The 57,356-nt window shown below is 57.9% G+C and overlaps 3 protein-coding genes across 6 annotated transcripts; 2 read left to right on the forward strand and 1 right to left on the reverse strand.

Moving 5' to 3' along the window:
* The first annotated feature begins 2,338 nt into the window (after positions 1-2,338).
* Positions 2,339-9,819, forward strand: PNPO (pyridoxamine 5'-phosphate oxidase). The gene is made up of 7 exons (XM_002719325.5): positions 2,339-2,613; positions 3,492-3,616; positions 6,137-6,236; positions 6,891-6,944; positions 7,206-7,334; positions 7,523-7,593; positions 7,794-9,819. The coding sequence occupies exons 1-7, from the start codon at positions 2,476-2,478 to the stop codon at positions 7,960-7,962; spliced, it is 786 nt and encodes a 261-aa protein (XP_002719371.1). The 5' UTR covers positions 2,339-2,475; the 3' UTR covers positions 7,963-9,819.
* A 1,900-nt stretch (positions 9,820-11,719) lies between these two features.
* Positions 11,720-16,631, reverse strand: PRR15L (proline rich 15 like). 2 transcript variants are annotated; one of them, XM_008271368.4, is made up of 2 exons: positions 16,417-16,631; positions 11,720-12,841 (listed from the first exon to the last, which is right to left on the reverse strand). In XM_008271368.4, exon 2 carries the CDS (start codon positions 12,809-12,811, stop codon positions 12,518-12,520), a length of 294 nt encoding a protein of 97 aa, XP_008269590.1. In that variant the 5' UTR covers positions 12,812-12,841; positions 16,417-16,631; the 3' UTR covers positions 11,720-12,517. The 2 variants fall into 2 exon arrangements, with proteins under 2 accessions (XP_008269590.1, XP_008269589.1); XM_008271367.4 differs by having other exon boundaries at positions 11,720-12,838; positions 16,417-16,630.
* A 12,472-nt stretch (positions 16,632-29,103) lies between these two features.
* CDK5RAP3 (CDK5 regulatory subunit associated protein 3) lies at positions 29,104-38,614 on the forward strand. Of its 3 annotated transcripts, XM_008271366.4 has the most exons (14): positions 29,104-29,253; positions 29,422-29,467; positions 31,413-31,544; positions 32,066-32,166; positions 32,874-32,922; positions 33,551-33,729; positions 33,818-33,954; positions 34,113-34,257; positions 34,568-34,678; positions 35,404-35,482; positions 36,031-36,119; positions 37,505-37,710; positions 38,045-38,216; positions 38,301-38,614. In XM_008271366.4, the coding sequence occupies exons 1-14, from the start codon at positions 29,248-29,250 to the stop codon at positions 38,364-38,366; spliced, it is 1,518 nt and encodes a 505-aa protein (XP_008269588.1). In that variant the 5' UTR covers positions 29,104-29,247; the 3' UTR covers positions 38,367-38,614. The 3 variants fall into 3 exon arrangements, with proteins under 3 accessions (XP_008269588.1, XP_051681577.1, XP_069916906.1); XM_051825617.2 differs by lacking the exon at positions 29,422-29,467 and having other exon boundaries at positions 29,119-29,355; XM_070060805.1 differs by lacking the exons at positions 29,104-29,253; positions 29,422-29,467 and adding an exon at positions 29,703-31,332.
* Positions 38,615-57,356: the final 18,742 nt, after the last annotated feature.

Raw genomic sequence — 57,356 nt, forward strand, 5'->3', positions numbered from 1 at the left:
GTCTCCCATGGGGTGCAGGGCCCAAGCACCTGGGCCATCCTCCACTGCACTCCCTGGCCATAGCAGAGAGCTGGCCTGGAAGAGGGGCAACCGGGACAGAATCCGGCGCCCCAACCGGGACTAGAACCCGGTGTGCCGGCGCCGCAAGGTGGAGGATTAGCCTATTGAGCCACGGCGCCGGCTCACAAATAAAATCTTAAAAAAAAAAAAAAATCCCTCCGTGTTCCCCAAGTGCACTGTGCCATTACTCACCATCACCCCTCTGCCTGGACCAGCCATTCACCAAATGTCCACTCCCTTTACCAAACCTCCCCTGGCTGGCTGTTCCCTTTCTTGTTCCCCTTCACCCTGCAGAAACGTCTCTAAGTGCCTGCAGTGCTTTAGCTACAGCTCTGCCTCCTCCAACAGACGACCCGGCCCTCGTGGACAGGAACCCAGCTGCCATCACCATCTTAGTGTCACCAGACCTAGCAGCTCAGCACCTGGCTGGAAGGAGGCCTCTCTAACAAGTGCCTGCTAAACGCACCCATGCCCATCCCTCTGAGCTCAACTCTTGGTTTGGAAGCAAACCACTCACAGAATCTTGTCTTGGTGCTCTAGGATCCAGGGCCAGGGCAGAAGTAGCCTCACAGCGCTCAGAGTGTGGCCCCATGAGCAAAGCGGCCTGAGTGGACCGGCACTGATGACCAGTTACTGCTTACACAGGTCCAGCTGCAGAAGATCGCGAGGCAGGCAGGGCGGCCGCGTTCCTGCGTAGGAAACCACTTCAGCAACAAAGCAAGTGCAGAGCCGGTGCCGCAGCTCACTAGGCTAATCCTCCGCCTTGCGGCGCCGGCACACAGGGTTCTAGTCCCGGTCGGGGCGCCGGATTCTGTCCCGGTTGCCCCTCTTCCAGGCTAGCTCTTTGCTGTGGCCCGGGAGTGCAGTGGAGGATGGCCCAAGTGCTTGGACCCTGTACCCCATGGGAGACCAGGAGAAGCACATGGCTCCTGCCATCAGATCAGCGCGGTGCGCCGGCCGCGGCGGCCATTGGAGGGTGAACCAACAGCAAAGGAAGACCTTTCTCTGTCTCTCTCACTGTCTACTCTGCCTGTCAAAAAAAAAAAAAAAAAAAAAAAAAAAAAGCAAGTGTAGCCAACTCTCAACCAAGCTGGGGGGTGACGGCGGCACAAAGAAATGGCAACCAGTGGAGAATGCAGAGGCCAATACCGCTAAGCTTCCCGGCGTGTATTATTTCTTTGCAGCAAATTTGTCCTGCAGATTGCTTGTGCCTCGAGCAGGCACACGCCATAAGGGATGACAACCGAGGCACCTCATGGAGAGCTTTGTGAAGTTCAGCTGTAACGCTGACATCCGGGCAAGCCGGGAAGTGCCCCTGACCCAGCACAGACCCGGCGGGGCGGGGGGACTGCCCAGATGGCTCTCTCAGCTCCCCTTCCTGAAGCTGGTGGGAACCACGGGCTGCTCCAGCCCCGTCAAAGCTGGAATGGACCCTGGCTGCTTCGCCACTTCCCTGTGCACAGCCACCTGCTCCCCCGTTGCTGGCACTGACTGAGGGACTAACCTGTGACCTGCAAAGGGTAACGTGGGAAAAGGGGGAAACTCCACCAAGATGACAGAGACCCAGGACAAGGGGCACGGTGGCAGCTTTTTCGTGACCAGAACTCTAAGTGTGAAGTCTGACGCCCAGCCACAGAGGAACCCATGAACAAAGGGAGCAGGACGCAGGGACCCCGTTCAAGAAAGGGGCTGGAAGGACGGTGCAGAGCTACAAGAGGAAGATGGCTCTGCTCTGGGATGTCTTGATCCCAGATTCCCCTCTTTGCCCCTACCCATCCAGCGTTCTCCCGCCTCACCCCGCTGTCTGTTTTGACCCCATGGCACCCACCGCACCGCACAGCATCCACAGCACTTCAACCTCTCCCACCCGCAAGCCCAACCAGAGCACCCCTTCGTCTGTGGTCCCGCCACCTTGCCTTAGAGACCGGCCCCTACTCCCTTTCTTCATTTTTCCTTGCCCGGTCCATCAGCCTCGCCTCCCAGGATGCTCCCTGCCCCAAGCTTGCCTTCGGGCGCCTGAAGTGTGCCAGTCACTCTCCTGGAAGCCCCCAGGGCCTCTCCCCCGCCGCCCCCGTGACCGGGCTGCAGCAGTCTCTATACCTTTAACAAACCTCCACGTGCGTCTCAACGGCAGTGACAGCATTTCCGTGTCTCTCTGCTCCCGCCCCCGGAGGCGCTGCCCATTGGTCACTGCCTCCCTCTGTTCTCGTTCTAATTGGTTTCTCTCCGGAAAACGCCAACCAATGACTTCTCCGCGTCTGTCTCCCTCCTCTGATCCTGCACTCCCATTGGCTGCGAGGCTCTGTTTGGTTAGCTCCGTGTCTGGCAAATCCAGACGCCCCCGCCAAGAAATTGGTTCCGAATCCAACAGAACCCAGCGCCCAGCGACGCCGGGTCACGTGGCCGGCGGCCCTCATGACGCGCAGGCTGCGAGGCGTCACTGTGAAGTTCGGGCGACCTGCTGAGTGGCCGGGCTACGTGCGTCACCTGTGCGGTCGCGGTGCTGCCATGGACCTGGGACCGATGCGCAAGAGTTACCGCGGGGACCGAGAGGTGCTGACCCAGGGCAGGGTCTCCCGCAGGGGGCGGCGGGGGCGGGGGTCCCGGAGTGAGTCGGAGGAGCCCCACCGGGGCTTCTGGGGCGAAGGGTTTGGGAGGCATCCCCAAGGTAGAACGGGAAGTCCAGAGACGAGCGCCCGGGGAGCTGTTCTGGGGACGGGTTCACCAGGCAGCTCGTCCTAGAGGACCAGAGCGCGAACCCCGGAGCCCGCCTGGGCTGGCCTCGGCCCCTGGGACTGGACGTGTGGCTCTGGGCGATTTGTTCAACCCCTCTGGGCATGAGCGTGGCCACCTGCAGGGGCGCAGTGCCCACCTTGCAGAATGCCGTGGGCTTAGAGCTTTGTAGGTGCTGAGAGCAGTGGTAACGACCTTACAGAATGTCCCATCCCTTGCGCAAGTGGAATGGGGGAGGAGAAGGCTTGGCTCTGCCTGCTTCAGGACCTTCTCCTGCCCTCTGGGAGATGTTCTGTCCATTTCCTGCCTCGGAATTAGGAATCGGGGTCCGGAGCCACAGTCACCCGATCTGTTTGCATGCGAGTGTTTCCAGAAATGCGGGTTTTCATGACCTACGGAATGGGACTAGATGGGAGTGGGGGAAGCAGCCCAGGAGCCCATGTTTGTAGGCTCCCCGGGTGATTCTGACACACAGGCAGTGTAGACACCTGAGACATGCATCCCTGGCTCACCTGTCTCTAGCAGTGGGCCTCAGAGGGTTGTCTGACCCTTTCATTCCGACTTCCTCATCTGCAAAATGGGACCCGGAACCTCCCTCCCGCGTTTTGTTAGGAGGCCGTCGTTGTGAGGACCAAATGAGTGCATGGTTGCAAAGTACATGCTGTGATTTACTGTATTAAATGAAATAAAATTGCCAGGCTTTTGAGGAGGCTCATCTGACCTCCCTGGACCCCATGAAGCAGTTCGCTGCCTGGTTCGAGGAGGCTGTCCAGTGTCCTGACGTAGGGGAAGCCAACGCCATGTGTCTGGCCACCTGCACCAGGTGAGCATGGCCGTGAGCCCCTCTGGGTGGGCACAGATGAAGTGGGAAATGTAGGAAGCTCTCAACTCTGTGGATGTGAGCTCTGTGGATCCAGCTGTTACTAGCATGCTGTGTGGCCTCGGGGAGGTTACTTGTCCACTCTGGGCCTCAGTGTCCTCACTTAGAAACCAAAGAGCAGAGCCCTGAATCCCATGTCAGTGATAACACACGGTGCCTGGTTCACCTCTGCCCTGGATGCACCCACACGCAACTCTGTGCCTCCCTCGTGTCTGCATCCACCCAGCCCCATTTGCGCTGCAAGAGCCAAGCCTCGGGACCAGCGCTGTGTCGCAATGGTTTAAACCGCTGCCTGCAATGCCGGCGTCCCGTATCCTAGCGCTGTTTGAGTCCCAGCTGCTCTGCTTCTGATCGAGCAGAAGATGGCCCAAGTACCTGGGCACCTGCACCCACATGGAAGACCCAGAAGAAGCTCCTGGCTTCCGGCTTCAGTCTGGTCCAGGCTTAGCCACTGAGGCCATTTGGGGGATGAACCAGCAGATGGAAGAGCACTCTGGCTGTCTCGCTTCCCTCCCCCACCCTGCCCCACCCTGTCTTTCTCTCTCTGTCACTCTGTCATATAAATAAACAAAGTTAATCTTTAAAAAAAAGCCGGGCTGGCGCCTTGGCTCACTAGGCTAATCCTCCGCCTGCAGCACCGGCACAACGGGTTCTAGTCCCGGTCAGGGTGCCGGATTCTGTCCCGGTTGCTCCTCTTCCAGTCCAGCTCTCTGCTGTGGCCCGGGAAGGCAGTGGAGGATGGCCCAAGTGCTTGGGCCCTGCACCTGCATGGGAGACCAGGAGGAAGCACCTGGCTCCTGGCTTCGGATCGGTGCAGCACCCCGGCCGTAGCAGCCATTTGGGGAGTGAACCAATGGAAGGAAGACCTTTTACTCTGTCTCTCTCTTTCTCACTAATTCTGCCTGTCAAAATAAAATAAAATAAAATAAAATAAAGCGGGGGTGGGGGGCGGTGCTGTGACGCAGTGGGTTAAAACCCTGGCCTGAAGCATCTACATCCCATGTAGGCACTAGTTCTAGTCCCGGCTGTTCCTCTTCCAATCCAGCTCTGTGCTATGGCCTGGGAAAGCAGTAGAGGATGGTCCAGGTCCTTGGGCCCCTGCACCCACGTGGGAGACCCAGAGGAAGCTCCTGGCTCCTGCCCTCAGATCTGCACACCTCTGGCAGTTGTGGCCATCTGGGGAGTGAACCAGCAGATGGAAGACCTCTCTCTGTAACTCTGTCTTTCAAATAAATAAAATAAATCTTAAAAAAAAAAAAAAAAGCCACACCTCCTGGGAGCCCTCCATGAAGTTCTGTCCCTCTCCTGACACCAAGACAGAGCTCCGCTCTGTCAGTGACTTGACAACCATCTACCCTTTGAGACGTCTCTCCTGTTAGCCTTTTTCCACTCTTCTTGTGCCCCTCACTGCTGTGCAGCACCTTGAAGGCAGGGCTCCTGTCCCGTGCCCCTGCACATCCCCCAGAGCTCTGAGCAGGGCCTGCTGTACGTGCTCCATCTGCGGCTGCGTAGTTGGTCTGATTTGCTTGCTAGGGCTGCCGTATACAACTCTGTAGCCGTGGTGGCTGAAGCAGCACAGTTCTCAGCTCTGGAGTCTAAGTCCAAGATCAAGGTGCTGTTAGGGTTGTTTGTCCCTCCCTCCCTCCCTCCCTCCCTCTCTCCCTCTCTCTTTATATATATATATATATATATATATATATATATATATATATATATATATTATACACACACACACACACACACTACTTGAAAGGCAGAATTTCAGACAGAAGGAAAGACAGAGAGATATTCTCTACCAGCTGGTTCACTCCCCAAATGGCTGCAATGGCCTGGCCAGGACTGGGCCAAGCCAAAGCCAGGAGCCTGGAACTGCATCTGGGTCTCCACGTGGGTGCAGGGGACAAACACTTGGGTCATCTTCTGCAACTTTTCCAGGTGCATTAGCAGGGAGCTGGATGGGAAGTGGAGCAGCTGGGAGGTGAACAGGCACTGGTATGGGGTGCTGGCATTGTAGGTGGCGGCTTAGCCCGCTGTGACATAACGCCAGCCCCAGGGCTGGTTTCTTTGTAGCTGCAGATGGCTGCCTTTCCTCCATGATCTCTCCTGTGCTCAGTGGTTTTCTTCCTCTTTCTACAAGGACACCAGCCCTGTTGGACTAGTGCCCCATCCTGTGACCTTGTTTAACCTTGATGACCCCCTCTACAGTCCCATCTCCAAGTACTGTCACACAGGGGGTTACAGCTTTCGACATACGGCTTCTGGGGGGACACGACTCGATCCAGGACCCTAGGCAGTGACGTCACACTTGTACCCCCCAGGAACACGTGGGAGCAGGGAGAGCTGGGTACGGGGTGGGGGAGGTGGGCAGAGTTGGAGGCAGTGCCCAGACATCTCGGGGGAGGGGCTCGGAAGCCAGGACGAGGACGTGGGCCCTGACCCCGGCGCTCTGCTCTTTGCTGCCAGGGACGGGAAGCCCTCTGCCCGCATGTTGCTGCTGAAGGGCTTTGGCAAGGATGGCTTCCGCTTCTTCACCAACTTCGAGAGTCGCAAAGGAAAGGAACTGGTGAGGGTCCCTGAGGGTCCCTCCCAGGGCTTCGGGGGTGCTGCGCCACCCGCCTCCGCCTCACTGCCCTGCTCAGGCGCCCGCCTGCCCCCTGACCTTCGCACCTGCTCTTCCCTGACCATGAATGCGCACCCTCGCCACCTCCACTGCTGTCACCTAGCAGGCGCCTCCTTGTCTCCTGTTCCTGCAGGTCTCAGCCCAAATGTTGTCCCCAGGCAGGCCTTCCTAGAACTTGCTACTCAGCCGTCTGCCACTCCTCCAGTTGTACCTGTGCTATTCCCTCCTGCTAAGCGGCAGGCTCTGTGGGACTCCCAGCCCCTCCTGGTGTCAGACAGGCTTGGCACTTTGCATTCAGTGAATCCACAAAGCGTAGCCCTCCCTGAGTTGGTGCCAGCCAGACGCATACTTCTCAGCGAAGCGGCCACACCTCCCTCTGCAGTCAGACTGGCCTCAGCCCAGCTCTGTCACCCGCTGCATGAACTCGGGCACCTTGCATAACCTCGCCGAGCCTGTCTGCACGTATGCGACAGCAGGGAGATGACCACGAAGATGTCTTCTGGGGGCCTGCGTCCGTGCGTCCCCCGCCTTCCCCTCTCACTGGAGGCGCCCTCTGCCTGTCCTGATGGCTCTCTCTGGATCCTCTCCCGTTTTCAGGACTCGAACCCCTTCGCGTCTCTCGTCTTCTACTGGGAGCCCCTAAACCGTCAGGTGAGTGAGCGCTCCCAGGATGGCCTGGGGGGTGGGGGGCCCAGCAGACAGGGGCCTGAGTTCTGGAGGAGCCTAGAGAAAGTCCCCAGACTGGGCGAGTGTCCTGCCTCGACCTCACCTCTGTACTCGCTCTCAGTCGATTGGTCTAGATGGAGCCAGGAGGGCCGGGACAGTCAGCAGGGAAAGAGCGAGGACTGTGCCTGGGCGGGCAGGGAGGGCGGTGGCCCTGGTCACCACTCAGCCAAGGCCACCCCTGCACAGGTGCGTGTGGAGGGCCCGGTGAAGAAGCTGCCTGAGGAGGAGGCTGAGAGCTACTTCCACTCCCGTCCCAAGAGCAGCCAGATCGGAGCTGTGGTCAGTCAGCAGAGCTCCGTGATCCCCGACCGGGAGGTGAGCGGGGCTCCTCCGGGGCTGTCCGTCCTGCAAGGTGGAAAGGACGACGGGGAGGGGGGACACGGCCCCGGAGGGCAGGCCAGCCCGCTCGCTCGCCTGTGTCCTCGGCTCAGCCCAGAGCACGCGCTCGCTGAGTGCATCGCCGACTGGGCCTGGCCTTTCTGTCCTCTCCTTCCCCCGGTCAGTATCTGAGAAAGAAGAATGAGGAACTGGAGCAGCTCTACAGGGAGCAAGAGGTGCCCAAGCCAAAATACTGGTGAGTGGCGCCTGGTAGCCATGGAGAGAGGACCCCCAGGACCCCCTCTGTGGAAGTCCGGACTGTCCCTGTCTGTCTCCCAGCCGCTCTGCGGTTGCATCCCAGCAACCTCCTTCCGGAGGGCCAGGCCGAGGGATGGGGACAGGAGAGTGACCGGCTGGACGGGTCACAAGCCCTGAAAGTCCTGCTTCTCCTTGTAGGGGCGGCTACCTCCTGTGCCCACAGGTGATGGAGTTCTGGCAAGGCCAGACCAACCGCCTGCATGACCGGATTGTCTTTCGGCGCGGCCAGCCCGCGGGCGATGCGGCGCTGGGGCCCATGACCCGGCGCGGGGAGGAAGGCTGGCTCTACGAGAGACTCGCGCCTTGACCGCAGCGGCGGCGCTGGGGCTCGGTGCCGAGAGAGGCTGTGTGCTGGGGAGCCAGGCCCTTTGTGAACTCCGCTTCCTCCCCACCCTGACGTGCGGGGCTCCTCAGGGCCGGGCCTCTGAGCTCACTGTACTCGCCGGCTCCCAGCTGGCTGCTCGCGTGACTGTAACGGTGCTATGGAGAATCATGAAGGGGGAGTGGTAATTCCGTGATGATTTTCTTGACCTTGCTTAGGGTATACTGGACTAGCTCTCTCCAGGGGTGACTGGCTGAGACTCCCCTTCAGGTGACGAGGTGAGCCCCTGCCCCAGCAGCCTTGTCTGTCGCCCCGGCATCCCACTGGTCAGAGCCGACTGGCCCCAGCCTAGGCACTGGAGCCAATCCAGCCAATCAGATCTTCTTGCCAGCAATTTGATCTTTGACATGGAGAGACCCGAGGCCTTGGGAGTCGTGAGCCTCTGGCTGCTGAAATCCCAGGCCACCCTGGAACCTTCATTCCCACACCGGGGCTGTGCAATTTCTCCTCCTGCCTCATCACACCCGCTGCTCCCTCCCGCTCAGCTCCTTCGAGTGTGTGCTTGAACTTGAACTGAGTTCCGCTGGTTACAGCTAAAAGAGCCTGAACTCACTTCCTGGTGGGATGTTTCTGTGGCATCTGCCCCACTTCATTTCTGCCTTCTGTTATTTGAAGCACATCAATAAGCAAAACAGAGTAAATTTCTTCTCTGTGGCTCCCGGGGACCCACAATTGGGAACTACAGGGAAGCTGTCACCTCAGCACCGTGAGAGAGTCCAGCTGATCTGAACTTTCCGGGAGCGGGAGCGGGAGCGGGTGGGCTGTCTGTAGGGTGGTGAGGGTCCTGTCCCCAGAGCCCCCTCCTTCCCAGTGAGCCAGGAACTCTGGGAGGGATTCATGTGCTGCTACCTACAGGCCAGGACGATTTTAGTCAAGTTTTACAGTCCATGTTTGCTCATGGAGCCTGTGTGTGTGTGCGTGTGTGCGTGTGTGTGTGTTCATATGTGTATTGAATTTTCCAAATATAAAATTACATTATTGTCGAGCTTCTGCTTTTCAGGTTACTCACACACCCCCTTTTCCCTGCTCTCCGCCTCTGCCGGTGATGATACTGGGATTACCTGGGTCTCCCTGGGCAGCGGCCCAGGGGATTCCAGGCAGCCAAAGTCACGAGCGCCTGCGAGAGCCGTGCTGCTGGCCGTGTGGTCCAGCAGCCCTTTGGAAGCCCATTCGAGAGCCTGACGCCCACCCCCAGCCCCAGTGAACCCAGTTCTGCAATTAAACAAGCCCCCAGGTGACGTGAGGCACTGATATCAACCTCCCAGCCAGCGACACCCCCCCTGCCCCGCCCCATTTGTGATGCTTCATGAACCCTTGGCCTCATCCTGTGCTGAGCTGTCCTGCGTATTTGCTTTCCTTGAGCACAAGCCTGCTGGCTACAGAGAGGAGCCAGGCTGGGTACATGTTTGCTTTGACTAAGCCAGGATCGGAAAAGTGACTTGCACTGGCTGCCAATGAACTTACTACTCTACAGACCGCGCTTCCTTCCCTTCAATGGACGTGGGTTTCAGGGCCCCTCCGAGGGCAGCCCCTCCTGTGTGGACGCCCCTAGGACCTGAGTGTAGCATTAACCCTGGCTGCTTCACCTTATCTTGCCTGTTCAGTGCTGTGCTGAGGGTTGTGACTTTTAGTGAAGGCACATGTTCTTGTGGGTGTGAAGTGTTCCCTTCCTGTTACTGGGGGCTGTGTGTCCCCCCAGCTTTGGGGCTAATCTCAGCTCTTCGTTTCTAGTTCTCTCTGTCAATCACTGTACCAAATCTGTAATAAAGCCCGTCAACCGTGCCTGATGTTAATGTTCTACTTGGCCTGGTCTCACCCCTTCCCAAGGAGGGGAATTAGCGAATTCCTCCCACCTTGCTTCTCCTTGCCGTGTAGGTTGGGCGTCCAGCAGGGGGAGCCCGCCGCCCAGGGTGGGCCCCTTCTGGGCAGTGGAAGCTGGTTGTAGCCGGTCTCCTCTGCCTCCCCCCTCCCTCTGCTTGGGTCTGGTCCCAGTGAAACTGTGGTCGATAACCCGTAGCCTCTCCTGGCTCCTGTGTGTTTGCACTCTTGTTTCTTCCTCCTCCTCGGGCCTTGGGAACACTTGCAGGTGCCTTGCTCGGCCTCCCTGAGGAGCCAGATGTCCCTTTAGCTTCTCCCCACCCCAGGCAGCCCCCATCGTATGGGTACATGGGGGGTATCCCTGGAAGATCCCTACAAGGATGGCGTTGGGGCTGTGAACTGGATCAGCACACAAAGCACAGCAGGGGTGATGGCATAGAACGGTGGCTCTGTGGCCCAGGGCCCACGGGAGGGAACCCCAGGTAGGCTGATGGGGAGGTCCTGCAGACGGGTCTGGGGAGACAGCCAGGCTCGGAGCTGTGTGGCTTCTGGGCTCCTGACCTGTCCAGCCTCCTCGGAGTGTGCTCACCTCCAGCACCCTGAGAAGCAGACACAGCCCTCCGTCCTCTCCCCTGCCGCTTCTACACAAGGGGCCTGTGCACCTTTTTGTCCTCAGCCTACGTTTCCTGTCTTCCCCCACACACCGGGGGAGGGGCAGATGAGACTCGGGGTGGGAGAGGATTGTGGGGCCGTGGTCACAGGCACAGGCCAGCTCTGGCTTCAGTCCCAGCTCTGCCACTGCCAGCGCCTGACCTAGGGTGAGTGATTTGACCTCACTGAGCCTCAGCTAACTCGGTTGGAAAGTGGGGCTTGTGAAGTGAGGAGCCTGGGGTGCGCTCAGTCCACAGTACCTGTTAGCACCAACAGGGCTGCCAGTGTGGGGAACAGCTGAGCTCTGTAGGAGGTTTTATGGACTGAGTAACTGGCGAGACCCTTAGTGCTCCGTGTGGGAGGAGCCCACCCTCGGTTCCTCCTGATCCTCCGAGTGCCCCATTGCCTGCGGGAGGCACCAGCAAGGGCCCTGGGGTGTGGATTTGTTTGTGTTGGTGACGGATTTCCTGAGCGACAGCTCCCTGGGGTGGGGCGGCCCCGCAGCCCGCTGGGAGCCACCCGGAAGCTTAGTGGCCACCATGGTCTCCCCCTGTGTTCCCACCATGGGCACCAGAGATTTGGCCAATTTCTTCCACTTCCCAGCTCTTGTGGCTTGAGAAAGAGCCAGAGCAGAGATGGTGGGAGAGAGCACCCTCCTCCTCTCGCACTGCGGCTGTGGGCTGTGTGGGAAGCAGCCACTGTGTCGCTGAGCTCCCGCTGTGGCACCGCTATGGGCCACTTACTACTGCCCACTTCCTGCAGACACGGGTCAGTACAGCCCCCTGCCAGAGAAGAGGGAACTGAGGCAGATGAGTTTGTTTAAAAGAAATTCCCAAGGGCACCCCGCTACTAAGGGGTGGAGGCAGAATTTGAATCCTGATCCCAAACCAAACTGGGACTTTGGGGCCAGTCACTAAAGAACTCTCCTACTCTCTGAAGCCGACCAGAGGGAACTGACCACTGAGCAGTAGCCAGCTCCTCCCTCTGCCTCCCCCTGCCCCCAGCCATAACTTGAGCGCAAAGTTAGTGACCCGGATCCTTCACTGTCACATGTGGGGGACCTTCCCAAAGCTGGATGAGAGCAGCCTGAGCTCAAAGGCCCACCATGCTTGCAGGGAGGGGGCACAGACGCGACACACGGCCAGCTCAGTAGCGCCAAGCACAGGCAAAATCAGCTCCCCCTGCCTTGGCGGTGTTGTTGATTACAATGACGGAAATCTACAATTAATTTTTTAAACAAAATCGAGGCTCCAGAACTCATCACTGGGGCTGATCCATCTTAAATATAAGGACGGGAAGGACAGGGAAAAACTGGCTGCTGGCTGCCCCTGTGATTGGCCACCTCCGCGGCAGTGTGGCCAAAGCAGGAACCCAGGGGTCACCGATGGGCTCTGCAGCACTCCCTGCAGAGTGCCGGGGTCCTCTGCTCCTCCACACCTGGGGCAAAGTTCCAGGAAGTTCACTGCTTGTCTTAGGAGGTGAGCTCAAGTTCAACGTCTCCACCTCTGGCTCCAAGCAAACCAACCCCTGTCACGTGGCTTCTGGAACGGGTGCTGACCTCAGGATGGGTCCAGGGCACAGTCACAGGTAGAGAAGGCACAGGGAGCAGCAATTCCCACTCACCCTTGACCCTGTGCACAGTCAGGGGGGGAGGAGGCGGAGTCCGTCCTGCTCCCCGCTCTCTGTTCCCTGGTTCCCTGCCATGGCCATCTCCCTGTGGGCCATGCCACTTCTTCGAGGCGGGCTGTTTCTTCCTGGGCGGAAGTTCGCCTCCTCGTGCTGGATGGAGTGCCTTTGTCATCAGGGGGAGGATGGGGAGACGCGGGCATCTCCCAGGTCTTGCACACAGCCAGGCACACAGACGCAGACCTAACAGCAGACATTTCTTGCCAGCAGGCACCAACCACCCCATGGCTTCCGCTGCCACCCAAGAGGCCAGCATGGCAAGCTCCTTCCTCAGACCCACTGCGGGCAGGGAGTTGGGAGGGGCCCGCGTCCTGCCCTGGCCCCTTCACTGGCCTTTGTCCTCCCGGTCATCAAAGAGGCTGGGGTTCTCGGCCAGCGTGGCGCGCACCTTTTTCTTCTCCTTGAAGCGGCCTGAGTTGGAGACCTTGACGTGCTTGCCCTTGGTGCCCTTGTCCACAATCTTCTCCAGGCGGCTGTTAAAGTCACTGCTGGGGGCGCCGGCGGTGGGCTCTGCGCTGGCCTCCGTCTGAACGTAGGAGTCTGGGATCTCATAGAGCACCTTGGGAGTGGATTTCTTTTTCCGGAGGAAGGTCAGTTTCCACCAGCCAACTTCAGTCATGGCGCTCCCCAAGCCGAGGCAGGCTTTCTGCTGAGCGAGGTGGGGGAGACATCCGTCAGTGGGGGAAGCGGGTGGGTGCCCGGGACCAGCTCGCTCTAGACTTGTGATCACAAAGAATGGGGGCTGGCGATGTGCTGCAGGGGGTTCTCATATTGGAGCACTGGTCCCAGTCCCCACAGCTCTGCCTTCAATCTAGCTCCCTGCTAATGTGCCTGGGGAAGCAGCAGAAGATGGCCCAAGTGCTTGGGCCCCTGCACCCACATGGGAGACCTGGATAGAGTCCCTGGCTCCTGGCTTCAGTCTGACCCAGCCCCAGCCGTTGCAGCCATTGGGGGAATGAACTTGTAAATGGAAAATCTGTGTGTGTGTGTGTGTGTGTGTGTGTTTCTGTTACTCTGCCTTTCAAAAAAATAAAATAGGTCTTCAGGGGATGGGGTTGTGGCACAGGGGGTAAAGCCACACCTGCAACGCCAACATCCCATATCGGCACCAGTTTGGGTCCCGGCTGCCCCACTTCCAACCCAGCTCCCTGTTAATGGCCTGGGGAAAATGGTAGAAGATGGCCCAAGTGTTTGGGCCCCCACACCCACATGGGAAACCCAAATGAAGTTCTTGGTTTCTGGCTCTGGCCTGGCCCAGCCCTGGCCATTGCGGCCATCTGGGGAGTGAACCAGGGGATAGAAGATCTCTCTCTCTCTCTCTCTCCCTCTCTCTGTAACTCTGCCTTTCAAATGAATAAAATACAAATCTTTTTTTTTTAATAAAAGATCCACTATTTTAAAAAATAAATCTTAAAAAAAAAAACAAAACTGAAGAATAATGGGGCGGGATGTGCCAGGATTCTGGTGAGTGTGACGGACACTTCCAGAGAGTACAAAAGAAAGAGGGGTCTGGAGCAAGGGCCACCGAGGGAACGTGGACAGGGAAGCTACGGAGCCAGCAGGGACAGGGGGACAGCTGCACCCCATTGCCCTGCAGGGCTGTGGGAGCTTCCAGGTCTCCTGGTGCTGCAGGCAGGACACCGGCTTCCCCGGGTCACACGGCATCAAGGCCTTTGACAGTCATCGTAGCCAAGTCTTTCCCACTATACCACCACAGCGGGTAGATGCTCATACATGGACAGACACGCCCTGTGCGTTTTGCTTGGAATCCATTACAAAATTAAAGAGAATGTAATAGCAAGAGCGTGCGATTTGGACTTCCCAGTGGCGACAAGCCGAGTGCTGAGTTTCTCCTAAGGGAGAGGAGTGGGGACCTCGGGCTGGCCCTGTCCCAGCCTGGTGCCCTCTGGCCGGCTATTCTCTGAGCCTCAGCTTCCTCCCCCATCTGTCCAGCCTTAGCATTTAGCTCCGCTGTCAATCCCTGTGCTCAGAGGTGTGGACGCACTTGATGGAGTAAAACACAGGGGTCTGGCAGTGACCACTGAGAGATGGCGCCCCTATCCCCCTCCGGGCCTGCACGAGGACAGGAGGTTCCCAGGCATCTGAAAAGCTGGAAGGTGGTTAGGTGGAGCCCCGAGGGCCGCGTAGATGCCGTCACCACAGGTTGCACCTTCCATAAGAGCACGCAGGCTTCTCCACGCACGAGCCGTGAGCCCTGACACAGAGCGGCCTGTCTCAGAGACCACCCCGCCTTCCACTGGTTCCCACAAAGTGGTGCAGCATGAGCCAGTGGGTGCTCTGGGAGGCGAGGTCGCCTGGACGTCGCTGACGGCTGGCCAGGGGAGACAGGAGCAAGGGACAGCCGACAGTGGGAATTAAGATCAGGGAAGGAGCAGGCAGAGGCATAATAAGCAAAGGCACTTCTGGGCCCGGAGGGATGGGTGCTCAGGTTCCCAGGACTCCTGGGTGCCGGCTGTGACAGCTCTGGAGAGGAGGGTGCAGCCGCAGTGACCACTAGGAAGCCGGGCAGGTGGCAGCCAGCCCAAGTGATAGCAAATAAATCCCTCACCGCTTTCACAGACCGATGGTCCTCACTACCTTTCCTAAAAAGATCCGAAAGGAATCCGCCCCGTGATGAATAGGGGTTTTCTTTTTTGTAGGGGGAAAAGAGGATCTCTTCTCCATGCCCCCCCTCCCAGGGCACACCCACCCTGTGGGGGAAGCAGGCCCCCTCTGCCAGCTGCTCGGTCCCCTTAGCTGGGCTCAGGCAGCAGGAGAGGCCACCAGGGAGATCCTGTGCATCCCGCACTTAGAAAGGGAAGGAGAGCGTGAGAGTGGTGGGAGAAACAGGTCCCGGGCACCCCCTCCCGGAGAGCAGAGCGCACCCTGGGCAGCCTGAGAGGTTTGCTTTGGCAGCCTGCCCCTCCTGGGCTTAGCACAGCCTTGCACAGAACTTGGTGTTCCAGCATGGGCTTCTGGAAGGAGTCCTGGAGGAGAGGGTGCTGGCTTGCTCTGTGGGCGCCCCCGTGGCTGCCTTGTCCGAGGCAAGGCCCACATTGGCTCCACCGCCGCCTCGCTGCGGAGCGGAGGAAGAGACGATCCAGCCCCTGCAGCTCCCTCCTCTGGCTGCCAGATGCCCCAGCTCCGTGCGGGACCGCGGCTTTCCCGGCGCTACTTAACGCATACCCGTTACAACATGCGTAGTTCAGGTTGGACTCCATGCGGCTTCAAGCCCCTTGGAGCAAAGGGCACCATGGATTGCAAGGAACTTGTCAGAAAACCATGGGGATGGGAGTTACCCTTGTACCCAGCCCCAGGGCCTCCACCAAGGGGCCTCTGTGTGCTGGTGTCTCCAGGGTGCTTCCCGCCAGGCCATTAGGGTGCTGTGACGTCCCAACTTCCCAGACACCCACAGTTGCGAAGAGCAAGGTTTCTATAGCCAGAGGCCCTGGCCAGGGGAACAGAAGGCTGGAGGGGACTTGGCGTCAGAGACTTGGGATTTCAAATAAACCCAGCATTTGATGACAGCAGTGGACCCCACGGCCTGCTTCTGGAGGGCCCTGAGCTGGCCTCGCTGAGGGCTGAGCCCTTGCCCTGAGGCCTTGCAATCTGGGGGATGATGGAAACCAGCCCCTGAGGGCCTAAGGAGACAGCCTGCCACCCTCTGTCTTTGGCAGTCAGTACCATGGCATGCACGTGGGTGCTTGGGACAGTCCCCCCAGCCCCTAGCCCAGCTGGGCTCTGGGAGCTGCACTGCAGGGCTCTGTCCAGACTGGGCCAGGCCCCTTCTGAGCTGGGACGAGTTAACCATTGACTGAGGCGGGGGCGGAGGGGTGGAGGTGCCCGGGAGAGGAGCGAGCCAGTTTCTGTGTTGGAAGACAAAACCCAGAACCTTCTCTCTCATCCCGCTGGTGAGCACCCCCAGGGGCATTTATCTGTGGATGAGACTGGGGTGCCCTGGGTAGGAGCAGGGAGAGATCCCTACCAGACAGGCAGAACACGGGGAGTCAGTGAAGGGCTGCAGTCCAAAACAGAGTTAAGCGGGAAGTGGTCTGGAGACAAACTTCCTGGGCAGGGGCTCGGCGGGAGGCCTGGATAGCCTCCAAAGGCCCAGAGGGCTGAGTCTGCCTGGGTTCCCCTCCCCGCTGAGCCTTGGACACAGACCTGGGTGCCCCACCTGGGGACCGTGCCTTGGTTTCCCCACCCACCACCCACTCCCTGTACCTGTAATCCTGACTGCTCCGGGCTGGAGGCGAGACCTTCCCTTAGAAGGAGAGTAGGGGAGGCGGGGTGCCTGCGGGGTGCCGGGCTAGGCTCAGGCCGGGCGAGGTGGGTAGGAGCAGCTGTGTGTCAGGTGCAAGAGAAACAGGTGCAGGAGCAGATACCTGCTCCGCTGCTGTGGCAGCTCCTGGAGTCAAGGTGAACCTGAAACCCAGCCCCTCCCGGCTAAGCAAACAGAGGCAGAGGCTGGCTCAAGCTGATGAATATTCATTACCCCAGAAATCCAATCCCAGGGCCCCTTCATTCAGCCTGAAGCCTGGGTCCTCCAGGGACCCGCCACACTGGAGGAAGGGATCCCAGGGGAAGCCTGGGGTGGGGGAGCCTGGGAGCCTCTCTCCTCAGTTTACCCACTCTTGGGTGTCTGGTTGCACCCCCCGGCTGTAGCTAAGATCACCCCACCCTGTTCACCCTCCAAAGGGACTCAGATGTGGCTCCAGCACCGAACACCGCCTGGACGTTGCCCAGGGCATAACCGGGAAAGAGTTAAGGGCCGCTGGCTGCTCCCTTTGTTGGGCTGGGCAGGACCGGGTGCACCCCAGCTCCCTTTGAACTCCCTGAGTCGAAACCAGTCCTGGTTAAACTGGTTGGCAGACCGGTTCCCAGGCTGTAGGCTCCGCCTGCCCCAAGCCTCAAAGCTGAGGCAGGTGCTAGGGAAGGGGCTGGGGGTCTCTCCTGCCCTGAAGGGCCCCACCTCGGGGGAAGAGGGAGACACCAGTCCCTCCTTGGGGTCTGAAACACCTTCATCCCATCCTCCTCAGCTGAAGACGGCCTCGGGATCCTTGAGATCATGTTGAAAACCCAGGGCGCCAATGCTCTGCATGGGACAATCAGACGCTCAGGGAGCAGTGACAGTGACCTCCCCGTCTGCAAAGTACCCTAAACTTCCAGCCGTCTCTGAGAACGAGGCTTTGTAGCCGCCCCAGGTGACTTGCAGGTGCTTGCGTTTCACCCCCTCAGAAGAGCATTGCTGCGCATTTGGCATCCCTAATGCTGCCCTGCCTGGATGCCCAACCCGCCCGCCAGCTGCCTTCCTCCAGGGACTGAATGTGCACCTGCCAGGCACAGAGGGAGGTCCTGGGCAGAAAAGAGCTGTAGTACTCCCCTTCCCCCGCTCCCCTGAAAGCTACAAATGTTCGCAAAACCCCTCCCAAGCCTGTCCTGCCACCTCCAACCCCGGCTTCTCCAGGCCCCAGCATCTTGGGACTCTTGGGTGCCTATCCCCTTCCTCCTAAACAGCACCCCGCCCAGAGATCGTCCGTGGGAGGGTCCACGGTGGAACCCACTTGGCCTGGCCCTTCCTCTGCTGCCCTCCAGCCCCTCCCCTCAGCCCTCCAGACCTCCGGAACATGGAGCCCTCTTAGCCTGCCTTTCTGATGCACAGGCTGCCTGGGGGTGAGAAGAGGAGAACAGGCTGTGCTCCTAACCCTAACCCTAACCCTAACCCTACTGTACTGGGAATGGTCTCCCTAACCCCCTGTGCAGCCTAAGACAAACTCCTATGCAATCCATCAAAACCTGAATTAATTATTATGCCTCCCACTCCAGCAGGATTTTTTTTTTTTTTTTTTTGACAGGCAGAGTGGACAGTGAGAGAGAGTGACAGAAAGGTCTTCCTTTGCCGTTGGTTCACCCTCCAATGGCCGCTGCGGCTGGCGCACTGCGCTGATCCGATGGCAGGAGCCAGGTGCTTCTCCTGGTCTCCCATGGGGTACAGGGCCCAAGCACTTGGGCCATCCTCCACTGCACTCCCGGGCCACAGCAGAGAGCTGGCCTGGAAGAGGGGCAACCGGGACAGAATCCGGCGCCCCGATTGGGACTAGAAGCCAGTGTGCTGGCGCCGCAGGCAGAGGATTAGCCTATTGAGCCACGGCGCCGGCTGAGGAATTTTCATTTTTACTCATATACTTCTTAAAAAAAATATTTATTTACTTAGTTTGAAAGTCAGAATTACAGAGAGAGAGAGAGAGAGATTTTATTTTCCATCTGCTGGTTGACCCCCCAGATGGCTGCAATGGCCAGCACTGGACCAGGCTGAGGCCAGGAGCGGGGAGCTTCACCTGAGCCTCCCATGTGGGTAGCAGGGCCCCATGCACTTGGACCATCCTCGGCTGCTTTACCCAGGTGATTAGCAGGGAGCTGGACTGGAAGTGGAGCAGCCAGGACACCAACCAGCACCTATATTGGATACTGACATCACAGGCAGCGCATTACCTGCTACACCACAGCGCCAGCCACTCGTACACTTCTTTATTTTTAAAGATTTTTTTATTTACTTGAAAGTCAGAGTTACACAGAGAGAGGAGAGGCTGAGAGACAGAGAGGTCTTCCATCCGATGGTTCACTCCCCAATTGGCCGAAATGGCCGGAACTGCGCTGATCCAAAGCCAGGAGCCAGGAGCTTCTTCCGGGCTTCCCACATGGGTGCAGGGGCCCAAGCACTTGGGCCATCTTCTACTGCTATCTCAGGCCATAGCAGAGAGCTGGATCGGAAGCGGAGCAGCCGGGATTAGAACCAGTGCCCAGCCGGTGCCACGGCTCAATAGGCTAATCCTCCACCTGTGGCACCGGCATACCAGGTTCTAGTCCTGGTCGGGGCGCCAGATTCTGTCCCGGTTGCCCCTCTTCCAGGCCAGCTCTCTGCTGTGGCCAGGGAGTACAGTGGAGGATGGCCCAAGTGCTTGGGCCCTGCACCCCATGGGAGACCAGGAGAAGCACCTGGCTCCTGGCTTCAGATCAGTGGAGGGTGAACCAACAGCAAAGGAAGACCTTTCTCTCTGTCTCTCTCTCTCACTGTCCACTCTGCCTGTCAAAAAAAAAAAAAAAAAAAAAAAAAAAAAAAAAAAAAAAAAGAACCAGCGCCCATGCTGGTGCTTCAGGCCACGGCATTAACCCACTGCGCCATAGCGCCAGCCCACTCATACACTTCTGGTTAACATGTTATATACATGACGGACTATACATCTGTATAAACACACACATACATACAGTATTACAAGGATCTATTCATCACTCTGCCTCCCTTACAGAATTGTAGCTCCCTGAGCTTAGACTCATCTATCATTGATACAGAATGATGAACAGCAGGTGCTTAATGCAAGTCTGAAAACACCAATAAGAAATGGAGAAGCGGCCCACTGTCGGTGGCACAGCGAGTTAAGCCACTGCTTATGACACCAGCGATGCAGATCGCAGTGTCAATTCAAGTTCTGGCTGCTGCACTTCCGATCCAGCTCCCTGTTAATGTTCTTGGGAAGGAAGTGGATGATGGTTCAAGCACATGGCTCCCTGCTACCCACCTGGGAGACTCCTGATGGAGTTCCAGGCTGCTGACTTGGCCGTTGTGACCATTTGGGGAGTGAACCAGCAGATGGAAGCCGAGCTAGGACTTGAACCAGGCATTCCCATATGGGATGGCGGCATTGCAAGTAGAAGCTTAACCTACTGTACTACAACACCTGCCCCTCAAAGGAACTCAGTACAGCCAGTTGCTGTGGCCTACGCGCCTGGAAGCAGGTAAACTTGAGAGAAGACTCATTGATGTGACTTCTAGTGGGCTTGCTTTTATGCTAGCACCCCACCGGGGGCAGAGGCCAACTGGAGGGCATTGTCTCTCAAACCAGCCTCGCGCGTTCCAGGAAGGTGCCCGCACACGGTTTCCAAGATCTGTCACTGTCTCTGAGAGCCGAGTCTGCTCAGAGAGGGGGTGTCTGGTTTGGAAGGCACCAGAGAAAGTGAGTCCCTCCTCCCAGCTCAGCCGTAGGCGAGAGAGCAGAAGGGAGGTGAGGGGCTGTGATCCAGGGGTCAGGTCCCAATTCCCATCTGTACAGCAAGGGGCTTGTCCTGAAGGCATTCGTCCTCCTGCCTCTGAAATCCATAGGCCCGTTGTGGGGGTGGGGGTGGGGTGGGTGAGCAGCACCCCATCCTCTCACCCGAAGGAGCCAGCGAGAACGGCTGGGGCGGGTCCACCTGTGCAGGCCACCCTCCCTGAGCGTCACCAGGACCTGTTGCCGTGGACGCCCCTGCCCATCCTCCGGGGAGCGAGCAGCTGGGACGTCAGGCCCAACCCCTGGCCCTGGGAGGAGCAGGGTGGGGAGAGAGGAGCTGGAGATAAGGCTGTGAGCTGTGGATGTAACTCCCCGCGCACAGGCCACTTTATTGCTTTATGAATTTTTCACCTGTGAGGGCGCCTTGCTACCACAAGTTCAATTGTGATATGCCAGGTGCAGCAGGTGGTGGACACACGCTCAGAAATCCGTCCTTGTAAAGCATTCGGATAAGGGAGCCTCAGGGACTGGGGGGTCCCGCTGGGGGACACAGCCACAGGGCCCCATTGGTTTCCTTTTTTGTTTTTAAGTGAACAATCTTTTTTAAAGATTTATCTATTTATTTATTTGAAAGGCAGAATTACAGAGAGAAAGAGGCAGAGGCAGAGAGAGAGGTCTTCCATCTGCTGGTTCACTCCCCAGATGGCCACAACAGCAGGAGCTGCGCCAACCCGAAGCCAGAAGCCAGGAGAGTCTTCCCGGCCTCCCAGGTGGGTGCAGGGGCCCAAGGACTTGGACCATCTTCTACTGCTTTCCAAGGCCATAGCAGAGAGCTGGGTTGGTAGTGAAGCAGCCAGGACTCGAACCGGTGCCCATATGGGATGCTGGCACTGCAGGTAGTGGCTTTATCCGCTATGCCACAGCGCCGACCCCCTCACTGGGTTACAAATCCCCTCTGCCCTACTCGCCTTTCCATTTTGCTGACCTCTGTTCCAGAAGTAGGTCCTGACTCCAGTGATGTTTCTTTCCCAGAACACGGAAGACAGGGGAGCTTGCCCCTCCCCTCCCTGCGAGGCCAGGAGACCAGAGGTCCCTGGAGTGCCCAGCCTGGCGCAGTTGACAAGCCAGGTGAGGCCAAAGATAGGTCTTAGGCAGGTGACCCGAGGTACAGCTGGGAGTAGGGCAGAAGTAAGCAAAAGGTGCTTTCTGGGGCTGGCACTGTGGTGCAGAGGGCTAAGCCGCCACTCCCAACGCCAGCATCCCGTATCGGAGCACCCATCAGTCCTGTCTGCTCCACTCTGGTCCAGCTTCCTGTCAAGATGGCCCAAGTCCATGGGCCCCTGCACCCATGCGGGAGACCAGGCTGGAGTTACAGACCCAAGGCTTTGGCCTGGCCCAGCCCTGGCTGTTGTGGCCATTTGGGGAATAAACCAGGAGAAGAAGGATCTTTCATTCCTCACCAATTTCTACCTTTCAAATAAATAAATACATACATAAATGAATGAATACCCCCCCCTTTTTTTTTTGACAGGCAGAGTTAGACAGCGAGAGAGAAAGAGACAGAGATAAAGGTCTTCCTTCTGTTGGTTCAACCCCCAAATGGCCAATCCGAAGCCAGGAGCCAGGTGCCTCCTCCTAGTCTCCCATGGGGTGCAGGGCCCAAGGACTTGGGCCATCCTTCACTGCCTTTCCGGGCCACAACAGAGAGCTGGACTGGAAGAGGAGCATCGGGACAGAATCCGGCGCCCCAACCGGGACTAGAACCCGGTGTGCCGGCGCCGCAGGTGGCAGATTAGCCTACTGAGCCGCTGGCCCTGAATAAACCTTTTTTGAAAAAGCTGCCCTCTGGGGGTTGGAATAGTAGCATAGCAGGTTAAGCTACCACCTGTGACACCAGCTTCCCATATGGGCACTGGTTCAAGTCTGGGCTACTCCATTTCTGATCCAGCTCTCTGGCAAAGCAGCAGAAGATGGCCAAAGTGCTTGAACCCCTGCCACCCACGTGGGAGACCCAGATGAAGTTCCAGGCTCCTGGCCCAGCCCTGGCCATTGCAGCCATTTAGGGGTGTGAAATTGCTGTTTCCCCCGATCCCCCGCCCATAATTCTGCCTTTCAAGTAAATAAATAAACCTTAAAAAAAAAAAAAAAAAAAAAAAAAAAAAAAAGCTGCACTCTGATCTGGATCCATTGGAGCTGCCACTGGCCTTGGAGGGGAGCATTCTTCCTGTTTTTGTGGGAGGAGCTTTATGGGGTGTTTATGGGGACTGTGTTCCTCCAAACGTTCTGCGGGTGGGATCTCTCCATGCTCTCAGCCACGCCCGGAGGAAGACCCTCTGACAGCCCCACAGTTTGCACCACCATTAGCAGTTCTCCTGTGTGCTTGTTTCTTTGTGGCTGCCATAACAAGCTTGATGGCTGAACACGGCAGAAACCGGGGAAGGATGTTTGGCGCAGCAGCTAAAACACAGCTTGGAACGCCCGTACCCCTGGTTCTAGTCCCGGTTAAGGCAGTCGAGTCCTGGCTCTGCTTCTGATCCCAGCCTCCTGCTCGCTCGCGTGTAGCCTGAGAAGCAGTGGGTGATGGCTCAAGTACCTGGGTCCCACGTGGGAGACCTGGCCAGACCTCGGCCTGGCCCAGCTCCAACTGTTGCAGGCATTTGGGGAGTGAACCAGTGGGTGGGAGGTATCTGTATGTGGGCATCTCTCTCTTTCTCTCTGCCTTTCAAAAAAAAAAAAAAAGGCCGGCGCCGTAGCTCATTAGGCTAATCCTCCGCTTTGCGGTGCCAGCACACCGGGTTCTAGTCCCGATCGGGGCGCCGGATTCTGTCCCGGTTGCCCCTCTTCCAGGCCAGCTCTCTGCTGTGGCCAGGGAGTGCAGTGGAGGATGGCCCAAGTGCTTGGGCCCTGCACCCCATGGGAGACCAGGAGAAGTACCTGGCTCCTGCCATCGGATCAGCGTGGTGCGCCGGCCGCAGCGCACCAGCCGCAGTGGCCATTGGAGGGTGAACCAACGGCAAAGGAAGACCTTTCTCTCTGTCTCTCTCTCTCACTGTCCACTGTGCCTGTCAAAAAAAAAAAAAAAAAAAAAAAAAAAAAAAAAAACCAGCCTAGCAGCCACCTATTCTCTCTCAGTCCTGGAGGGCACATCTCCAACATCTGTCACAAGGCCGAGCCTGAGTGTCGCAGGGCTGGGTTCCCTCTGAAGGTGCCAGGGAGACTCTGCCCCTGGCCTGCTTGAGGTTCTGGGCCAGCGAGCTGCAGCCTCTACCTTACAGGAACACCGGGGGTGGCATTTGGACGGGATGATCTCAAATCCAGAACCTTGACATCATTGTATCTGTAAATAGACCGTCTTAGCAAACACAGTCCACCCTCACAGGTTCTGGGGACGCCACAGCGGCTTTGCTCAGGGGCCGCGGTGCAGCCAGGTGCCTCTCAGGTCCTCCTTTGGAGGATGGACCAGGCGTGCGGCCGGCCATGGGCCACCAGCTGTCAGGTCCTTCCGGGTCCATGTCAGCTACAGAAGCGCCTCTGCCGAAGGCATGCTGGTCCAGGCAGCCCATTGCTAGTGAAATAAAAGTGTTGCGATTTCAGCCCTGTGAAGACACTGGGGCGGGGGGGGGGCACCTTCACTGCAGGGCCCCCCACCAAACGGACTCAAGCTTCGTCAGGCCCGCAGTGCAGCTGGGTTTCTGCCTTTGCCCGGTGCTACTGCCGTCTGGGTCTCCTCACAGGAAGTGACCCCTAACAAGCATCCTGGCCCCAAAATGTTCCTGCAGAACACAACCTGGGGCGCAGTCATTTCAGATGTTGCCTCCTTCTCGCAGTCATTTCAGATGTTGCCTCCTTCTCGTATTTCTCTACTGCATTAGCATCAACGGCTCCTCCAAACGCCAGGACCACCCAGAAGCCCAGAGCGTGACCTTATTAGGAAACAGGGTCTCTGCTGATGTGTTCCCCACCACCTCCCCTCACCAGACTCTCCAGCCTCAAAGCTCTTACCCGGGGGCTTTCTCCTCCCTGAATGACACCCATCGCTGCCGCAATTCACGCCCATCCTGTGAGACTCGAGACTCGCTCCCATTCCTTCTCGCAAGAGCCCTGCCCGCGCTACGGTCTTGCCCCCGAGCGGAGCAGGGTGCTCCCTTCCGTCCAGCAGCATGCACTCTGCGCACACCTCCTGCTTGGTTTGTACAGGGCTTTTGAAGCCCCTGCGACACGTGAGTAGTGCTAGGCTTTGGGGGTGCTTTCGTGGGGTTCAGAAGGTGCTGGGCCCCTGGCACAACACACCACCACTTTCTGTGAGGGCCGGGACTATGTCTTTATTTTTTACTTATTTGTTTGTTTGTTTGTTTGTTTGTTTTGCAGAGTTAGACAGTGAGAGAGAGACACAGAGAAAGGTCTTCCTTCCGTTGGTCCAACCCCCAAATGGCCAATCCAAAGCCAGGAGCCAAGTGCCTCCTCCTGGTCTCCCATGCGGGAGACCCAAGGACTTGGGCCATCCTCCACTGCCTTCCCGGGCCACAGCAGAGAGCTGGACTGGAAGAGGAGCAACCTGACAGAATCCGGTGCCCCAACCGGAACTAGAACCTGGGGTGCTGGCGCCACAGGTGGAGGATTAGCCTAGTGAGCTCTGGCACCGGCCGGGGACTGTGTCTTTGTGTAGGGTCCCCAGCAGCGCAGCAAAGAGTGCTGGGCAAGCAGAAGAGACAGGGCGCTGGGGCGCGGGGGAAGGGAGGCTGGAAGACGGTGGTTTGGGAGTGGACTTGGCTTTCCTCCCCTTGGCAGTCCCTCCCTGCCCTGATGAGGGCAGAATCAGTGCAGTGGCATCCTTAAGAAATGACATGTGGGACTCATTTCACGACCCCATGTGATTAACGAAGGTGAGGGGTCAGGGAAGGCGTGGCTGGCCAAGGGTCAGGGTGTAAGCAGTGGCCCACAGGACAGCTCAGGTGACACCATCAGGGCCCGCGTTGGCCTGGGCTTAACTTAGCCCTCATCTCTCCCCACTGGTTTTCTCTCTCCACTCCCAGGAGGTTCGGGGAGGGGGAGGTGTTGACTCCAAGTTCTGAGCTGTGCAGGAAGGAATAAGGAAAGGAGTGGGAGCTCACAACCCTTCCCCCAAGACCGGTGATCACGGTCCCCCCACTCATGACAACGATGGCCACCACCACCACCACTAACTGCCTTCCTGACCCCGCCCCACCTCCCCTCATTCTTTCCTGTGCAAGCATCATTAAGCACTTGACACTTCAATGGCAGGTGTCAGGGGCCAGTAAGTCTGTACTCCCTGCCCCCAGGGTGCTCACAGACAAGCTGAAGAGAGAAGTTACACCTCTAACAGCCAGAGGCCTCACCAGGCTGCTGTTTCCAGGGCTTCCAGCCCAGCAGGTAGACACACCACACACACACACACACACACACACCCCTCCCACAGTCAGTGTGACCATGAACAAACACACAGACCATAAAGTCATAAACAGATGGCGAATGAAAGAAATGGGTATTTGAATGGCCAGGGTAATCTTTCTTTTTATGGCTTGTAGGAGGATAAGCAATGGGTGCTCTTGCCCAGAATGGGGTGTGGCAAGAAGGAACTTTGGCAAGGGCATGAACCGCAGGGGTGGGAGTTCTGAGTGCCTGGCCCAGCAGCTGGGGAGAAAGTGGGAATCAGGATGGGGAAGAGGAAGGAGGAGGCCTGGGGCTGCTGTGGCTGAGCCAAGGGGGCAGGTGGGGCGGAGGTGAACCAAAGGCAGAAAACAAGAACACAGGCTGGGAGTGGACAGACCCAGGTTTGAATCCCAGCCCTTCCAACCATGATCTTGGACAAGTTACTTAACTGTCTTAGTGTTGCCTCCCTTACCTTTAAAATATGGCTAATAATAGTACCTACATCATAAAGTTGTTTGAAGGATCAAATCAGATAAGGTTTATAAAACAGTTAGATCTACCCTGGCACGCAGGTCAGCGTTATCTCACTAAGGAATCCAGCAACAACAACAACAAAAGATGGCGAAGCAGCTGCGGGCACTGAGCTTCCCCGTGCAAAGCTGACAGGAGCCTGGCTGTGTGCCCCCTCCCCTGTGCCCCCCCTGCCAAGTCGGCAGAGCCCTGAGACGCTGGGGTCAGAAGCCTCCCCCAGGCTCTCCCTGCCTCCTTCCAGATGCCGGCGATGAACAAAGTCCCCCCTGGACCTGGACGCCAGATCCACTGACCTGCCTACAGGCCCTGAAGTTCCCCACGGAATGCTGCCCAAGGCCTAGGCTCCGGGGTAGCTTGTCCCAGGCCAACAGCTGGCAGAACTGCTCTGATACCTCTCTGTTCCTCGTTGAGTCACCTGCAGAGCTGCAGGTAGGGGTGAAGCGCCTGGGGTCTCTGCTTCCACTGATTCATGGGGGGAGGGAGACTGTGCTGGGTCTCCCACCCCCACCCTTCTCTGCCCCACCCAGCCTGTTGGTCTAAGGAGGAGGGAGAGCTACACCTTGAGGGTGGGGCCCTGTTGTGCTCCTTGGGACGTCCCGAGAGCCTGAGAGCATAGTTGGAGTCCAGCAAGTGTTTGTTTAATCGTGGGGGAGCTGGAGCAATTCCTACAGGCTGAGTCAGGACGGGGAGCTGGGAGCCGATTCCTGCCAGCGAGCCCCAGGAGCCCTGTGTCTCAGCCCTGGGAGCCTCCGTTTGCAAGGAGGTCTCTAGACGCATGCGCAGCAACAATGAGGACACCTACTGTTTTATCGTGGCTTACAAAGCATGAGAAAATAAACCTAAAGCATGCTGTAAAGCGCTAGTACGTCTAGTGTGTGTTTATCTATGTAAGCCTGAAATGCCTGAGATAGGATAGGTGTTATCTCCCTGTTGAGGAAACTGTGGGTATCAGAGAGGTTGCAGAAAGAGTCCAGGATCCCACGGGTCAGGGAACTCGGAGTCTTCCCACTGTGGACTCCGTCACAGAGACCCATGTGCTGAGCTGGGGGGTGTGGGGGTCAGTATTTAGAAAGAGGGGGCAGGAGTTTGGAGCCTGCATCCCATACCAGAGTGCCTGGGTTCAAGTCCTGGTTCTGCTTCCAGTCCTGACTTCCTGCTAATGCTACCCCTGGGAGGCAGCAGGCCATGGCTCTAGTAGTTGGGGCCCCGCTGGGACTGAGTTCCTGGCTCCTGGCTTTGGCCTAACCCAGCCCCAGCTGTTACGGGCATGGGCGGTGGGTGAGGAGTCTCTTTCTCTCTCTGCCTTTCACATGATAAAATAAATAATTTTTAGAAAGAGAAATGGTGAGACCCCTGGGAATCTGTGCTCAGCCCATCCCCTCTACCCACTCTCCCCGCTCTCCCCACTTCCTGCCAGGACTCAAGTCCTCCTCTGGACAACAGGCCGGCCAGCTAGTGGCCCTCCAAGTTGCGTGGCCAGACCCAGCGACTCCCCTGAACGCCTAAGTTACAGACCCAAGTGCTTTCTGCACATTTTCCACCAGGGCATTTCCTAGCATTGCAGACCCCACAAGTTCGAAGCTGAGATCTACTTCCTCCTGACACCTGCATCCCTGCCTCAGGTGGTGGCGCTCCCATCCAGCCAGCCAGGTGTCAGCCTTCACGTCTCTCTCCCCCACACTCGGCCAATCGGTTGCCAAGTCCTGGCTGTCTTCCTCCCAGACATCTCCAACCCAGCCTTTTCCCTCCTCCACACCCCTTGTCCCCAGTCCGGCCCTGACCTCTGGACAAGAACCTCCTTCCTGTCTCCTTCCCGTCTCCCTGTCTCCAGTCCTACCTCCCTCCCTCTAACGCATGCTCCCTTGCAGCCGCTCTGCACATGCCCCTCCCTGCCTCAAGCCCTGCTGACCTTCCGTGGTTCCTCTATCTGCAGGGGTGAACTCCAAGTTTCCCTTGAGGCTCTCTTTCCCACCACCCTCTCACCTTTTTAGAACCCCCCCCCCCCAACACTGTGGTGTAGCAGGAAAAGCCGGCATTCTATATGGGCGCCGGTTCAAGTCCCTGATGCTCCCCTTCAGATCCAGCTCTCTGCTATGGTCTGGGAAAGCAGTGGAAGATGGCCCAAGTCCTTGGGCCCCTGCACCCACGTGGGAGACCCGGAAGAAGCTCCTGGCTCCTGGCTTCGGATTGGCACAGCTCCAGCCATTGTGGCCAGTTGGGGAGTGAACCAGTGGAGGGACAACCTCTCTCTCTCTGCCTCTCCTTCTCTCTCTGTGTAACTCTTTCAAATAAATAAATATTTTTTTAAAAAAGAAAAGAAACTCCCACCACTTCTTGCCTCAAACTATCTAAAGCACTGGTCGGGGCGTGAGACATAGGCAGCGACCTATGAAAGACCCTGCAAGTCCCCTTTGCATTGAACCCCAGAATATGCTGCCAGTCCTGCCCGCCTGCTACTCCCTGGGCCCCGCAGCCCTCCGGAACACCCTTCCCCACATCACCCCTCTTCCTGCTGCTCCTCCCTTCCCTTCCCCTGCCCTAACTACACAGCACGAAGCAGGCGCTCAGCACGTCTGCCCGACACTGAATGCAGGCAGAGTGTGACAAGAGATCTGCACACTGCTGCACACCGGAAAGCGAGGCAAGGCGGGAAGAAGGCATTTTCAACCGGCTCGGAAGAACCCGGGCCTAGCAGGTGCCACGACTGCCCGCTTAGCGGAGAGGGCTTCCCGCCCGCCTGGGGAGGTAGGCGCCTGGGACCGGCTCTCGGTCGCCGCCTGCCGCGACCGCACCGCCGCTGCAGCCCTTCCAGTCCGCCCCGCCTCTCCCCTGGCCTAATCCCGCCTCACGTCTCTCATTGGCTGTCCCCTCTTTTCCCGCCCCTCGGGGCTCCGCCATTCGGATTCTCTTGGTGGGTGGGGCTTGAGGCGGGGGTGGAGCGTGCGTCCCGATTGGCTCTGCGGAAAGCGGCGACGTGGCCGAAGGAGGCCCGTTTGTGCCTAAACTCAAACTCAACCGCACAGGCTCTGGATTGGCGGTGGGGCGGGGCGGGCCTAGGTCTCCGGCCGGAAGCGGAAGTGGGAGAAAGATGCAGGTGTGGAGATAGGGGGACGAGGGGACCGGGCCGGGGACCCCTGAGCCGGGTCCTCGGCCGCCGTCTCTCCCCGGCCCCCAGGGTGGCGGTTGGGACCGAGAGGTGAGCGCGCGGGTGGCGCGGCGCGTCCCGCGCTCACGCCCCGCTGCCCGCCGTGTTTCCCTCCAGGAGCATCAGCACGTGCCCATCGACATCCAGACCAGCAAGCTGCTCGGTAGGACGGGGCGCGCTGCGCAGCCGGCCGCCGGGGTGGGGCCTGTTCTCTGCCCCTGTCGCCCACCGACCCCCGCCCCTGGCCACACCTGCCCCGCGTTTTCTGCTGCGTTTAACATTGATAACGTGCGTTGTCAAATCATGTCACCCAGGGAAGGATATGCCTTAAAGACAGTCAGCTACTAAGTGGTAGATCCGAATAGGTTCTTAAGTCTGGCGCAGCGTCTGTGCTTTTTTTTTTTGCATTATACCAGAAACTTCCCCCGCTTTAAAATTTTTTAAAAATAATTTATTTGATAGAGCTCCCATCTGCTGGTTCACTCCCCAAATGTCAGGACTGGCAACAGGAGCCGGAACACAGTCCAGGTCTTCCACGTGGGTGGCAGGGACCTAATTAGTTGAGCTGCCACCACTGCCTCCCATGATGCACCTTGGCACGGAGCTGGAGCAAGGGATCAAACCCAGGCACGCTATTGTGGGACGCAGGCATCTCCCTACCCCTTTTTTTTTTTTTTTTTTTTCTTTTTTTTTTTTTGACAGGCAGAGGGGACAGTGAGAGAGAGAGACAGAGAGAAAGGTCTTCCTTTTGCTGTTGGTTCACCCTCCAATGGCCGCCACAGCTGGCGCGCTGCAGCCGGTGCACTGCGCTGATCTGAAGGCAGGAGCCAGGTGCTTCTCCTGGTCTCCCATGGAGTGCAGGGCCCAAGCACTTGGGCCATCCTCCACTGCACTCCTAGGCCACAGCAGAGAGCTGGCCTGGAAGAGGGGCAACTGGGACAGAATCTGGCGCCCGGACCGGGACTAGAACCCAGTGTGCCGGCGCCGCTAGGTGTAGGATTAGCCTACTGAGCCGCGTTGCCGGCTTCTTTTTCTTTTTAAGATTTATTTATTTATTTGAAAGACAGAGTTACAGAGAAATTGAGAAAAAGAGAGCTTCCGCGGTGGCCGGAGCTGGGCCTAACTGAAGCCAGGAGCCTGGAATTCCAGGTCTCCCACATGGGTGGCAGGGGCCCAAGCTCTTTCCCAGGCTCATTGGCAGGGAGCTGGATGAGAAGTGGAGCAGCCCGGTCTGGAACAGGTGCCCATATGGGATGCTTACCCTGCTGTGCCACAGCGCCGGCCCGGGGGCTTCTTTAGTTCCACTTTGGATTTGCCCTGGCTCTTCAGCCCGTATGTTTTTGTGAACTTGTCTTTGGTCACGAAAAGGACCAGGAAAGCATTCATTTAAGAGCTTGCTGTATCCCAGGTATGGTTAAAAACAGTTGACATTATAAAAGTAAGAGTTACGAAGATGTGTTCAGGCCCTATGAGCTTAGTACTCCCTCCATTCCCTCTTGAACTCAGTGTGGGCTTATCCCCATTTCACATGGAGGGAAACTGAGGCTGAGACAGATAGAGGGTCTTGCCCAAGAAACCTGCTCGTCAGAACTCAGAACCACAAGGCCAGGCCCGGGCCATGGCAGGTCAGTCCCCGGGGACTCAAGGTCACTGGTCCTCTGGGCGCTGTGGGTGTTAGTGGCATTGTGACTGCTCCTTCATCCACTAGCTGGCAGAGCCCACCTTGGGTTTTCCCCACTCACGGTTAATCCCTCTGTGTCAGCAGGAAAGAGCTGATTACCCAGGAAAGCGCAGAAATGCTGTGGAGAATTTAGCGTGGTCGCAGGTGGCACTTCTATGTCAGGACCAATTGCAGTTTCTCCGTGTCCCTGGGGAGCCAGGCACGCCGTGAGAATCCCCCTGCCTTCGAAGTCAGGTGGCCAGAGTCTGTTTAGCATCTGCTTGGGCCTTTGTTCCCACCCCCCTGTCTGTGTTCCACAGCCCCCCGTACCTGAACCAACAGAGAGCCGACTTTAGCCCGTCTCTTGGGTATGACACTTGAACTTGTGCGTGAAGGTGGTGGTGGTGGGGAGTGTTGCAAGGCTGTGACGTGGGTGTTTTCCCTGCAGACTGGCTGGTGGACAGAAGGCACTGCAACCTGAAATGGCAGAGCCTGGTGCTGACGATCCGGGAGAAGATCAACGCCGCCATCCAGGACATGCCAGAGAACGAGGAGATCGCCCAGCTGCTCTCGGGATCCTGTGAGTGCCCGGGGCTTTGTCTCTGCCTTCCTGGAGTGCACTTTGCCAGCTGAGCAGCTCCCAGGACTGACTCCAGAGAGAGATTGTTATTTGGGATATTTTATTTTGGGTTTCTTCCAACACAGTATGCTGAAGGAGAGAGCTATGTGCCAAAATTACTGGCAAGGGGCTGGCTTTGTGGCACAGTAGGTTAAGCCTCTGCCTACAGTGCTGGCATCCCATGTGGGCACCGGTTCAAGTCCCGGCTGCTCCACTTTCGATCCAGCTCCCTGCCAGTGTACCTGGGAAAGCAGTGGAAGATGGTTCAAGCCCTTGGGGCCCTGCATCCATAAGACATGGATGGAGTTCCAGGCTCCTGCCTTTGGCTGGCTCTCTCTGTAACCCTGTCAATTACATAAATAAATAAATCTTTAAAAAAAAAAGAAACTCCTGGCAGTCCATGAGTCAGCCACCTGCAGTGACCGGAGGAGGCGAGGTGCACACTGTCGTTCTAAGTCCTTGCCCACCTCCTTGCTTTCCAGACATTCACTATTTCCACTGTCTAAGAATCGTGGATCTTCTCAAACGCACCGAGGCTTCCACAAAAAATATTTTTGGCCGGTACTCTTCACAGCGGATGAAGGCAAGTCAGGGGCCGCGGGCTGCTAACGCAGCCCTGGGGGTGTCCAGGCCACGGGTCAGAGCCTGCCTGGTCTCCCAGGATCCTGTGGAGATATCTGTATTGACTATTTCCTGAACTTTCTCCCTGTCCCTATAGCATATGCCAAAAGTGGATCGTACCCGTGGGTTTCCATTTTCAGACCCCTGCTGTGGGGATTGCTGGGCCCGCACTGTTAAGTGGGTGGTCCAGGAGCCAGTGTTGTGGCATAGCAGGTAAAATCACTACCTGTGTCGCTGGCATGCCATATGGGTGGCGGATTGTGTCCCAGCTGCTCCATTTTTAATCCAACTCCCTACTGATAGCCTGGGAAAGCAGCGAAAGATTGCCCAAGTGTTTGGGCCACTACCATTCATGTGGGAGACCTAGGGGAAGCTCCTGGCTCCCGGCTTCAGCCTAGCATAGCCCTGGCCGTTGCAGCTGTTTGGGGAGTGAACCAGCAGGTGGAAGATCTCTCTCCCTGTCTTTCTTTCTGTCTCCCTCTCTCTGTAACTCTGCTTTTGGAATAAAGAAGTGGGCGGGAGGCCAACATTGTAAGTGGAAGAGGGTGAGAAGTCTGTGTTTGATGGGAAGTACAGGCTGGGAGGGCTTCCCTGTTCGGGGGCGGAGCTGGGACGTGGCTGCTGAGCGCGCCTCTCACTCGCTTGCTCTTTCTGTCTGTTCGTGTGCAGGATTGGCAGGAGATCGTAGCCCTCTATGAGAAAGACAACACCTACTTAGGTAAAGGGGCCCAGCCCTGGAGTACTGGCGTTCATGGGAAGCCCACTCCCACGTGCGGAGACCCCAGGCCTAAAGGAGGCACAGTAGCCTGTGGGAAGAGGCCAGAGTATAGAAGTTTCCCGTTTGTGGGTGGAAAAAGCAATTGCACAGCGTGCAGCGAGGGGAGGGTCAGGCAGGTGTGGGCATTTGCAGTCAGGCTTGCAGCCATTTGCAGGTCTGGGTGGGGTGGAAGGTGCCTCAGCCGCTGTGCAGCCCTGGCTGTGCCAGGCGCAGAGGCTTGGGTCTTCCTGGGAGACACACGGGGGCCTGAGAGGGAGACCAAGGGCCGGCTGCAGCGGGGGCTGTGTCTGCGCGTGGTCTGCACCATCGCGATGATAGCGAGTACTTTACTGAGCACCTAGCAGTGGAAGGGATCGCGCTGGGTGTCTTACGCGGGTTCTCTCTTTCGTCCACATACCACCGTGTTTGTGCCACACCTGGGGCTGGATCAGAGAGGTTGTGTACCTTGCATCTTGGCATCCAGAGCTGGGAGGGGAGAGGCTGGGGGCCAACCCCGCACTTGCTCTTCAGCACCCCTCTAGGGTGTGTCTGTGGGTGTGCCAGGGTGCATTTCCTGGGCTCTCCGCAGTGGAGCTCTCTAGCCTCCTGGTTCGGAACGTCAACTATGAGATCCCCTCGCTGAAGAAGCAGATCGCCAAGTGCCAGCAGCTGCAGCAGGAATACAGCCGCAAGGAGGAGGAGGGCCAGGCGGGGGCCGCCGAGCTGCGGGAGCAGTTCCACCACTCGTGCAAGCAGTACGGAATCACGGTGCGTGAGCCCCAGGCCAGGGCCTCGCCGGCCGCCTCTCCTCGGATGCTTTCCTTGATCCGTCGCCCTCCTCTGGTGCCCTCTCCAGGGAGACAATGTGCGGAGAGAGCTGCTGGCCCTCGTGAAGGACCTGCCAGGGCAGCTGGCCGAGATTGGGGCAGCGGCCCAGTCGCTGGGGCAGGCCATTGACCTGTACCAGGCCTGCGTGGGCTTCGTGTGTGAAAGGTAAAGGGGGTGTGTGTGTGCTGCTCCGGCACGGAGCCACTGCCCGCTGTCCCTGGCTCTTCTCTCCTGGGAGTCTTGCTCATCTGACCCTGAGGGCCAAGCCGAGCCTGTGGTGGCTTGGTGCGGGTCAGCAGGAGTCACTCTGCGCCCTGTTGCAGCCCCACAGAGCAGGTGCTGCCGATGCTGCGCCACGTGCAGGAGCGGGGGAACTCCACGGTGTACGAGTGGAGGACAGGGACGGAGCCCTCCGTGGTGGAGCGGCCGCGCCAGGAGGAGCCCGCCGAGCAGGTGGAAGAGGACGCGGTGAGACAGCCTCGTTAGGGGCCGCCCACCCCCGCGGGAACGGGAGCTGAGTGACAGCCGCTCCCCAGCCTGCACCCCACGGCCTGATTTCAGAGCCCCAGGAGGAGGAGTGGTGTTGATGTGGAGACTTGGGGTGAAGGGCCTGGCAGGCTGGCTGGCGCTGACGGGAGGATCAGGCTCAGAGCTCTCTGAAGGTGGCTTCCTTCCGGACAGCTTGCAGCCTGCTGCGTGTGCAGAAGTGGTGGAGGCTGTGGGGCAGGAGCCCCCCGTTTTTACCCCTCCTCAAGCTAACGCTCCTTTCCCCTCTTAGATCGACTGGGGCGACTTTGGGGTGGAGCCAGTTCCCCAGGGCGCTGACTCCGGCATCTCCGCTGAGGCTGCTGGAATCGACTGGGGCATCTCCCTGGAGTCGGACCCAAAGGTGAGGACTCCCTCCTGGTTCCTGTCCCCGAGGACTCCTGCGATGGCTGCTTCCACCTTAAAAGCAACGCCGTGTACATAACAGCATTGCTTGGAGTTCACGGCTCTAAGACCGGGTGTTCAGAGGGAGGCACAATGTTGGGGACATGGTGTTGGGGGCGTGGCACTGGGGTCTGGGCAGGTGGTAGTGTCTGTCATAAAGCAGGGATGAGAGTGGTGGTGGGCCGGTGCCTCAGCTCAGTAGGCTAATCCTCTGCCTGCGGTACCGGCACACCGGGTTCTAGTCCAGGTCGGGGCGCTGGATTCTGTCCCGGTTGCCCCTCTTCCAGGCCAGCTCTCTGCTGTAGCCAGGGAGTGCAGTGGAGGATGGCCCAGGTGCTTGGGCCCTGCACCCCATGGGAGACCAGGATAAGTACCTGGCTCTTGCCATCGGATCAGCGCGATGCGCCGGCTGTGGCGACCATTGGAGGGTGAACCAACGGCAAAAGGAAGACCTTTCTCTCTCTCTCTCTCTCTCTCTCTCTCTCTCTCTCTCTCTCACTGTCTACTCTGCCTGTCAAAAAGAAAAAAAAAAAAGAGTGGTGGCGTAACGGGCCCATGCTACTATTTTGCCACCCATGTCAGGCTGCCTGTCCTTAGTACACTGGAGCTGTGCATCTCTGGTGCATTCCGGCTCCGTTTGCTTGGGAAGGTTCCTGCATCGCTGGGTTCTGTCTCTCCATGCAGGACGCTGCGGGTGACGGCATAGACTGGGGAGACGACGCCTCCACCTTGCAGATCACAGTGCTGGAAGCAGGAACCCAGGGTAGGTGCACATCCCCGCGGCCCCGGCAGACGGCTCTGGAAGCAGCGCATTGCAGAGATTGGCCTTCTTGCATGTTTAACTGCCTCAAAGGCTTGAGGGGGAATGGAGTAGAGGGAACATAGAAGTCCTGAAAATTAAGTCTGCAAAAAAAAAAAAAAGTTTAAGTCTGCAAACTCAGTTTTGGGGATCCGATGTGGATGAGCCGTTTCCCGGGGTGACCAGACTGCCATCCCCAGCCGCAGAGGGAGGCAGCAGCGATTGAGCCACTAGGGGGCAGTGCAGGCTGAGATTTTACCTCCCGCTGCCAGCAGAGCTGAGAGCTGCCCTGAACCCAGCTCTGGAGGTCCTGGCAGGCAGCAGGCTGCTGGTGGTGCCTGATTGGGGCTGAAACTTGTGGGAAAGGGTACCCTTGACCTTGGGCTGGGACAGGAAGTGGCTGCAGTGCAGTGAGCCTGTGTCCGTATTAATCTACCCCGGCTTCTCAGACTTGAGGATCTTCTCCTCCTCTGGCCCTCAGATCCTTTCTCACGTCTGTCTCTTCCCGGCAGCTCCAGAAGGTGTTGCTCGGGGCCCGGACGCCCTGACACTGCTTGAGTACCCAGAGACCCGGAATCAGTTCATAGATGAGCTCATGGAGGTACTGTCTCACTCCGGCCCTGGCCTGACCCCGCCTGTTCCGGTGAAGGGTGCCGACGGCTTTCCATGTCCCGAAGCAGGAGCCCGATGCACTCGTTCACCTCTTCCTTACCGCGGGCCACCTGAGTGCCTGGCACGTCCTAGGCGCCAGAGACTGAGTCACAGGCAAGGCGGCCCGCGTCCCTGACATCACAGAGCTTATGTGCTAGTGAGAAAGGCAGGCGTCCCCGAGGGTAAGTGATGCGTTCAGTGTGATAGCCGTGGCGAGTGCTGCAGGGTCCTCGCTGGGAGACGACCGAGTGACGACTCACAGGCAGCGCGGGGCCACGTGGAGGTGCCAGGGAAGGGGTGAGCCTCGCCTGTGGCTGAGCTGAGGGAGGGGAGAAGAGAAGCGGAACCGCGGCTCTGACTCTGAGTAAACCCGGGGACTCTTGGAGGGGGTGTGTTCTTTTAGAGATTGATTTATCTGTTTGAAAGGCAGAGTGACAGAGAGAGAGGGAGAGAGAAATCTTGCATCCACTGGTTCACTCCCCAAACGCCCACAATGTCCAAAGCTGGGACAGGCCAAGGCCAGGAGCTAGGAACTTCCATCTGGTCTCTCCCTGGTGGGTGGCGAGCCACCTTCCACTGCCTTCCCAGGCACATTAGCAGGAAGGCGGATCGGAAGCTGAGTAGCTAGGCCTGGATCCTAGCATTCGTATGGAGATGCACACTCCCCAAGTGACCTCTTACCCCGCCGCACCACCAGGGCCGCCCCTGCTGGAGGTTTGTTTCAGTCTTATCCCCACAAGGACTGTGTGGGGCAGCCCAGAGTTCGAAGCCAGTGTTCTTTGACCCTCCTCTGTAACTGGGAAGGTGGAAGCCTGCCTCGTGAGCCTCTGGGCGTGTTCCCTCCCAGGCTGGGGAGTGCCTCCTGCGAGCTCCCAGTCCTCACCCAGGTCCTGCTTCTCTCCCCAAAGAGGCTCCTTCGGGCATCGGGGAGAGGGGACAGCAGGTGCAGGGCTCCCATGGCAGGGTGAGTGACGGGCTGTGCCGCCGCTCCTCCTGCTCTTGGTCACCGTCTCTTCATGGAAAGGGCTTCTCCAGCGGGGAGTCCTATCCCTGGCCCTCACGGAGAGGAAATAAGCCCCTTCGGTAGGGTGGAGAGACCCCTGGGACCCCCGTGTTCATAGTTAACCTGGTCCGCAGGATGAGCAGGGAGAGAGGCCCAGGGCTAGGCAGGCCTGGGGCGGGTGGGAATGGACAGGCCCTCACTTCGCAGTTGGCTTCTAGCAAGAGAAGCGTTGGACTGACCCCTGTTCACGCAGCGCCTAGCCCTCCCATCATTCCTGCGGCTTGAGCATCCTGAGCGACCTCGACTCGAACCGTTTCCTCTTCTGTCCTCAGCTCGAGATTTTCTTGTCCCAGAGAGCAGTGGAGATGAGCGAGGAGGCGGACATCCTGTCCGTGAGCCAGTTCCAGCTGGCTCCCGCCATCCTGCAGGGCCAGACCAAAGAGCAGATGGTGACCATGGTGGCCACACTGCAGGATCTGATAGGCCGGCTCACCAACCTTCGAATGCAGCACCTGTTTATGATCCTGGCCTCACCCAGGTCTGGCCGTCCCTGGACGCAAGGCTGTGTCGTCTGGACCAGCTCTGCCTCCTTGCATTCCTCCTCTTCTTCCGTGGCCCCTGGGGCTCCCTCCCTGCCTCCTGTGCCCTCACCTTCAGCCAGGATGGGGCTTCTCTCTGGGACGGAGTGGGGTGGTTCAGTGCGTGCACACTCCCGAGTAAGACCAGGGAACCAGGAATGGGTATTTCTTACCAAAAGGATTTAAGGCTGTCAGGGTGGGAGAACAGTTAGGGATTTGGTTTCCCAAGCGAGCCTTACTGAGCCCGGCCATTGGGCGGGGACGCACCAACGCTCACCTGAGTGCCCCGCCCAGGTATGTGGACCGAGTGACTGAATTCCTGCAGCAGAAGCTGAAGCAGTCCCAGCTGCTGGCGCTGAAGAAGGAGCTGATGGTGCAGAAGCAGCGGGAGGCGCTGCAGGAGCAGGCGGCTCTGGAGCCCAAGCTGGACCTGCTGCTGGAGAAGACCAAGGAGCTGCAGAAGCTGGTGAGACGAGGCGGCCAGGGCCGTGGTGGGGCACTGGCTGTGCAGACCCAGGCCCCTGCGCCCGCATCATACGCTGTCTTACAGATTGAAGCTGACATCTCCAAGAGGTACGGCGGGCGCCCCGTGAACCTGATGGGCACCTCGCTGTGACGCCCCGCCTCCGCCCGCCCGTCTACCCAGGCTCCAGTGGTGTTGGGACAGCCAGGGTTGATGTTGCAAGGTCCTTCCGGGCTAGACATCAGGCCCAGGGGAGGACGGAAGGGCCCAGCTGGTGGCCCGGCGCTCTGCCAGGAGCTGTCCTGATTGGTCCTGTGCCCCAGCCTCCAACCACAGCTCCTCCTGCTGTTTGTCTAGTCGGACTTAATAAAAGAGGACAGACGCTTGCCTACTGACAGTTACTCTTGCTGCTTCTCTGAGCCTGGAGCCGGGGCCGCGCACCTGTCTTCCTGGGGGTCTTTCCCTGGGCCATCTGCGGTTGCTGTGGAGCCCCAGGTCTGGGGGCCCCCAGACCAGGAGGTACAAATGGCTCAGCGAGGGGCTCTGGGACAGCTGAGTCAGCTGGGCCCCTTCCTGTCTGTAGCCACACCCGGGCCTGTAGCCTCGAGTTGGGGGCAGTCAGTTGGCAGCCCTGTTGGAGCCTGCATAGCCGCATTTTCCTTTTAATCACAGCTCACCTCCGGGCAGAGGGAAAATGCGGTTTGGGGTACAGGTCTGACAAACAAGGTGGAGACAGGAGTTGTCACCTTCGCCAGCTGCCTGTCCCTGTCTGCCTGCTGTGTGATTGGACAGAGCCCACCCTAGGATAGCACCCCTCTCGCCAGCCCCATTTCCCAGGAAGGGAAGGGGCTGGGGGTGGCCGGCAATTCGATTTTAATTTCATAGCAGAGCAGTTGATTCATGGCTCTTTGTCGCTGGCGTTGACTCCCGTAATGACTTTCCATCAAAATGAAAAGTGGAGTGACACCACTCATTATTCCTGCTGCTTGTTATCTCAGTTCTGGGGAGGGCCGCCCCCTCCCCGCTGCCTTTCAGCCGGCCCGGACAGTGAGTGATGGCCCCTATTAATCACCGACCCCGCGGACTCGGGCGGACACACGCCGTCCAGAGGAGAGCGCGATAAGGCAGCATGAACTGCTCGGAGCCGCTCCTATCAATTAACGTCAACCCATCGCTCCCCCCAACCTCTGCCTGGTCACCTCCTTTTGGGGGAGTCGGGCTGAAGTTAAGGAGTCCAAGAATTGAAAAAGGAGAATTAGCGGGGTCGGATGCGGAGGCAGTGCTGTCCTTCCCACAGAAGGGCACAAAGGAGCCTGGGTGGCCCGCGCTCTGCGCTCCGCCCCGGGAGGCCCTCGGCCTAGGGGGCTGGCAGCTGCCCTGGGTGCCGTTCCCTCTGATGGCCTGTGCCCTGCAGCCCCCGCCTCCCCCATCCAGCTGCAGGCTCCGTCAGCCGGCTGGCCCACCTGCTCCGGCAGCCGTTAGCTCATGGAGGCTCGCCACCCTGCACTGTGACGCCTCTGGCCCAGTCCCCAGCTGCTCTCCAGGCTCCGCTGCTTACTGGGCTGGAGCTGTAGGGAACACCCTGTGGGTCATGTGACCTCGGCTGGCTCCGAAGCTCCCACTGCTGCCCTGCAGGTGAGCACCTGGCCGCCTTCCCTGCCCCACCTGGGGCCTGCGGGGGACGTGTGCGTGCTGTGGCCGTGGCATTTACACAGAAAGGCTTCTGGGCAGCCAAGCGTTAGGCCCACGTTACTGCTGGTCGGGTGACTTGAAGCCCACCCTGACCCCGGGCTGGGGGAGATGGAAAGACCCCACACAGCGCGCTTGTCCCTACCCGGCCAGCCAGGGCAGCTCTGTGTCGGCTACAGGTTCTGCTTAGCTCCACTCTGGTTGCATTTAGTGCCTGTTGTGTCTCAGAATTGCCCCCAAGGTTGCTGTGAGAGTTGAATGAGTCAGAGGAGCAGAGCTGTTGGCTGGGTGCCTGATACGTGGCTGATGTGCGCTCGTGGTTTGAGTCCTTGCGGCTGTGACAAGGACACCCCATCCTGGCCTAACCCGAATTCCCACGGCAGGTGATGGCCAAGGTGACACCCTCGGGGCCAGCATTGTGGCGCAGCCGGTTAAGCTGCTACCTGTGATGCTGCCATCCCATTTCTGATGAAAAAAAAATTATACCCTCAGAATCTTTAGCTTGTTGCAAGAGAGCATTATACTTTAAAAAAATTTACTTATTTGAAAGGTAGAGCAACAGAGAGAAAGAGATCTTCCAGGAGCCAGAAACTCTTGGTCTCCCACGAGGTTACAGGCACCCAGGCCCTTGGGCCATCCTCTGGCTTTTCCAGGTGCATCAGCAGGGAGCCGGATTGGAAAGGGAGCATGTGGGATGCTGGCGCCGAGGGCCACGGCTTAACCTGCTGCACCACCACAGCGGCCCCTTCCACCGGCAGGCTGACTGCCTCAGGATTTAGGGCCATGCCTGTCATTCAGCACCTGGTCGCCTTCCCGGCATCCTCTCCCCCTGCCCCGGACCCGCGCGCTGGCTTCGTGCGCAGAGCAGCCCTTCTGCCTGCATCAGCTGCCCCGGGTTCTCGTGACCGTGCAGAGAGCAGGATCCCTGTGCACCACAGCCCGTGGCGCCTGAGCTGACGTGGACGTGGGCCAAGCGAGCGCTGGGGGTCTCTCTGGGTTCTGGCAGGACTTGCTCTGCCCTCGCGGTGTGGGGAGGGAACCACCTGCTCAGAGAACCGTCGGGATCCGAGGATGGAGGAACCCCCTCCCAGGCCCGCCGGAGTGCCCTGTGGCTGGGGCCATGCAGGGCCTGGCTCGCCTCTGCACCACCTTGGTAATTCTCTAGTTGTTCCTCAAGGCTTCCCCCCAGGAACCTAGGCCTCGCTCCCCCCGACCCGGCCCGTTACAGACGTACGATTGGTCTTTTCATTGCCACTTGTTTATTCTGCCTCCCGGCTCCTGTATGTGCACACCCAAACTCTAATGGCCGTAGTTGACCAACAAGCCACGGGATGTGGTGGCCGTGGTGTGTTCTCGAGATCTGGGCCACGTGGGTCAAATCCTGGCTCTGCTTGCTCCCTGTGTGGTCCTCGTGGAGTCCCGCACCTCTTCGTGCCCCGTTTCCTTCACCTGTAGAATGAGGACAAAGATCCCACAACCTCAGAGCCAGGCCTAGCCGAGAGAGACTCAGCTGTTAGCTGTCATGAAAGGCCAGTAGGTGGAAATGTCCTGGGCTGAGGCTCAAATCCTGTGACCTGGTCCTGACCCAGAAGTCCCAGGACCCCAGCAGGCTCCCAGTCACACCTCTTGTCATTCCCATCCACGCTCCGCCTCTGATTTCTTGTCTCTCTCTGTTCCAGCGATAGTCTCCCAGTCTCTCCCTCCCTCCCTCCCTCTCTCTCTCGCGCGCGCGCTCTTAAAAATTTGTTTATTTGAAGAGCGGAAAGAGAGAGACATCTTCCATCTGCTGGTTTACTCCCCTAATGGCTGCACTGGTCTGGAGTGGTCCAGGCCAAAGCCAGGAGCCAGGATCTCCATCCAGGCTTCCCGTGTGGGTGCAGAGGCCCAAGCAACTTGAGCCATCTATTGCTTTCCCAGGCTCGTTAGTAGGGAGCTGGATGGGAAACCGAGCAGCTGGGACTCAAACGGGTGCTCTGATATGGGATGCTGGTGTCACAGGCAACAGCTTAACCCACTGCCCCACAACACACCAGTCCTGCTATCCCCCCCCCCCTTTTTTTTTTTAATATATAACTGTACTGGGGCTGGTGCTGTGGCGCAGTGGGTTAATACCCTGGCAAGAAGCACTGCCATCCCATATGGGTGCCGATTCTAGTCCCGGCTGCTCCACTTCCAATCCAGCTCTCTGCTATGGCCTGGGAAAGCAGTGGAAGAAGCCGCAAGTCCTTGGGCCCCCACGCCCACATAGGAGGCCCGGTAGAAGCTCCTGGCTCCTGGCTTCGGATTGGTGCAGCTCTGGCTGTTGCGGCCATCTGGGGAGTGAACCAGATGATGGAAGACCTCTCTCTCTGCCTCTACCTCTCTCTCTCTAACTCCGTCTTTCAAATAAATAAAGTAAATCTTTTAATATATATACATATATATAACTGTACTGACAGGTTTTTTTTTTTTAATTTATTTATTTAAAGGCAGTTAGAGAGAGGCAGAGAGAGGTCTTCCATCCGCTGGTTCACTCTCCAAATGGCTGCAATAGCCGGAGCTGCGCCAATCCGAAGCCAGGAGCCAGGAGCTTCTTCTGGGTCTCCCAGGCGGGTGCAGGGGCCCAAGGACTTGGGCCATCCTCCACTGTTTTCCCATAGCAGGGAGCTGGATCAGGAAAGGAGCAGCCGGGACACAAACCAGCGCCCATATGGGATGCCGGCGCTGCAGGCAGCGGCTTTACCAGCTATGCCACAGCACTGGCCCCAACTGCCTCCCCTCTTAATCCACCTTTACACTCTGCTGCTGGCCCTCATTGTTCCCCTGCTTAGAAACTGTTGCTTCCGGCCGCCTAGCGGCGCCAGCACACCGGGTTCTAGTCCCGGTCAGGGCGCCGGATTCTGTCCTGTTGCCCCTCTTCCAGGCCAGCTCTCTGCTGTGGCCAGGGAATGCAGTGGAGGTGTCGCTCCCCCTCTTCGTGGAGGAACGACACTAAGCCCTGCCTAGGCTTCATATCCGAGTCACGGCACCATTATGTCGCTCCCCCTCTTCGTGGAGGAACGACACAGGACCCTGCGCTGTTCTTTCGTCTGCTCGGCCCTCCCCGGGTTTGCTGCTGGTTCTTCCCGGGTTGGCTACTATCCCTTCCACCTCCGTGGAAGGGCAGTTCCCCCTGGCCGCATTCCCCACTTCCGCAGGGGAGCGGCACCCCGCCGGCCGGTTCTCTCGGGGGCTGCACGGGTTCCCTTAGATGTTCCCCATAGATGTTCCTGGTGCATGCCGTCTCTCTCCTCCTTTATAGTCCTCCTCCGCCAATCCCAACTCGGCTGAGTACGCTGCTCTCCAATCAGGAGCAAGTCCTACAGTTAATTGGTTGAACTGGAGGCAGCTGTGCGGAAGCTGTTTACTTCTCTCCCAGCGCCATATTGTGGGAGAGCAGATGCATAGAATAAGTCCTAATTCGAGTAACTTAGTCTAGTCCGGATTGCTCCCCACAGATCCCCCTTTCTTTTTATTTTTTAGCGTTGATACGCGCCTGTCTTCGGTGTCCCGCGGAACACACTCTGCTCTACTTGCTAGAGTTGCCACAGGCTCTTACAAGTCCTATCAATCAGGAAAACCGAATCCGGGTCCTCTCTTCGCCATTGTGAGGAGGTTTTTAGGCGCTGATGCATGCCTGTGTTCGGTGCCCTGCAGCGCATGCTCTGCTCTGCCCGCAGGGGACTTACAAGACCTATCAGGCAAACCGAATCCAAGCCTTCTCATTGCCTTATTGTGGGGGAGACTTATTAGTGTTGGTTCGTGCCTATCTTCGGTGACCTGCAGCTCATACTCTGGTCGAGCTTTGCTGGCGCTTACCGCCTTAAATCAGGCAGACCGAATCCAAGCCTTCTAATTGGCATGTTGAGGGGAGGCCTTATTTTTCTCTATTTCTCTATCTCCGGGCATTCCTACCTCTCCCATTTCACTTCTATCTTCCAGCATTCCCATTTCTCTTTTACTTCACTTCCAAACTTCTGTTTCTCTTATCCCTGCGGCTTTCCGGCACCTCGCCCCGCCGGCGGGTTCCCGGCTCTGCGCCGCTTCAGCCCGCGCGCCTCTCTGCGCGGCTTCCCGGCTTTGCGCGGTCCGCGGTCTCCACGCTTAACCCTTTCGCGTCTGAACCACGGCCTACGCCAGCGTTCCCTATCTATTCACGCCCCGTGCTCTCTCTGCACGCGGCGGCTTCCGCGAGTAACACAGCGTAGCTTGCGTCTCCGCCACTAGGATTCAATCTAAGTTCCCCGGGCTAGCCTGGCGAATTCAACCCAGCGTACGTCTCCGCCCCACGATTTGGCTTCCCGTCCTTTGCTCCCCGGGCTAATCAGACGGATCCCAATCTGGCTTACGTCTCAGCTTCTGGCTTCAACTTTTCGCCTCCTATTCCCGGGCTAACTTGAGAACCCCAAAGTGGCTTTCGTCTCCGCCTCGGCCTGCCCCCTGCGGCTTCAATTTCCCTAACATTTTTCTCTACCCGGTATGTTTCCCCAAACTTTCCTCCAACGATATTCCTCCCTCATTTCTCCTGGCCTCTCCCCACAGTCCGCGTCCGAGTCTGTTTGTTCTAGCTTTCACTTTCGCTTTCGACCTTAGAGATTTCTCCCAGCTTCCCCCCGTAGTCCGAATCCGAGTCTATGCCTAGGCTTTCAATAGCTTCTTCCGGCTCCTTTTTCGTCCGGCTTTTCCCTAGGCTGTTTGCTAGTCTCTCTCTCCGATATTTTCCCAGTTCTTCCCGTTTCTTCCCTCCTAGGTTTCCTATCCGTCCTAAGTTTCCTATCCGTCCTAGGTTTTCTATCCGAGTCAGGTTTCCTATCCGAGTCACGGCACCATTATGTCGCTCCCCCTCTTCGTGGAGGAACGACACTAAGCCCTGCCTAGGCTTCATATCCGAGTCACGGCACCATTATGTCGCTCCCCCTCTTCGTGGAGGAACGACACAGGACCCTGCGCTGTTCTTTCGTCTGCTCGGCCCTCCCCGGGTTTGCTGCTGGTTCTTCCCGGGTTGGCTACTATCCCTTCCACCTCCGTGGAAGGGCAGTTCCCCCTGGCCGCATTCCCCACTTCCGCAGGGGAGCGGCACCCCGCCGGCCGGTTCTCTCGGGGGCTGCACGGGTTCCCTTAGATGTTCCCCATAGATGTTCCTGGTGCATGCCGTCTCTCTCCTCCTTTATAGTCCTCCTCCGCCAATCCCAACTCGGCTGAGTACGCTGCTCTCCAATCAGGAGCAAGTCCTACAGTTAATTGGTTGAACTGGAGGCAGCTGTGCGGAAGCTGTTTACTTCTCTCCCAGCGCCATATTGTGGGAGAGCAGATGCATAGAATAAGTCCTAATTCGAGTAACTTAGTCTAGTCCGGATTGCTCCCCACAGGAGGATGGCCCAAGTACTTGGGCCCTGCACCCCATGGGAGACCAGGATAAGTACCTGGCTCCTGCCATCGGATCAGCGCTGTGTGCCAGCTGCAGCACGCCAGCCGCAGCGCGCCAGCCGCGGTGGCCATTGGAGGGTGAACCAACGGCAAAAGAAGACCTTTCTCTCTGTCTCTCTTTCTCACTGTCCACTCTGCCTGTCAAAAAAAAAAAGAAAGAAAGAAAGAAAGAAAGAAAGAAAGAAAGAAAGAAAGAAAGAAAGAGAAAAAAAAGAAAGAAACTGTTGCTTCCTTAGCTCCCCATTCCTCTGTGTCACAGGTCAGCCCTGGATCGCTGGCCCTCCCCCTGCCTTCCAGCCTGGGCCACCACCTGTGATGTCATCCAAAGCCCCTCCCCCTTTCCTCCCTGGCCTTGCTCCGAACAGGCTCGGCCCCAGCACAGGGCTCCGGTCCCAGTGCAGCATCCTCATTCCAGCAGCCAGCTGTCCTGGGAGCTCTTGCTGATGGCATTATAACACCTTTCCCAAGAGTCCCGCCCAAACCAAGCAGTTTGAGGGCAGGGACTTGTGCCGTTTGTACCCCCTTGGAATCCCAGTCTTAACTTCTCTGGATTTCATCATGTTTAACGATCTCTCTCTAAGATATTCTGATCACATGGATCACAAGTTAGCAAAAAGTAATGTTAGCAGAGATGGATGGTGTGGGTTCTTGTCTTCACGCAAGAAAGAATTCAGATGTGAGACAGAGAACAGTGGTTAAGCAAGGCGGCAAGGTTTAATAGGGAAGGGCATCTGTCAGAACGGATGGGACAGAATCCGAGAGAGAGAGAGCGCCCAGTCGCTCAGACTGGGGCAAGCAAGGTTGCATGGTTAAGTGGACAGAATACACCTGGCTGGCCAGGCGGGGAGCTCAGCAGAGCTGGTACTGAGCGCACAGTCCGTCCTCAGACCGGGGCTTCTAAGCAGAAGGGGTCCAGTTCTTCCCACCATTTCTCCTTCCCCTCCCCCCGCTCCTCCAGGACAGAGTTTGCTGGGTGTGAATCAGGTCAAGTTCCCCCCAAGGGTCCACTGCTCAGTGCGGTCAGACTGGGCGCCCCTGCACCGGGCAGAGCCTCCCCCAGGGCGCCCGCCGTGGAGGAAGGAGGCGAAGGCTGCACTGCTCAGTGTTTCCAGGCCGGGTACCCACGGGTGCTGAGAGAGGCTTCTGGGGAGCTTCCCCTGGGGGGAGCAGAGACCACCTGGGAGGTTGCTGGGGTGCGGGCAGGACCTTGGAGTGTAAACACTGGGCTCTTCCCAGGTGAGCTCTGCAGGGCTGTCTCCTCAGGCCCTCGCACACACACAGGCTGATTTCTAACTTCCTGCCTAATAGGAAGAGTCCCACGAACGGCGTTAGTCGGCTTTTCCAGTGGCCTGGTCATTAGGGGCGGGCGTTTGGCCCAGCGGTGAAGCCTCCTCTTGGGACACCTGCAACCTTTCCTGGAGCGCCTGGACTCCGGCTTCCTGCTAATGCACACGCAGGGAGACGGCTCAGGTACTTGGGTCCCTTCTACCCATGTGAGAGACCTGGAAGGACTTCGGGCTGCTGGGTTCAGCCTGGCCCAGCCCTAGCTGTTGAGGGCATTTTGGAGAGTGAACCAAAAGATGCAAGATATCTCTGCCTCTCTCTCTCTCTCTCAAATAAAAACATTTTTTAAAAATGCTTAGGAGGCCGGCCCTGTGGCATAGTGGGTAGGGCCGCTGTCTGCAGTGCCGGTATCCCATATGGGCACTGGTTAGAGTCCTGGCTGCTCCACTTCAGATCCAGCTCTCTGCTATGGCCTGGGAAAGCAGTAGAAGATGGCCCAAGTCCTTGGGCCCCTGCACCCACATGGAAGACCTGGAAGAAGCTCCTGGCTCCTGGCTCCTGGCTCCTGCCTTTGGATCAGCTTAGCTCCTGCATTGTGGCCAACTGGGGAGTGAACCAGTGGATGGAAGACCTCTCTCTCTCTGCCTCTCCTCTCTCTGTGTAACTCTGATTTTCAAATAAATAAATAAATCCTTAAAAATGAATAAAATAAGCCAGTGCTGCGCTCAGTAGGCTAATCCTCCCTCTGCCTGCGGCGCTGGCACACTGGGTTCTAGTCCTGGTTGGGGCACCGGATCCTGTCCCAGTTGCTCCTCTTCCAGTCCAGCTCTCTGCTGTGGCCTGGGAGTGCAGTGGAGGATGGCCCAAGTCCTTGGGCCCTGCACTCCATGGGAGACCAGGAGAAGCACCTGGCTCCTGCCTTCGGATCAGTGCGGTGCGCCGGCCGCAGCGCGCCAGCCGCAGCGGCCATTGGAGGGTGAACCAACGGTAAAGGAAGACCTTTCTGTCTCTCTCTCTCTCTCACTGTCCACTCTGCCTGTCAAAAATAAAATTAAATAAAAATTTTTTAAATGAATAAAATAATTTTTAAAGATGCTGGCATCCCCCCCCCCAAAAAAAAGTAGCTTAGAGGGCGGCCAGCACTGTGGCATAGTGGATAAAGCCGTCTGTGATGTCAGCATCTCACATGGGAGCCGGTTCGTGTCCCAGCTGTTCCATTTCTGATCCAGCTCCCTATTAATGGGAAAGCTGCAGAAGATGGCCTGAGTGCTTGGGTCCCTGCAACCAGGTGGGAGACCCGGAAGAGGCTTCTGGCTCCTGACCTCAGATCAGCCCAGCTCTAGCTATTGCGGCTGTAAGGCCACCACAAAACACCAAAGACTGGAGTTAAGAGAAAGGGCTTACTGATGGGGAAATCCAACAGGCTAGAGGGAAAGGATGAAGGAGAGAGAAAGGGGCCCAGAGAGATCAGGAGACTGTGCACCTCTGCTGGAAGCAGGTCTTGTTACAGCTTTGCTGGAGGGGAGGGGGTGGGCAGAGATGTAGAAGCAAGGAATCCCGTTAGGGTAGGGGTGGAGCTGACACCTGCAGTTGGCCATCTGTTTTTCTGGCTGCCAGCAATGGCGGCGGGGACTAGATCCTAGGATGGTGTCGGGGCATAGATCACGCCACACATAAGACTGCGCCATTACTAACAGTGGCCGTTCGGGAGTGAATCAGCAGATGGAAGATCTCTCCCTCTCTCTCGCTGTAACTCTGTGTCTCAAATAAATAAACAAATCTTTAAAAAAAAAAAAAGAAAAAGAAAAGAAAAGCTTAGAAAAAGCGGTCTGTCGGTTAGACTACAATCCTTCCGCCAGCTGCCTGGGGAGAGACCCCTCCTGTCTCCGCCTCTTTCCCCCTCTGTGGCTCGTCCTGGAGACGTCATCGAGTCCCAGACCCCAGTTTGCCCCCAAAGCCCGGGCCTCCGCCCCAGGGCTGAATGCTGCCCATGTGCTGGGCTTGGAGCAAACTGCTCCCGCTACCCGGGAGGTCAGGCTCCAGGAGCTGCCTCCCGGCTGGCAGAGCCAGGACCCAGCAGGGGGGCGTCCAGGCTGCGGCAGTAGTGGGGGAGCACCAGCTGACCCGGATCCGCCTGTGTCCTCCAGATGCCCTTCCGCTCTGGTGAGGGCCAGGGTCTCTCTGAGTAAACTGCCACCCTCCTCTCCTTCCCCGGGCTTCAAAGAAAACCCGTTTGAATATTTAAACTTCTCCTGTGTGTCTAATAAAAAGTTCTGCACTATTAACGCCCTGGCTATCCATTACTGTCGGGAGCTGCCCTCTCTCTCCCAGCCTTCCCCTCCCCCCTCTTGCCCAAATGGCGGGCGGGCGCTGGGCACAGCCATTTGTCACAGCGCGGCCGCCGCCGGCCGCCCCCCAGGGGGAGGTAGGAATGAATAAAGGGGCTATGCAAATTGCTGCTTAATCTGCAGAGAAACACCCAGGCTTTGGGGAGACGCTCATTACTTCTTTTAACTGTGATTAACGGGCAAATTAAACCCGGGCCCTTAACTCTCTCCTGGCAGTGGACTTGAACGCAGGGGCCCTGGACGGTGGTGCTGGGGGAGGCGCCTCCTCTGGACTTGTGTGGGCAGCGCTGGGGGCCCGGAGCCTCAGGGAAGGGTAAGAGGGAGGGGAGCGCCCAGCCAGAGATCCTCACTCTAAGGGGAAGGGAGCTAGGACTTGGGGTTTCTTTCGGTCAGTCAAGAAAGAATGAGGTTGGTGGTCCCAGGATTTGCTGCCTCGTTTCTTCACCCACCCCCCCAAACAAAGAGAGAGAGAGAGAAAGTCCCTTACACCTCACCTTTCAGAATATGCCAAAGGTGTGGCCAGAGTGGCTTCAGCCAGGAGCTGGATAGCTGGTCGGACCAGCCCCAAACCTGGTGCTGAGAAGGCCCATAAGGATGATCACCTCCAGAAAAGAGTAAACTGCCCAGGGAGCAGCCCAGGGAGCCAGGCCAGGAGGCCGGGGCAGCGGCGAGTGCTGGCGTGGGGACAGGCACGGGACTGGCCACGGGTTCCGTGGGTTGTGGGCATTCTCGGCAGAACACAGATGTTAAAAGCAATCAAAGAGCCCAAACATCCTTCTCTTTCTCTTCCTCTCCCGGCGGCTTTGGGGTTTTGGTTTTGTTTCCATGGAAATATCTACATAATCACACGCGTCCTTTTCACCCTTTCTCAGGATACAATTTAGTGACACCTTGTGCCCGCATCACCAGCAGCCAGGGTGTGTTTGAAAGATTCTGGGCCGTCCTGGGAGATCTAGAATGATCTGGTACAAGCAGCAATGACTTAGGCAGGGCTCTAACGACAGATGACTTCTGGTGGAATCCAGAAAAGCCTGGAGCCCTGGCCGGCTGCTAAGATCCTGGCGGCAGCTTTGCAGCGTTGGGTGGAAATCCTGTCGGGACTCCCTGTTGAACACAGGTTTCCCCTAAGCCTGAGTGATTAGGAGGTGAACGATGACGTGCGAGGGTGACAGGCTGTCTGTCAGCCTGACGCGGCCGAGGAGAGACACGGCCTCGTATTTTATTTTGTCGCCGTGCCGATCAGTAGGTCTGTCATGGAAACCAGGCCTGACAGCTCCCTCTGCAACTCTGCTCTCTTTCCTCAACTCCCGAAACCCAGCTCCACCATCTATTAAAACATCCTGGGCTGTCAGGGATATTAAAAGGCTCTGTCACTCCTTCTTAAAACAGTCATAAATACAATCTGGACACTTGCGTTTGGGCAGGCGCCCCGGCGTCGGATAGAAGAGGCAACAGCAGGTGCACCTGCCTTCCCTGACAGCCCGGCATTAGCACTGTTCAAACAGGGAGCCTTGGACTCACCCTTCTCTCCCCACCCCACCCCCACTCTCTCTCTCAAGACTCAGAGTCGTCTTCAACATCTGCTGGCGCCTGGCATTTTGACGTGACTGCTCCTGAGCCTAGAATACAGCCTCCGTCAGTGCAGTCACAGCTCAGCGAATCCTCTGCCACCTCTCCCACCTAGGCCACACCTGTTCTGATCTTGGCCTTAAGGGTCTGCTTCCAGGCCTCCCTGGGTGGTGGGAGCACAGTGGTGGGGTAGTCATACTAAAAGGTAGCCAGAGCTCAAATTTTTTCTTAATTATGATGTTTGCCTTGTACATTTTATTAAATATATATATATAAAGGTTTTTCTTTTTTAAAAAATTTCTTTGAAAGGCAGAAAGAGATCTTCCACCTGCTGATTGACTTCCCATAACAGCTGAAGCTGGGCCAGGCATCAAAGTCAGGAGCTGGGAACTCAGTCTGGGTCTTCCACGTGGATGTTAAGGACCTGAGTTCTTGAGGCTCACTTGGCTAATCCTCCGCCTGCGGCGCCGGCACACCGGGTTCTAGTCCTGGTTGGAGCACTGGATTCTGTCCTGGTTGCCCCTCTTCCAGGCCAGCTCTCTGCTGTGGCCCGGGAAGGCAGTGGAGGATGGCCCAAGTGCTTGGGCCCTGCACCTGCATGAGAGACCAGGAGGAAGCACCTGGCTCTTGGCTTCGGATCGGCGCAGTGCACCAGCTGTAGCAGCCATTTGGGGGGTGAACCAACGGAAGAGGAAGACCTTTCTCTCTGTCTCTCTCTCTCTCTCTCTCACTGTCTAACTCTGCCTATCCAAAAAATAATAATAAAAATATTTATGTATTTTATATTTGAAAAGCAGAGCAATATAGAGGGAGGGAGAAAGAGAGAGAGAAAGAGAGAGAGTCTTCTATTTGCTGGTTTACTCCCAAAATGTTTGCATCAGTTAGGCCTGGGCCAGGACAAAGCCAGGAGCCTGTAACTCTGTCTGGATCTCCCACATGGGTGACAAGAACCCAGATATTTGGGCCATCTTCCACTGCTTTCCCAGGCCCATTAGCAGGGAGCTGTATTACAAGAGAGGAGCTGGGATTCACACTGGGACTCCGAATGGGATGTGGGCACCCCAAGTGACAGCTTAACCTGCTGTACCATGGCAACAGCCCCCAGGCTCACCAGCCTTGCAAAGCCCAGTCCATTCTGAACCCTTGGATCTCTGCAAACCATGGAATCACAGCTCTTTCAGCCGGGGAACTGCCGACTCCTGAACACAGGGACTCTGGCTCCTTGCTGGGAGCTGGCCCCTCCACAGGAGCATCCCATTGCCAGGGAGAGCATCTCTCCAGCCTGCAGCAGGGATGCTGAGGCTCGTGGCCACAGACTGCCACGGTCCCCAGCGAATTCTAGCTCAGGGTTCCAGCTCTCTGTGGCCAGGGTAGTCACCTAATGCCTAGTTTACTGAAACGTAGCAAAGGCCCTGTCCGTGAACTTCTGTGTTGACATGAGGGTGGCACCCAGGACCCCGGCATCTCTCGATGATCTAGTGGCTAGAATCACCTCCCGTTCCGGTCCCTTCATTTAATTGTGTATATTTTTTAAAAACAAAGCCTATGTTCTTTGCAACAAAGTTACCTTTGTAAAAATCCTTCCTTCCTTCCTTCCTTCCTTCCTTCCTTCCTTCCTTCCTTCCTTCCTTCCTTCCTTCCTTCCTAATTCTTTCTCTCTTCTTTCATCTATTTAAAAGGCCCAGAGAGAGAGACACAGAGAGAGAGAGAGAGAGACAGAGAGAGAGAGAGATTGATTTTCCATTTGCTGGGTCACTCCCCGATGCTTGCAATAGCTAAGTCAGGCCAAAGGAGGGAGCCTAGAACACCATCTGAGTCTCCCGCTTGGGTGGCAGGGAGGGACCCAGGTCCTTGAGACAGTCTGCTGCCTCTCGGGGTACACATTAGCAGGAAAACAGATAGGAAGCATAGCAGCCAGGACTCAGACCAGCACTCTCCACGGGATGCCGAGACTTCACCCACGGCACACACCACCTGTCCCCGGAGTTCCCTTCCTGGGCTTCAGAACCGGCCGACTCATTACTGTTCTTTCTGAAAAGGCAAATGCCTGTCTTACTCCACTGTGCAAACCCTTGCGGAGGAGGTGGAAGGCGCCAGTCTCCACCTGCTGTAAATACGCCCCTTCGGACAAGCAACGGTATCCACGGGGCCCAGGTAGGCCGGCTCCTCACTGCAGACCCTGGCGCAGTCCCGGGCTGGGGTGGGGTGGGGGACAGCCCTGGCAGGACACGGCAGAGGGTGGGAGGTTGCGTCAGGGATTTGGGGCTCCTGGTGAGTCCAGAGGCTGGACGACGCCCAGCAGTTGTGTGCCAGCTGCCCTCCGGCCGTGTGGCCATCTTGCTGCTCAGTCCCAGATGGCCATGCTCCTCACCCTCAGAGGTCAAAGGACCAGATGCAGGGTAGTGGGCAAATGCGCCTTGGCCCCAGGCAGTGTCTGGGAGCAGACACAGAGAGGGAACAGGAGGAGATAACTTTGAAATACACCCCCACCCCAAGGCTGCTCTGGCTGAGAGAGGCAGGCTGGGCTCCCGCTCCCCTCCTCCCCCTGCTGCCCCTCCCCATTTCACCTGCCTTTCTTCTCCCTCCCAGAGCCCTCCCTCATCTCCATGGTGATAAAAGGGGAGGGGTGGGCTGTGCACTGTATTTTTAGTGGCTCCATAATGGCCCCTTTCTCTGGAGACACAGGGGCTGCCCGTGGAACAAATCTCCCCCTGCCAGAGAGCTCACAAAGGGCTTGGAAGCCCCTCCCTCAGCCTGGGCAGCCCCCGGTGACCCCCGGCCGTTTCCGGGTGTGCTTCCAGCCCTCCAGGGCCTGCAGCTGGGCCTCTCTCACGGGATCCTGCACAGAGGCAGGGTCACCCCGGCTGACCTCCCCCGAGGACAGAGGTCAAGCCCCCTCTGGGGTCTCTGCTGTGATTGGAAGGGAGCAGGGGCAGGGGAGAGGGGGAGGGAGTGGGGGAGGGGCCCTCTCTTAATGTAAAATTAAATGACTCCCTGTGCCTCCCTGGCTGCCTGTCTCAGGCTGGGCCGCCTGGCTTAGGACCCTACCCTTGGGAATCCGGGCATCCTAGAAGTGGGTTGAAATCCTGGCACTGAGGCTTGGTCAGTCCTGAGCCCAGAGGATTAGAATCACAAAATCCCGGCGTGGACAGCGGGAGAACCCGCAGGCAACAGAGCCTGGGAGACCTTGCAGGTGGTATTTGCTTGCTTATGTGTGGCTTGCTGTGCTCAGAGTGGGGCGATCACGGCTCTGTGCGATCCTGCACCTACATGTCCCCTAGCATGTGCTTGGCTTGCAGGAGCTGCTCAGGGGCTCATAGCTCCTCCCACAGAAGGAAGGTGGTCCCCGGTGTCAGGAATCTTCCAGTGAGCTCAGGCCAGAGCGCCCCCATACTCAGCTCAGACGGTTAAAGAGAGAGAAGATGCTAGCTACCCCAGGGAAGAATATCTGTGGGTGGAGACCCAGGCTAGGGAGTCGATGACTGGAACTGCATCCCAGCCCCCCCCCCCCCCCCCGCTGGGAGAGCTGTGGGGATTCACTCTCCCCTGTGTAGGATAGGATCCCACCACCACCACCACCACCACCATCACCATCATCCACCTCCTGCAAAGCTTCACTGTGCCGGGCAGATGCGTCAGCACAGGTGCCTGCCTCATTGTCCACACCATGCCAGAATTAGATTTTATTATTATTGATTTTTTTTATTGTGGGGTCTCTGTGGGCCCAATTTTTCAGAAGAGTGCTTATTTTGAAAATCTTCAAAGCCACTGGCCCTGCAAGTCCCTTCTCTTTTCCATGTCACAAAGCACATTCTGGTTTCTGGTTTAAAAAAAAAAAAAAAAAGTATGAGATGATCGCTCTTGCTTGACTGATGGGAAAAAACACATTTTTTGCCGGTATAGATAGCAGCTCTACGCGGGGGACGTGGCTGACTCATGGCCCCGTATCAGACAAAGCCAAGTGAGAGACAGCAGTTCAGGGAGGTCAAAGGAGGGCCGGTGGGAGCTGCCCACGGCTCTCCTCACCTGCCCCACTCATTTCCGGAACCGTTTTGGGAGATAGTTTCATGTTTTCCATCTGTGGCCCTGCTCGCTCCTGGAGGGCAAAAAAATAAACAAACAAACAAACAGCCCGCTCCCTGCCCTGCGTGCTTCATGGGAATATCACTTGCTTGTTTTTGATGTCCTGGTTGTTACTTGCAGTGTCCTGGTACCTCTCCTCCATCCAATCCCTGGTGCATGATGGGCCTCGGATTCTGACCGCTGTCCCCATCCTGCCAGCCCTTCCGCCTGCTCCTGACCTGGGCAGAGGACTTCATGCAGGGGCTGCAGCAGGGGCCTGCCTGCCCTCTGAGCCGCAGAATCTGGGGAAACACAGAGGCGAGCAGGAGGCAGGAAGGGAGACCCTGGGGACAAGCGGCAAATGGAGAGGACCCTGCCTGGGCCCAGCTCCTGGCTCTGTGATCCAGACCCACCTCTCCCCTTCCTGGATCTTACGTTTTTTCACCTATAACATGGGAATTTTTAACACATTTTCTCGGGACTGGTATTGTGTTATCAAGCCACCACCTATGACACTGGCATCCTAGTGGGGCACTGGTTTGAGTCCCAGCTGTTGCACTTTCGATCCAGCTCATTGCTAGTGGCCTTGGATAAGCAACGGAAGATGACCCAAGTCCTTGGGCCCCTACCACCCATGTGGGAGACCCGGATGAAGCTCTTGGCTCCTCGTATCTGCCTGGCCCAGCCCTGGCTATTGCAGTCATTTGGAGAGTGAACCAGTGAATGGAGAGCTCTGACTCTGCCTTTCAAATAAACATAAATAATTTTTTTTTTTTTTTTTTTTTTTGCCAGGCAGTGTGGACAGTGAGAGAGAGAGACAGAGAGAAAGGTCTTCCTTTGCCGTTGGTTCACCCTCCAATGGCCGCTGTGGCCAGCGCACTGCGCTGATCCGATGGCAGGAGCCAGGTGCTTATCCTGGTTTCCCATGGGGTACAGGGCCCAAGGACTTGGGCCATCCTCCACTGCACTCCCGGGCCACAGCAGAGAGCTGGCCTGGAAGAGGGGCAACCAGGACAGAATCTGGCGCCCTGACCGGGACTAGAACCCGGTGTACTGGCGCCGCAAGGCGGAGGATTAGCCTAGTGAGCCATGGCGCAGACCTAACGTAAATAAATCTTTAAAAACAAACCTTTTCTCCCCTTGCCATTTTTAAGCATGCTACTAAACACATAATGCCTTATGTTAGCACCGCATCGTTTAACAGGCTCTCACAACCACTGTGGGAGACCCCAGCTTACTCTGGCACTAAGCTCCGAGAAATTAAAAAATTTGCCCAAGGCCAGGCACAGCTGGTGAGCAGGGCCACTGATGTACAACCTGGACTTGGCTCCAGGGCCCAGGGCCCTACCTAGCAGGCTACACTGCCTTCCAGGGCAGTAGCACCTGGCGTGCTACCTGGCAGGTTGGAGCCGGATGAGCCTATGCGGGAGTGCAGGGCTGTGTCTGTGCGCAGGGGTGCGGGAAGGAGGGGGGGCGGCGTCAGAGCTCTCCCGAAACAAGGCAAGGCAGCCTGAGCCCCTTGCGTTGAGCGGCTCCCCAAGGGGCCTGAATTCAGCCAGGAGCAGGTCACTGCTTGGCAACCCTCACTTTAGAGGAAGCATTCTCTCAGCGGACCATGGCACGGCGGAGAGACGGCGACCGCGGCGGAAACACCCTGTGCCCCACCTCCATCAAGGCTGCCGTCTGGGCTGAGCTCGCTCGCCCTGCTCAGAGGCTCTGAGAGAAGAGTGGGGCTCTGGTCCAGTCAGCTTGGAGGCGGCTGCCGGGTCCTGGCACCCCAACCCCTGGCACCACCCAGTTGGGTCCCTGTCACTCATGCGCTCTGGGCAAGAGAAGCCCGGGTGAGCACAGCCGAAGGCCGTCGGGAGCCGGTGGAGCTGGCGGGAGTCACAGAGCGGGACGGCACCCCGTCTGCCCCGCCCCCATGCCTCTCTTGGCCGTGTCTGAGTTTGCTGCAGCGGTGAGGGGCTGCGGCCTCCGGACCGGGCTGACCAGGCTGCTTGGTATTCTGCTCAGGACCGCGATGCTCTGCCCGCCGGCTCCCCAGCCCGCCCGCGGCCGCCTCCCGCAGCCCTGCCTGGGCGAGGCGTTACCCTCGCAAGACTGAGGACCTAATGAAGGCCATCCGCCCCCCGGGGGAGCAGCCCCACCCAGGCTGCGGAGGAGGAGGGCAGAGCAGCGCCTGCGGCTGCCTTTGCCCCGCCTGAGACTGGGGTGCACTTGAGGGGTCCTGGGAACCGAGGGGGAGCTCTCGGTGCGCCCTCTAGGAGGGCTCTGGGCTCTCCAGTCCAGGAGGCCACGCGACAGTCCCCCCCCCCCACCCTCCGCAGGACACGTCGAAGCTCAGGGCCCCTGTGGGGCGACTCCAGGCACTGCCGGCTCTTTTCTGGGAGCTTGCTGCTGGCTTTGGGGAGGGGATGCTCCCACCCCTCCCCCACCCCTCGCCTGCCTACCAGCTGCCTGGCTCTGGAGCCAGCTCTGGCTGCCCATTGTTCCTCAGATGCCCTCCCACGGTGGGAGGGTGAGCCTCGCCCCCCACCAGGTCAGGAGCCCGGGGCAGCCCTCCCCCACCCTCCCTGGGCTTCAAAGGCCCAGAAGGACTAACCCTTGCCGCTGTGGGGCCTCCCCTCCGGCAGCTGCCCCTGGCAAGCAGCATTGAGTGGCCCCCTGGGGCTGAACGGAGCAGGCCAGCAGGCCCTGCTGGGCACGCAGGAGGTCAGAGGAGGGAAGTCCTGGGGCAGGAGGC

The sequence above is a fragment of the Oryctolagus cuniculus genome, chromosome 17 (genome assembly GCF_964237555.1).
Source record: "Oryctolagus cuniculus chromosome 17, mOryCun1.1, whole genome shotgun sequence".
In the NCBI taxonomy this organism is placed as follows: Eukaryota; Metazoa; Chordata; class Mammalia; order Lagomorpha; family Leporidae; genus Oryctolagus; species Oryctolagus cuniculus.

What these genes read in the sequence shown, in the direction of transcription:
- PNPO (XM_002719325.5), top strand. Translation starts at nt 2,476, where the DNA reads ATGACGCGCAGGCTGCGAGGCGTCACTGTGAAGTTCGGGCGACCTGCT. An exon ending in TGTCTGGCCACCTGCACCAG is followed by an intron (nt 3,617 to 6,136) that starts GTGAGCATGGCC and finishes CTTTGCTGCCAG; the next exon opens with GGACGGGAAGCCCTCTGCCC. An exon ending in GTGCCCAAGCCAAAATACTG is followed by an intron (nt 7,594 to 7,793) that starts GTGAGTGGCGCC and finishes TTCTCCTTGTAG; the next exon opens with GGGCGGCTACCTCCTGTGCC.
- PRR15L (XM_008271368.4), bottom strand. Translation starts at nt 12,811, where the DNA reads ATGACTGAAGTTGGCTGGTGGAAACTGACCTTCCTCCGGAAAAAGAAA.
- CDK5RAP3 (XM_008271366.4), top strand. An exon ending in GCTGGAAGCAGGAACCCAGG is followed by an intron (nt 35,483 to 36,030) that starts GTAGGTGCACAT and finishes TCTTCCCGGCAG; the next exon opens with CTCCAGAAGGTGTTGCTCGG. An exon ending in TCATAGATGAGCTCATGGAG is followed by an intron (nt 36,120 to 37,504) that starts GTACTGTCTCAC and finishes TTCTGTCCTCAG; the next exon opens with CTCGAGATTTTCTTGTCCCA.